The 72,089-nt window shown below is 43.7% G+C and overlaps 2 protein-coding genes across 2 annotated transcripts; both read left to right on the top strand.

The window, feature by feature from the left end:
* Positions 1-26,310: 26,310 nt before the first annotated feature.
* Positions 26,311-44,453, top strand: MARCHF7 (membrane associated ring-CH-type finger 7; the record flags this gene model as incomplete). The annotated part of the gene is made up of 10 exons (XM_079539398.1): positions 26,311-26,457; positions 30,459-30,617; positions 32,725-32,896; positions 34,503-34,670; positions 36,797-37,907; positions 38,161-38,330; positions 39,116-39,229; positions 40,673-40,782; positions 42,470-42,518; positions 44,428-44,453. The coding sequence occupies 10 exons, from the start codon at positions 26,311-26,313 to the stop codon at positions 44,451-44,453; spliced, it is 2,226 nt and encodes a 741-aa protein (XP_079395524.1).
* Positions 44,454-49,290: 4,837 nt separating this feature from the next.
* NAA20 (N-alpha-acetyltransferase 20, NatB catalytic subunit) lies at positions 49,291-52,382 on the top strand (the record flags this gene model as incomplete). The annotated part of the gene is made up of 6 exons (XM_079538801.1): positions 49,291-49,343; positions 49,438-49,462; positions 49,544-49,634; positions 50,003-50,138; positions 51,111-51,256; positions 52,177-52,382. The coding sequence occupies 6 exons, from the start codon at positions 49,291-49,293 to the stop codon at positions 52,260-52,262; spliced, it is 537 nt and encodes a 178-aa protein (XP_079394927.1). The 3' UTR covers positions 52,263-52,382.
* Positions 52,383-72,089: the final 19,707 nt, after the last annotated feature.

Here is a 72,089-nt window from a genome sequence, read left to right as displayed (position 1 = left end):
CAGGGTAAATTCCAGCAGAACCAGCGAAGCGAGGCAGGCGGTGAAGTCACCGCGATGCGGAAGCACTGAGGGTTACGGGCTGTTGGCACGGGCACTTAAAAAAAAAAAAAAAAAAAAAAGCCTAGCCTGAGCCAACCTCAGCATGGCGATTGTGAAAGAGGACGAGGCTGCGCTGCACGGCAACGGCCCTGGCGTTGCGCACACGGGATCCTCTTTTTCTATTTTTTTTGGGGGGGCATCGTCTCAAACTGAGCCAGGGCTGAAGTGCGCTTCAAGAGCCAAGAACTGTTTTCTGCAAACCGTAACAGCTGACACGTAAGATTACGCCATAGCGCCGTGAACACCTGAGTTAGTTCAGGATGAACTACTTAGAACTACAAAACTCAGAAACGTTTGCTTCTTTCACCCAGTTAATACACACATTTTTAAATCAACATTGTTTCTAAATAAAGCTGATCTCAGCATGAAGAAATATGTGCAAGCAGAAAGATGCCATTGTTTTCCGTTTCCTCGTGAGCCACTGTGGCTGTGATTTTAATTGTGGTGAAGGATCTTCATTAGTATTAACACATGGGTAGACTTCATAAAGCTGCTTCATTAGCAGGGAAAAAAAAAGCTTGGCAGCCGCGCTCTTTTTGCATGCGATGAGAATGTCAGCCTTACCTCGGTCATTTGTAACATAATAAGTGCAAGCACAATGATTGCAATGCGGGAACGTTGGGGGAAGGGCAAAAATGCTGCATAACACAAATACGAGAAAAGAAAGCTGCTCATTATACAATAAGATGTGTGCTAAAAATTAGTGACGATGACATCTCATGAGATTCATGCTTAATAAATTAATGTGCTGATATGTTTTTAATTATTATTTTTTACCAGCTTATTTCATTCCCAGGATTCATATCAGACAGCAAAGGCTTGCTAGCATTTATTGATTTTTTTTTTTTTTCCTCTGCCACATTCCCGGAATACAGGTTTTAATCATTTCACTGCACCACACTCAGTAATTTCATTATAAACTGGAACCTTCCATCTTCAGAAAGGCATTTAATTTCAATGACACACAATTTCTCTTAGCAGCAAACTGTCTCAACAGTAAAAGCTGGCCTAAGGTTCAAATGCATAATTTAGTTCTGAGTTCTCCATGCTCCACATTCCTTTGAAGCTATAATTTGACTAACTACCTAATAACTGTAATAAGGACAATGATTTCCTTATAATATGTTATTAACCCATATTTAATGAACTCGGAGGCCAAGCTCTGTACATGTTTGGGTCAGTACCTCTCTAACCTCAAAATTTTCTAATAATGTTCTTAGGGGAAAAAAAAAAAAAGTGAGATAAGAATTAGTATGTATCTATACTCATAATTAGTACCTGTTGTGCTCAAGACAATAATATTGTCACTTACATAACTGGATACTACCACAGGGGTAACTATCAAATGTACTGCCTCACATGCATATTTTCCGTACTGCGTGTAACACAAAGTGAATTCTGTTACCAACTCTTATTGCCACTACTCTAAATAACCATTCTATTTATTTATTTATTTATTTATTTATTTAAATATATTTGTAAGCCAAACTGTGTAGTACCTTGTGAGAAGCAGAGGTGTGTGTTTGGGTAATGTTACGGAATCCTTGTTCTCTGTAACGCTCAGCAGAACAGACTTCAATCTGCTTGTATACAGAACCACAGACCTGAACACGTAACTACGTCACAAAGTTCAGTCAACAGTCTAAAGTGAAACCTCTGGGATGCATTTGATGTTGAAATCAAATATGTTAATACATCTAATTGCACTGAGTATTAATTTTTCCTTCAGAAAACAATTTGAAATGACTTTGGGTCGCTACAGAGTATTTTCCAATCTACTCCAAAATGTTTTAAAAATATTGTTTTTCTATTGGTCACAAATAGATTGGTTTTAATATTGCAAAACTTACTAAGGTTTGGAGTTATATTAACAGTATTCTTTTAGTAATATAACTGGTAGAAAATGGTTGCTAGAAGGTGCTACAGATGAATTTCAGTTGATCAGTTACTAGACCAGAAGTGTTCCTAGAGTCCTGATTTGTGTTTTCTATGGCTATATTAATGCTTTAATTCTCAACTTAAAAAAAAAAAAAGCAAATTCAAATTGCATCATATATACTATATTAAAAAAATAATGTCTCATTTCTTTTGATTTCTAAGATGAATTAATTGCAAATATAGTTAACCTCCACAGTTTTTTGAGGCTTCTGGTGTAGGTGTCTTAAATATAAACACACAGAGTATTCTTTTGCAGTTTCATTCATTTGTTCTTATGCTTATGAACCTTATTAATATTTCTTCAATATTTTCCACCCACCATCGCGTTCATGAATTTCACTGGTGAACTTGGAGAAAACAGAAAGCAAGCTCCATACCTACAGGTGTAACTGCTCACGTGTCTATGACTTTACTCACATCACTGGGCTACAAGTGTGCTGAAAGGCCAGCCCATACATAAACATCCAGAAGGACAAGCCTAAAATTCCTGTCCGGCTATGCATGGAGATTGCTGTTACCATCTGCCCACAGGCAAGGTGGTTTCAGAAGGTCCTCTCCTCTCCTATTCACAGTTTTGCAGCACAGCTTTACAGCCCTCCACTGGTGACCACACACGTCAGTGCAGCCACACTCTGAGATCAGCAAGCAAAGGAAAACTGCATAAAAATTCACATATTCTGACTCTGTAAGGTATCCTGTTCCAGTCAGACCTCAAAAGGACGTCTCTGAAAGGCTGTGCGGTACTCGCTGGAGGTTAAAAACTGTGCTATTATGCTTCCACTAACAAATGTTCTACAGTAGGGTTTGCAAAGCATACGTTTTTGTTGTAAAATATATTGAGACATATTTAACAAACACGATCAGTAGAGAATTACCTTCAGAGAAAGAAATATTGGTTTTTGCAAGATAAGGATGACTTACCATTTCCTCTGATAAAGGGCAGAAATATTTAACATTCAACACACCACTAGAAAAAAAAAAAGCAAAGGTCAATTTTCATTAAATGCTTAATAAGTCATTCCACTTTGATGGACAAACTATGCTTTAAAGCTTTTCCATTTTAAATTCAGAACTTCTAAAACAAATTCTCGTAGATACTTTTGGCACCAGATGGTCATGCTCTCACTCTCTGAGGGCTATTTATACAGGCTAGCGTGTCCAAATATGCCTGACTTTATACTCTTACATCTCTGGTTTTATTCTGTTACCCTAGCATGGTCAAGGAGGATCTACCTCTCAATACTGCAGTGAAAGAGGTTAAAATGACAAAAAGCTTCTGGAATTATAAAAAGCACAAACAAGCTTATATTATATATGAAACAGTTGTAGAAGATTTGCAACTGGATTGATACATTCACCACTTTAACTTGTCTCCATTAAGAATTGCTGTTCAACTGTAAAAAATGGGTACGTAGGGAGATTCATAAAGCATTGCAAAGATCCTGAGGTAAATGAATCCACAGAACAGCTGTAAATATTTGCAGATGTTGTAGAGTTGAGGTCAGGTGGTCTGAACAAGGCCAAAGTAAGAAATTTCAAAGGATCTAGACTGCAACTTACTATATACTATCAAAGCCCAAAAGTCTTTCCTAATGAGCTTTGTCATCAGCCCCACACTACACACAAGTTACAGAATCACTTCTAAGTTACCGAATATCCTTACTAAAAAAAAAAAAAAAAAAAAAAAAAAAAAAAAAAATCACACTCATGTCACACGTCTTCCTGCAAAGGAGACAAAAGCAGCTACAACACATTCACAATTTAATTAAGCCCTCATCTATTAAAAACTATTTCTGCTCTTCTAAGACAGAGGAACGTGTGACTCATTCTCCCAAATTCCTTTTAGTGCTCTCACGTGTGGCAGTCGTACCTTCACCCAGCTACCTCAGCACCTTCATGTCTTCTCACCTGCAAGCTCCAAGTCTGAATAAGATTTTTGTAGATGTATTTATCCAGTAACAGCAGGAAATGTCAGTTCATTCTAAACAATTACACTTTTAACCTCCTAAGGGTAGATTTAAAGAAGTACAATCTTCAATATCTCCTCTATACTAATATTCCATTTATAGTTAAAATATAGAACTCTGCTTCATACTCTGACTCAATGGTTTTTGTTCCAAGTACTGGAGTGCTTTCAACTTCAAGTTACTTGAATGTAATTCTAAATCCCAAAATGTTTCTATTTTACTCAAAAAAAAAAAAAAAAAAAAAAAAAAAAAAAACACCAACCATCACCAATAGTAATGTCAGCAACTAAGGCATTGACAAAATCCTTTATTAGCATGACAGCTCACACTGTGCTATCAACACATTCACAAAATAAAGTTGCCAAAAGAAATACATAAAACCAAAACATTTTTGGGTGGTTTTTTTTCCCCTCATTTCTTTTTCCTTAAGTCTTATAATCTTACAAATCCAGCCCATTTATCTTCTTCCCAAAAATCAGGTGTGCTGGTTTTTGTTTAACCTGTTTAAATGTGTAATATTTCCACTTCCTGATGTAACTCCATTGAATAGCTTACCAAATAGCTTGATTTAGTTTGCTTTAGCCAAAGCTCTCTTTGCTCAGGACCAAAATCAAAGCCACATTTTCTCTGACAAAAGCAGTGTTTTCCTTTTTTCCTGTTTTTTTTAGTCACAGGGGTTCAGAAAAGCTCACCTCAGAATTTAGTGTGGATCTCCAGTAATTACAGCCCCAAATGAAAAGAAATTCTTTCAGGAGAGTACAGCAGCTATTACATAGCAGATATCAAAACTACACAATTGTTCAGGACAGGAAGTGATGGCATCTCTCATTAAACTAAAACTAAACAGGAAATAACTTTACATAATTAGCCAACTTGAAATCTGGCCAGGTCACAGGGATTAAGAACTCCTACCAAAGTTCAGCTCACCCTGTGTTAATTGGCTGTGAGCTTAATTTCAAAGCAGAGAACATTCTATTCTACATATGATGTACAGCACACACCAAAGAAGGTTATATATGTACAAGCTAACAAAATCAGTTTCTCTTGAGATACTTAAGGTACGTTAGCGTAAGGTTGAAGGTTTAAATAGTTTTGTTCATAACATGCATTTCAGTTGACTGCCTTTACAGTTACACTAACTAATCTTTAGCATTTTAAGATACAATGCAGAATTTCTTTCCAATGCTCCCAATACCATGATAGAAATACGACTGTAAATTTATATCATTTCTTAGACAAAAACTGGTTAACTTGTGTCTGTTTGTTAAAGACCTTCGGTTTGTGAAAAACTTTTAGTTTTGAAGCACAAAGTAACGTTCAGATTATTAGGCTTCTAGCTCCTCTAAGTGTGTACTAATTATGTTTGCGTATCACATTCCTAAGGACATTGTAAGCACATTTTATATTTTAAGAACCTGATGATGTAGACATAAAATAAAAAAAATACATGTAACATACCAATATCTGCAAGAAAGCTAACTTGGTGAATGACTTGAATTACATTACTAAGAACATGTCCATAAAGAAGAAAAAATTGTAAAGTAGGCTAAGACACCATTCATCTAAGAAACACGTGTAATTTGATCGAGTTAATTCCTAATATCTTTCAGTACAAAATTTGCTATTAACTACATCTTCTCAAGAAGTGATTTTACTTAACCTGGTATTTCATCACTGCAGATTGACTTGACTGATTCAATTAAATATGGCAGATACGATATCTGATGGAGTAATTTAAGAAAAAAGTATCCAATACATCAAAGTGCTCCGACTCATCTGTTTAGCCATTGGGATAATGACTTTTCCAAATAAATCATTAAGTGAAAGAAATACAGAAGACATGGATCTGATTTCCAACAACCAATTAATATATTTCATTTTCCTTTATATCGCAAATACTATTCTTGACAAGAAAAGTAGATTAAAAGATAAATTAGACATCCTTAGAAGTTACACCTTTTATTTTTCATTGCATCACAATCAGTAATTTCTAAAAATCTATAAACTGCTAATAATGACATTTTCTTTTTAGATTAGGATTGTAGTAGATAAGACCTGAAATCATAAGCTTGTGATTCTAAGTCCTCTTAAGTTCTGCCTTCCAAATAGCAGACCGAAACATTTAATATCTGTTGTAAATTTAGTTGCACAAGTCAGTAAGGAATTACATCTAAGATCCAGAAACTTGTTGTTACATGAAAACATAACTTACAAGAACACAGATTGTAGAAGAGATCGGAATCATTCTTCTTCAGTGTAATACTATCCTGATGTTTCTTCTTTTTTCTTTTTAATCTGTTGGTCCTATCTTCTTCAGAAATTCTTAAATATCTATTGTTTCTTAATTTGACCACATTTTCCTCCATCATCAGTTTCCTTTCTCAGTGCTTCATGTTCATTTAGAAGAAGGCTCACAACCACCACGCATGGTGCAACACAGATCAAACTTCTTTCAGGACTGCAGAGAATTGAGCTACACATTTAGAATTTGAATATTTTTATCATGTTTCTGAAACAATTGAAACATCAAGGATGCCTTTCCCTGTCTTGTTTATCAAATAATTAGCCCTTTTTAATATGAAAGCAAGCACAGAAAGGATCATTTCCTCACGAGCGAAAGTTTAGAATAATACTCTTTCAATAAATACCATTTCAGCTTTTTATTATAGATCTGGGGAGTTTCCTTAGGCAAAAAAATCATAACAAGCAGCTACTTACTTTGACAACAAAAGTAACAGCCTGACACAAATATATGGATAACTAAAAACTTCCAATCTTGGTCTTCCTGCTATCACCTCCCTTTTCTCTCCCCAAAACATACCAGCTTCCTTTGCCACATGTTAAAACTGCCACACGTTAATTGCGGTGCCCTACAGATAGCTTTCAGCAAAGCGCAGTGACAAAACCTTGCCCAAAGTACTTGCTGGTATGATGAAGCAGTGAACTCTGGTAGTTGCACAAAGGTATGTAAGAATTCTCCTATGTGGAAAACGGGCAGAGCATTTGAAATTATAGACTACAGTGGAAATGGCTCACAAATTAAGTACATTACTGACCTTAGTTAAGTATGCAAATCTCAGCTTCTAGAAGTTACCAGTAAGGATTCTTTTGATGCTTCTCACAACATTATTATTTAAAATAAACAGAAAAAATATTTTTATTTAGAAAAAGATTCCCATTCTTGGATTTCAACGTGAAATCTTATTTACCAAATATAAATTAATACAGCTGTATGACAAATAGTCACATTCATCCATAGGATACCAAAGAGATAGAAGTAATCTCTGTGGTTTCCCCACCATTCTGCTAGCCTGAATATACCAAATTCAACCTCCTCTTCTGACAAACTCAGCAACTTGTGAAGAAAATAACAAGTAATTTAAATCATTAGATCAAATAGATCTGTGGAGTTAACTGCTAGATCCAGCAGCATTCCCCTGATTTTGCAATACTGATGGCCTTTGGCCCACATCCAACCTTGGTTTGACTTCTGGCTGCTGAGGATGACGCGTAGCCCTGGCCCACTGCAGGTTTCCAGTCTGACTCCAACACACGCAAAGCACTGAGCCAAGAACACCTCAGCTCCTTTCTTGTCTGCCTCTTCCCTTGCACAAATCAGAAGAGGCCTCACTGCAAGCTCAGACGAAGCTGAGGGCTGCCTCCAGCTGGCTGCCCCTGGTGCCAGGCCTCACACCACCGCTGAGCCTCGCCACTCAGTTCCAGCACTTCACACTGGGCTCAACACAGAAGGCTGAGGTGCAGGGTCAGCTCGGACCAGGCAAACTCCCTGCTGGCTGGCCACCCAGTTACACCCACAGGGGCTGGCCAGCGTAGTTTAAAATGCCCTGCTCTCAGATTCATTGTTAACAGTTCTGCTTGAAGTTGGATTTTGCTGGTATAAGACTGCTGGCAGATGACCTCATATGCAGACAGCTGATTACACAATCAGATTTCCTCACCTGCTCACTCACTGTAAGGATTTTTTTTAATTACAGTGTAATCCCAATCCCAATATGTTCTTTTATTTAAAAGGAACACAAGTGTTAAGTAGGGCAACGCTTTCAAATCAGCCAATTTATGTATATAACAAGTGTTGGGCAACAGCAAGTTAAGTGCTCAGCGCAAAAATCCAAGAACATTTAGAATAGGAGAATACGTACTTTCATTGAGAGAATGAAGGGCAGACAGTTGAGGAAAGGAGCAGCCATCAACACACTGCTCAGAACACACATAGAACACACAGGGCTCAGATCTTCATCGGCCTCACATTTTGTTGCAGTATGAAAACATGTTAAGACTACAAAGTCAGACTCCACGAGTTCAGAAGCAAACAGAACTAAAGCTGCACATGTGACATTAGCTTGGCCTCCTTGTGCACAGGAGCTGATCGATCTGAGGTAGTGCAGTGGGAGCTGGACACAAGGAAGGCTGTTGTCTGCTGAGTCTTTGCTGCGGGTGCTGGAGCAAAGAATGAAATACTGAGCTCCTGGTGCTTAAGGAAAACATACACCTCACAGGAGAACAGGCTTCTATCTTTTTCTTAAACTAAGCTTTCAGATACAGTCATTAACTAGCCTTCATTACCAAAATATGCAGTTTGAGCTTCTGGTTTCCTGAATTACAGAGTACTCACAATTGAAATAGACCTAAATTTAGAGCTGTTATTGGAGCAAAGATCAAAGAGGTACAGAATTGGCCCTTTGAGAACATACCACCATTGCAGTCTATCCATCAGGCCTGGGCACATCCACTCCTGAGATTTAACAAGAAATCTGTACCAAATCGTTGGCATTTAGGTAAATGCTTATATTAGACCAACACATAACACAATTGGTCTCGCACAATCATTCCCTTTTCAAATCTGAAGGAACATCATGATCAAGAAATGGCAGAGCAGCTGAAAGTGAACTTAACTGGAGAGGCAGCAGAAGGCAGCTGTACGCAAGGAAAAAGGCAAAAACAGGAGTATCTTTGGGAGCAATGGCTTTCTGATGTTAATTCTCAGAATGAACAGAGGCATGCCAAGAAAATCTTGGTGTTTCACAGAATCACAGGGATAGGAAGGGACCTAAGAGACCATCAAGTCCAATCCCTCAGCTAAAGCAGGTACCCTACAGCGGATCGCACTGGTAGGTGCCCAGTTGGGTCCTGAATATTGCCACAGAAGGAGACTCCACAGCCTCTCTGGGCAACCTGTTCCAGAGCTCCCTCACCCTTACCATAATGAAGTTCCCTTGCACATTAGTACAGTAACTTCCTACATACAAGTTTCAGGCCATTACTCCTTGTCTTACTGCTGTGTACCACTGAAAAGAGCCTGCCTCATCCCTTTGCCTCACACATCCCTTTAGATGTTTATAAACATTTATCAGATCCCATCTCAGCCTCCTTTCCCCCAGGCTGAGCAGACCCAGGTCACTCAGCCTTTCTTCATGTGGGAAATGCTCCAGGCCCATCATCTTTGTGGCCCTCCATTGGACACTTTCCAGGAGATCTGTCTTTTTTTGAACGCAGTCTAAACACGACCTCACAAGGTCAGAGTAGATAAAAGTTGTTAATAAAGACAAAAGTTCCTCATGAGTTTTCATTGAGGATATCGTCAAAGTAAAGAACAAGAACAATCATGTTTTCTCTTTATTTTTGTCTTAGGTAGAAAACAGCTACTCAGATTCTTATAAGGCGCTTGATGTTATGCCAATTAAAAAAGCACTTGTGAACTCTAGGCTTTGAATATCCGTTCTAACTAGGCTGTAGGCACTTTTGAAAATTCTGTGCGAGTCTTCAGATGATCCTAGACTTTTGGAAGTCCAGAACTATTGTCTAAATAATTTTTGACAAGATCTCTGAGAAGGGGTGATACAAAATTTCAGTTCTCCTATTCTGACCAAGGGGGTTTTCCCTTTCCTTTTCCCCTCTCATTTCCTCTTCATACTCCTTTTCCCTCTAGTAAATATTTTTATTCAGTACCACATTCAAAGTTAATCACATTTATTTGTTTCGGATAATTGCTTAGGCGATTGTTTATCACAAAGTAAACATTGTACTTAATTATTTTGGAGCTGACAATGATAAAGGCAGGTTGATTCTCTTAAAGCAGCACTGTGTTAATATTAAGCTCTAACTTGCAGCTCACAGAGTTCAGTGAACATGGAAATAAAATACTGTGTTCTCCTTCCCTGCCTTCTCTCTTAATTTGAAGCTGCCAGTCATAGTTTATTGTTTTGATATCAAATAGAACATATAGACTGACTCAACTAATTCCATGACTGTGCCTTAAGTGTTGAGAACACAGTATTTCTTAAAATATTTATTCTTTATCTTATTAAGTGACAAGTCAGAGGCTAAATGACACCTTCGGCACACTACACATTCTAAATTGACAATATTGTTATCATAGGAACTTCAATATATTAGCATGAGGATATTATAAATCTGCCCAGAAAACAGAAGTAGTTACCACTAAAAAATAACTTTTTTATTTTTCCTCTCTAGATCTAGATTCAAATTTGAGTTTTTAACTTCACAGGCAAGCAATAATCCATAATTAAATTCATTCTTCTGCAAATGCAAATTTTTCCCATACTGAATCTACGTTATTTAAATTTCAGACAATGTTACTGGTTCAGCAATATGCTAAACTCTTATTATAGCCTGAGCAAAGACTGATGATCTTGAAGTGAAGTTCAAAAAACCCTGACAGGTTTCAAAGCCAACTAATGCTCAGTCGATTGAACCCAGAAGGCAAAAAGAAAATAGCATCAACCTTCATGATTGTTACTGGATCAGTGTAGTCCCTACTACACTGTAAAAAGGAACCTTTAACATCGATAATGACATATAAGCAAATGCAATCGGAGCTTGCCTGCAGCTACGTGGGTGCAAGCCTTACTTTCCGAGCAGAAAGGAAGTGCATTTGTCAAGACACAATGGTCATACTCAAAAATTAAAGGGGGTAACTTGTCTCAGAATGTACACTCAGCCTTTTCAGTGATGATAAAAAGTGACCTTGCCCTTTTCATATTGCGTCCAGAAAGAACACAAACTACACCACAAAGCTGAATAATAACTTGCAACACAGCAATTTCTCAAAAGGTATTAAAATGCAGTTTGAGAGCAGCAGCATTGGGGTGGTTTAGTCTGTCTTGCCTTGTGGCCTTACCCCTCTTCATATATCACTGAGATACAGTTAATCAATTAAAAAAAAAAATCACTTATAAAATTTCTTCATGCATAGCTTTCCAGAGCAAGGGCTACTCACAAGAAAGGTTTTTACCACAAAAGGAATAAGAACACATTGGTAACAGTTCTTATTGCAGCACAGAGTCTCTGAATTCACCAGCTGTTAAGCACTTTTAATTCACTTTGTCAACCAGTGCTAATGAACTGTCGTAACAGGGGGGGAAAATATGACAGTGCATCGAGGAGGGACCTGCTTACAGTGATCAAAATGGAAAAAACTAACATTATTTGGTTACACAGTTGACTCATGGAGTGTGGAGAATGCTTTAAATAGAGACTTTTCTCTCTTATGTGTATATCACCCATACGTTAAGATAAACTTCTGAGACTTTTTTTAGTGTACTGTTGCTTTTTTCCCTCCAGGAAGATACATTTTCTGTAGTGTGCATTTTCAATAAAACCTAAGAAATAACACCAGAACAACATTGTTTGTAACTCCACCTAGCGGTCTTAAAACTTCCCAGTGTATTTATGCAGTTGATAGCTTGCACATCGAGAACTCTCTCCTTATTTGCTTTTGGCTATACTCTTATTTTCATATAAAAATTAAAAGCTAGCCACATTTTATATAGCATTTGTTTTCAAATACCTCTACAACATCAGCAGTGATTTTACATGAACTTGCAACTTTCACTCTCAAGAGTCAAAATCTTATTAGTGCAATATAGTAAGTACAGTGGAAACTGTATACAGAGATGTTGCCATTCAGCACTACCAACCCATTTTGGGAGTTGAAGTAAGCATCTGTTTAACAACATACAGCAAGCATGTTGCCATTTAAAATAAAGGAACAGTGTTAACTCTGATATGGTGAGAAGATACTCATACTTCCCAAATTGGTATACAGAGAGTACAAGAGTATCAGTACTTCAGGTAACAATAACGATCTACAATACATCATCACAAATGCTGAAGACCTCAATTTTATTTGTAATCTGAGAAAAAAAAGTGGCCTACCATCTCCAAAAGCGCTCTGCTTCTCTTCACTGTACAGGACATTAGTACAGAAGATAATCACAGAATCACCCGGGTTGGAAGGGACCTCAAGGATCATGTAGTTCCAACCCCCCTGCCTAGCAGGGCCACCAAACATCCACATTTAGATCAGGTTGCCCAGGACCCCGTCCAACCTGGCCTTGAACACGTCCAAGGACGGGGCATCCACAACCTCCCTGGGCAGCCCGTTCCAGGGCCTAACCACTCTCCTTGTAAAGAACTTCCCCCTAACATCCAACCTAAATCTTCCCTCCCTCAACTTGGATCCATTTTCCCTAGTCCTGCTATTGTCAGTCCTTTTGAAGAGTTTACTCCCCTCCTGGGTGTAGGTTCCCTTCAGGTATTGATAGGCTGCAATGAGGTCGCCCCGCAGCCTTCTCTTCTCCAGGCTGAACAAGCCCAACTCCCTCAGCCTGTCCTCATAGGGGAGGTGCTCCAGCCCCCTGATCATCTTAGTCGCCCTCCTCTGGACCCTTTCCAAAATCTCCATGTCTTTCTTGTACTGAGGGCTCCACACCTGGACACAGGACTCCAGATGGGGCCTCACAAGAGCCGAGTAGAGAGGGACAATCACCTCCCTGTCCCTGCTGACCACCCCCTCCTGATGGAGCCCAGGATCCCATTTGCCTTTCAAGCTGCCAGAGCGCACTGCTGGCTCACGTTAAGTCTCTCGTCCATCAGGACCCCCAGGTCCTTCTCTGCCGAGCTGCTCTCAAGGACCACTCCTCCCAGCCTGTACAGGTGCCTGGGTTCTTCCGGCCCAAATGCAAAACCTTGCACTTTGCCGTGTTGAACTTCATTAGGTTCACCCGAGCCCAGCTTTCCAGCCTGTCGAGGTCCCTCTGAATAGCATCCCTTCCTTCCACTGTATCAACCGCACCACTCAGCTTGGTGTCGTCAGCAAGCTTGCTGAGGGTGCACTCAATTCCCTCATCAATGTCATTAATAAAGATGTTAAAGAGCACCGGTCCCAAGACAGACCCTTGGGGGACACCACTTGTTACCGGCCTCCACGTGGATGTAGAGCCATTGACCACCACCCTCTGTCTGCAGCCTTTCAACCAATTGCTTATCCATCGGGTCGCCCACCCATCAAATCCACTTCCCTCCAATTTGGAGATGAGGATGTGGTGGGGGACCATGTCAAAGGCCTTGCTCAGGTCCAAGTAAATGACATCGGTTGCCTTCCCTTCGTCCACCAATACCATCACTCCATCATAGAAGACCACAAGATTAGTTAGGCATAACCTTTCTTTGGTGAAGCCGTGATTTGATGACCTTCATTTTAGAGTAGCATTGACCAATAAAACCATAACGTGGTCAAAGCTGCAGCAATAATGGTGGAGCAGCACAACCCTGTACTACAGAAAATGAAAACAAACCCAAACACAGCAGCAACAGACACAGAAACAAAAGTAGTAAAATTACCCACCTTGAAAAAGCATCAGACATACAGAGACCTTTATCAGGATACTCTTGCCTCCATTGCCAACCTTTAACTGAGGTCTGGGAAGGGGTGAATCCTGGCTCCACCCCTCCTGGTCACCGGAGTACATTGCATGCACCTGAGCTGCCCTAGACTGGCCCTGCCTTCCCACCAGGTGCTCAATCACTGCTTCAAAACATGAGTAAGCGTTTCTGCTATGCTGTCGTAATAAGAGATACGCTCTTATTGTTTATTGTTTTGTTTCCTATTTATTCACCTTACAAGGTATGGTGCTTAAGACCCTCTTTTTGTTGTTGCGTAGAGCAGCTAGTTCAAAAAAGATCTCAGCTTATGTGTGCTTACTGCTAGAGATGGTAACAAGAAACTCACTTCTTAATTCTTAGAAAGGGAAGGAAACAGTAGGTTTTAGACAAGGCTATCATCAATACATTTACAATCAGTAGCATTTCAACAAGCTTTTTATTTTTTAAATTATCTGCTGCGTGTGTGTATGAGAAGTGTTGAGTCACGGCCTGAACCACTGATTGAGCACCTGAGGAAATGACCCAGTCAGCCCTGGGAGCACAGGTGAAGGCAATTCAGTTGGGTGACAGAAATGGTTGCAGCCTGGCTGTGCCTCTCTTAGATGTCATTTCAGTGCTGACTGCCCCTGAGGAAGGATAATTTCTTGGGGGGTCACTCCTTGGTGGAGCTTTCCCTTGTAACCTGGAGTCTTCTGATACAGATAAGCAGTCTTCCCTTCTTTACAGCACTTCTCTCTTGTGCCTTTGCGCTGTTTTGTCTAATTGCTGCAGTGTCTGGTTGCTATTAGTGAAAATAAATCAAGGTCTCTTTTCCTGCTTTTGTGGGTGTTTAATTATTTGTTTTCTTTTTCTGTATGATAGTTCCAATCACAGAACCTATATTCCTCGCTTTTTGGCTGATATTGTAATGTGAAAAAACAACACAACACCCCCCATCCCTTCCCCCCCCCCCCCCCCCCCCAAAAAAAAAAAAAGCTGTTTCCCCAGAAAGGTGCTGAACTTGATTTTTTTTTTTATTTTCTAGGTTAGGAATTGGTTGACTACAGAAAGCTGCAATGATTGTACATAACACCTAACTCTTCTTAGAGATCCAAGCTATAGGTTGTGTTTCTTATGATAGTGTTACTTAAGAATGATGTGGCACTCCTCTGCTTAGCCTGAACTGCATGTTTCCCTATTTTCTGTGTTCTAAATGTTTACATTTATTTGCTTAGTGTTCTTTGTGTGTTCCAATATGAATGGCTATGTTGAACTTGCAAAGCAATTAACTAAGGGTTTACCTGAACTTCTTGTAGTTAGTTCTACAGTGTTTTGAAGATATCCATTTGTTTTGTTATAACCTGGCTGATACTTTATTTCATTTATTGTGAAGTCAAAGACTACTTAAACACCAATTCCTTTGTATTAATGTTTTAAATGTGGAATTGAATTTAAGGTTGTGTTTCCATTGTACACTTAAGTTGACTTACTGGGTAACTGGAGAAAAAAAGGAGATCCCATTCATCTTACATCTTTCTTTCAACTTCCAAGCATCTACTTGTCCTTAGTGCATACTTTATTTTTATTTCAGTTAAAGTTGTATGAAATACTACCCCCACCCCACCCTGCCAAGAGATGTTGTTTTCATCAATTGGGTGATACAAATTCACATGCATAAGAATCACAGAGAATGGGGATCTATGTAAGGGAAGGTTATGATCTTTGACTATCTTTTAGTGGAGTAACAGCATCAGAGGAGGAGTGAGGAAGGGGCAAATGTACGAGCAAGTGGAAAAGGCCTAAGTACAGAAGACTAAGTTTGTAAACAGTAAAAAGCATATGCCCTGATCCAATCCAGAACATCTCTACCTTGCACAAGTGTTTGTGCCTTTGAACAGGTTTGTTGCTAAGTGGGAAGAAAGGGCTGTGTTAACACCAATTGTGCAGATCAGTTTGTGGTACCATTGAGCAACACTTAGTAGACACCTTGAAGATGGGAGCATTCTCTTCTCCTTGCTGAACTGCCCCAAGTCTCTCAGTCTGTCCTTGCAGGGGGAAGGTGTTATATCCCTTGGATCATTGGATCGTTATTATGCATATAATGAGTGAGAAGCATGTGGGCTTTGGTTGCAGTGGTACTTAGTTCCCAAACTTATGCTTAATTCTTATTTGTTTTCCACTCAATTCAGTATCTGCAGAAGCAAGATAGTTTTTGGGTTTGCAAATTCAACATTGAGCTCTGAAAGAAATTTCATTAGCAAATTAGCTTTACTCCATTCAAGATTGGTTTTAATCTTAAGGCTACTAAGAGCATTTATCTCCATTCTTCTTTCACTAATAATATTGCAAACAATGGTTTCTGGAGATTGCGATCTCTGACCCTCATCTGCATTTAACAGCAGCTCAACTTCCACACTTTATTCAGCATAGCATTCACAAGAAAGTCTTCTAAATCGGTCCCTACCAGCTGCTATTCAGTATGTAAGACATACTCTTATTGTAAAAGCTTTCTCCCACATATCACTATTTCAGGAGTAAAATGGAACAGCGTATTTTAAATTTTTTATTTATTTGTTCTTTTGAATTCTAGTGTGGATTGAAAATTGCGAGCCTGCTATGCGTTCTCTTCCTATGACTTCCTGCAAAGTACAGGTAAAATAACAGTCAAAACACAAATTGTTCTTACATTAACAGAAATAATAATTTAAATAGTGTTTTCAAAATGATTGTTTCACTGATTAAGTTCCCATCTCTACAACAGCTGTGTGCAAAGGTGACAGATATTTTGTGCTATGATTATTTTGGTTTTGTTTTGTCTTCACAGCTTTTATTCCAGTCTTCCTCTGAGAACTTTAGGAAGCAAAAGCACTGCTAGTAGTCATAAGCTCAAATAATGAAAAGTTTAAGGAGTGAACGTATTAAAAAAGATACTATTCAAAATGTAAGATCTGATCATTTCTATTCTTGTATGGAGGTTATATGCTAGTGATTCAGATTGTAGAGGTTGATAAAAATGATTTACTGACTACAGAAACAAAAATAATATATAAAACATCTCTAATGGAAGACTTTTACACTGTTTTCTAAAATGGAGCTCTCAATTTGCTGTACTGAAATCTCCAACACCCGCATAATCTCAAATAGTGGAAATAGCCAAGTTATTTTACTGCTATGTGTTCTTGTCTATGAAGAAGCTATCTACTTCCATGGATAGGCCCCTCCTCAGCCTACTGGAGAGTTCTGTTGTCACTACGATTAGTGAACTCACAGCACAGGAAGGGAACAACTCAGTACTAGGTTATCTAGTATGAAAAAAAAAAAAATTACTGCTGCCAAATACTTGAAAATTGTTTTGGTTTCATATAGAGAACTGGCAAATAGCAGATCCTGGAAGTCAGCTTGTAATATCTGTATGCTGTGAACTGCCTGCTGTGCTGGGAGGCATAAAAATAAATGAGAACATTAAAATGGAAGTCAGGACAATCTAGTGTGATTCAGAATACAAAGAGCAAGAGAGTGCATAAGGAAAGGCTGGACCTGGTCACTGGGGCTGCATACAACACTTGAGTCCTTGACAAGAAGCAGTGAATTCATTCAAATAAAACGCACTCAGAAGCCTATTTTTGGATAACAAGCCTATTGCATACATAAAGAAGATATGAAGCTTTAAAAATTGTTACGTGCTCGTTTGACTTTCATTGACACCTGAGAAAGAAAAGAAGCCTTTTAGCATCACTTCGTACATTTTTAATAAAATAATCAATTGTCAGAAAGAATTGAAGACTGGAAATGTGTGTTACCAGCTGTTTCTGATGTATAGCTCCAGGCTGTGTGTTTGTTTGGTGTTTTCTCACCAAACACTGTGAGTCTTGTATCACACTCTATGAAACAACAGTAGCGCCTATTATCACATGGCAAGTTCAGTGAGAGGCAACAAATGTGCCTTAATTCTTCTATATCCCGTGAAGTTAAGGAGCACCTTTACTCCAGAATCAGGGTGTGTCCAGCGCTATGTTGTTTTCTTGTCCTTCCAATCCTTGGGTTTCCAAGGGAAATACATGAATATATGTTGTCTCATGTCCATGAGTCTCCTCGATAAGAACCTTCAAGAGCCCCCTTATGCTGAAGAAAAAATGTCTCTTCATTGTTTATCTTCCCATTTCTTCTGTCTGATGGCACCCCATCCTTGGTTTAAAAACAAAACAAACAAACAAAAAGAAAAACAACAAACAAAAAAACCAACCTTTTAAAGTTATCCTTAAGTTTATTTATCTTAACTTAAGCTCGTATAAAACGGATGTAAAGTATGGCTTGCCTTGTAGTGCAAAGCAGTCATTATCAAAAGAAAATTCTAACTAGGCCTTTGAATTCATGTGTGCATTTCTTACTTTGAATTCATTAATTGTGCCTATTTGAAGAATGATATTATCTTTATTTAACACAGCCATATCGTAAAGAAGAAGAAAATTGAGAAATTGGGTGGTGAGGCACTGGAACATGTTGCCCAGGAGGCTGTGGATGCCCCATCCCTGGAGACATTCAAGGCCAGGCTGGATGTAGCTCTGGGCAGCCTGGTCACCTGGTGACCCTGCACATAGCAGGAGAGTTGAAACGAGGATTTTTGAGATTCTTTTCAAACCTGGCCATCCGAGATTCTGTGGTGATTCTATGAAGAAAACCTGTGTTTTTCCACAGGGGAAACATACTTCACGCACAAAAAAAAAAAAATAGTAACAGCCAGGACTGTGTCCTAATCCTGCACTTGATTTATTACCTCAAAAATTTTTGATATTAATTTTGTCATTTGTATTAGTTGCAAGGAGGAGTTCATTCTGGTTTTATTTTTTTTTTTTTAATGCACAATAAGCATGTTTGTTCATTTTTACTTTTTCTTGCTTGAATTTTAAGAACAGCATTTCGGTGTGTAAGGGACGCAGAGGTACAGTTTCACAGAGTTGAAGATGTCTTCTGTTTAATCATAGTAACTTGTTCTTACCCAGAAAAAATAATGAACATTATATAAAGGAAAGAAAATGAATAAATAAATAAATCAGGTTGGGGGCACTATATGGCGGGGGAGGGCATAGATTGAGAGCACTGTATTTCAAGTACAGGAAAAGAAAAATGATCCCCTTGTATGCACCTAATAATTGCTGATGCTTTGCTCCTCCTACTTCCTTCTCTGCTTTGATACTAATTTAGTCAAAATAACACAATAACAATAATTATCTCTTTCCTGGACCGGAGTCCAGGAAATTCTTCATTCTTATCAACACAGTGGTAAAACATATTTTAATCCCCACCCTACTTATATATTATCCTCCGTAACAAAATCAGATAGATTCCAGTGAAATCTTACATTGCTATTATCCTAGTTCAAAAGCATTTTTAACTCCATGTGTTTATGCGTGTACATGTATTACTTTTCTACAACTATTTGATTCTTGATAACTCAGGAACACGGGAGAATATCTTAAGGCTATACAGATTTTCGTAAGTTTTCAGTAGTACAAGTTCATTCCTATGGAAAGACATTTTCATCTTAAAGGGAGTAATTTCCTCAGCTCTTGCCAGGGCTAAGTGACATAACTGCAGCCTGGGATTTTCTCCAGCTACAGAGACCAGGGGTTCCCTCAAATTCACAAGCTAACTAAAGACATCATCCTGGATAAGAATATCGTTGAGAATTCTGATACTGAACTTTCTGTTTTCTCTAAAACATTACATCACGTTCTCTTCTACCTACAGGAGGCTTTTACACTCTGCCCTCTATATTCATGATGATCATTTTATTTGATCAGTGGATGCAATTGATTTATGCAAAATTTCTCCTTTAAGAATACAATTTCCACTAGGTTTAACAAGTTCCATAAGTGTTCTCATTTGCTAACCAGGAACAAGGGCATCCACTACCACCAGAATGGTTCATTAAGTCCATTCCCCGCTGTCCTTCCTAGAGACAGATTTGCCATATGAATCGTATTGGCCAGAGCAGCAGCCTGAGTCTTACTGGTATAGACAATATTTTTCTGAATCCAATAAGCATTTATTTGGCATGCTGGTAAAAGGCAACAGGTCCCTTAATGAAAGCAAACAAACAAACAAACCAACCCCTAAAACCAAAGAGAACAGAAACCAGAGCAGCCTTTATTCCCCAGGAGTTTTCCTCCAAATGCTTTTATTTCTCATTACGGCTCTTTCCAGCCCTTTGTCCTCTGTCTCCAGTTAGCAAGTATTTTGTTCCACAGTTGTGTACATAAGAGAATCAGTGAACAAAGTCAGCCACAATCCAACCATGTGGAAAAACACATTTAAAAGCATGAAGGGGAAGCAGAATCCAGCTAGGTGTTTATTAAACATAGGCTTGTCCCTTCCGTTTAGAGATGCCACCTGGCTAGTTTCTAACCAGCCTGTCTGGTCTTACTCGCGTGTCCCAGATCTGTCGGAGCTATTAGGTGTGCACACATCGGGTCTGTACGCTGTATGCCTGTCAGGGAGGGTGGATGTTTGTTTTGTTTTGTTTTCCTACGGCCTGGCTAGCCTGCCGCTATTTCACACTCCTTTATCTGACGTAACAGTGCGATGCTGGGCACCCAATGTGCTGCTGGGACTCAGTAAAGCCCTGCTGCACAACGGCAGCAACGAAACGCCGAAGCGGCGATGGCACCGAGGCTCTGCCGCCCCGAGCGCGGCGCCCCCTGGCGGCTGCGGCAGCGCACCCCCTTCCCCTTCTCCGCCGCTCTCGCGAGATTCCGGGCACGGGCGGGGCGCGGGCAGCGATTGACGGACTCGCGGCACAGCGCCGGCGCCATTGTGTTGCGGGTCGAGGAGGCGGGCTCCGCTCGGCCGTCTGCGGGTCCGGCCCGGCCTCTCCGGCGGTTCTCCAATGCTCGTGTCGCGAGGGCCTCGCCCGTGAGAGTGAGTACGAGCCCGACGGTCTCGAGGAGGGGAGGGTGTCCCCGCGGGCCCAGCTCCTGCCCCGCGCGTCGGGCTGCGGCCGAGAGCTCGCGGAACCATTTTGTCTCGGTGCCGCCCGGCTCCTCCCTCCTCTCTGCGGCCGCCGCTGATGGGCGCGCGCCTCCCTGGCCGCGTCGCCTATGTGACTCCGGGCCGCTCCGCGCCGCTCCTCGCCTCCGTCCAGGGAGCCGCCGTCCTGCGGAATCGGAGCGAGGCGCTTCGTGCCGCCTTTTGGCTGGCTGCGAGACGCCGCTTGGCGCTGTCGCCCGCTGGGCTGAGCCCCGTGACGGCGGCCTCCCCGTGACCCCCGGCCCGCAGGGTGCGGAAGGAGCTGCTGCTGCGCCTGGTGCCGGGATCTCGGTCCTCCTGGGACGCTGCTGAGTTCTTGTCGGCCTTCTTGGCTGGCGGCTGGTTGCGCGGACTGACGAAACTGACCCTGAGCTCCGTTTTGCTTGCCGCTCTAAATGTCGTCTGATGAAACGTGAATAACACGCGGTCACAAATTGGTTGTGCGACGATCTTACGAGCCGCTGTATGTCAGAGCGCGCTAAAATTTCTAGCCCTAAGAGCTCTAAGCGTTGGCTGAAGCATCGCCACGTAGTGCTGAGGTGGGCCCTGAATTTCTGAGCTGGAAGTGAGGTATGTGCAGCTCAAAGCGGGGACCCACAAATGTGCTAAGCTATTGCATGGCAGCTAGAAAAGCTTCACTGTCTGGTAGACACGAGTATGTCCTGTTGCCTCTCATTCCTTAGTGGGTGGGGTTAGGGTGACAGGGAAGGGAGGAGTGAGAGGCTTTTATATTCTAAATATTTGCTATGTTATTTTTACCTTTTCAGATTACACCGCTTACCTGCAAAGAACTGTTGATGTTTTAAATTTTCTATTGCATTTACTGTGGCTAGGTTGGATCTAGTTGATCTTTTATAATGTTGTTGTAGGCATGGTGGGTGAAGAAGGGAGGGATGTTGGAGCTGTGTACCCCGAATAGGCGGTGCAACTTCTCTCAGATATGAGATGGTCGTTTCTTTTCCATGCATAATTTTAATGGCGAAAGTTTAATTTCAGTACCGTTTCTTTCTTTCGTTCTTTCTTTTTTTTTAAACGGGTCTTGAAATGCATCACAAGACTTTTATTAGTGGTAGATGATCTCTAATTTGATTTTAAAAATCTTCTAACTTCTTCCACTGCTGTTGTCTTCCCCTGTTCATTTAGATGCCAATTCATGTGCGTACAACCTTTTGGCTTGTGTGAGCCACATTGAGTGAAGATGAATTGCCTTGTATAAAATTGCACTATGTATAAAATATATAGTTAATGCATTTAAGTAATGTAGCTTCATTTGCTTTTTTTTTTTTTTTTTTTTTTTTAAATTAACATACTGGAAAAAGAGAGCACCAAGAAAACAAAACTGGTGGGATGTGAGACTGGTTTTGTGAAACTAATGCATCAGTCTGGTTCAGTGGAAGTAGCTGCAGTTCCTGGTGAACTCCCAAGGTGTTTGTCAGAGATTTCTTATAAAGTTTTACTCTTCCCGTGCTTCATTGTTGAAAACAGTTGTTCACAAATGTGGGTACTGCTAAAAGCAGTGACATGAGTAAGGTATGATTGTGAAGCAAGGGGTATCTTTCTTTGGTAAGAGGGCTTATTAAAGTCTGATAAAGAGACGTGATCAAACATTTGAGTTGGATGTCTGGTTGCACCTCCATGCATTCCGCTTGAAAATTTGCAAAGAATGTATATATGCCAATTGAAAATGGAGTTGCAAATATAATGAAAAATAGATGACCTTTCTGGCAATCTTAAAACCTGTTCTCAAATTCCTTCATCAAAACTGCAGGCGTTACTGCATATATTTTTCACTGGACTGTGTTTAGCCAAAGTATCAAAACGCATAAGATTATTTGCCGTAACTTGAGGCAGCGCTGCGCCCTCCCCAAGCCCCGTGCTCAGCTCAGATGGTGCTCACTGCACTCCCACGTGTGGTTGTTATGACTGATGGGGGCCAGGTCTGTTGGATGGTGCGGCAGAGCCGCTGCCACGATGGTGTGCGGCAGGGCGGGCTGTGCCAGGCAGCGTGCAGCTGCGGATAGCGTACGCCTCTGCTAATTCCTGCTGTAAGGAGCTTCCTTCCTTTCACCTGGAACCTCTGTGTGTTTTCTGTCTGTCTGCCTCTAACTTTCTACTCGTGTTATTTAATTCACCAGGTTCTGCATGTATCCAGAAGCAGAATGACCCGTAACCAACGTGATTGTTCTAATGCTCTGTGTCAGAAAAATTGGATCACTTAATCTGTCTGCTTGTCTCTTACTGCCTTGACCTTCGTGTTTTGCATCAATGTAGAACGTAGACAAACTGTTTTGGAAGTCAAATTCTCAAGACCAGCAGTTGTCCTGTACCACTTAGACCCTTGTATCTATTGCTGTGACCTGGGATTCATTTAGTTTCAAAGTTTGCAACTTGAATAGTTGTATTTTCACACTTCATATGGCTTCGGGCCTGTACTGGGCTTGCAGTGCATGTGATGGCAGATTACTCTGAGGTTTAAATTAACAATCATTACAGTATCTTCAGTATGTTACAAATACTTTAAAAATGTGATTCTTTTGTATTATTGGGCAGATGACCCGTAGAAAGCGGTGTAGCGTAGATTACTGAATTTGTTAATGAATTTCTTAACTCACATGACTGACAGCGTTCTTTTGGGCTGTGAAGTGCTGCCCTGAGCATTCTTATTGATACTGTTTGTACAAGTTTGAGAATTACTCAACAGTGCTGTTGTCCATTAGTATTTCCTCGTGGGTTTAAATGTGATTTGAGCAGCTTAGCCATTGCGTGACTGTAAGTTCCTAATCCAAGGGTAGGTCAGTGAGAAACGGAGGTTCCTAAACTGATCTCACTTAACCAAATATGTGAGTGTATAGGCTGTTAATGTTTGAAGCGTGGTTTAGTAACTGGCGTGCCGCTCTGTGGTACAGCCAGTAATTCTTTGTACAACCTATGTTTATCTAACTATTGGCTTAAATATTCACTGAAAGCATAGCATAATCATGAGATGTTTAAGTTTTATATTTTATTTTCTTTGAAATGAGCTCTACTTGCATGATTAAGCTTTTAGGCTACTTTATGGTGTGAGCTGTTTTGTAAACCTAGTGGCTAAACATGGAACAGAGAAGTGGCTTCGAAACCTTCATTTGATGAAAACAGTAGTCTGATTTGCAGTTGTTCAACTGTTTGATCAATGGACTTATGTACAAACTAATTTGTACTGGGAATGTGTCAAATAGTCCTGAGTTTATGAACTCAGCTGGGAGCTGCAGCTGGATGCAAGACGTGTCAGGATTGCAGTAGTTTTTTGGAGACTGTGATGCTAAATGTGGGGAAATAATTGGGCTTTATTGATTGATGATTTTTTCTTGATATATTCTCATTGCAGTTTTCAGAAGGCTAGATCAGAATTAACAGTGGTTAAGTAAAACAGGTTGTACCACTTCTGCAAATTGCCTTGCTCTGCCATCTGTTTTCAGAGTTGTTAGCTGTCACATAAACCTTTCCGCAGCACACCACTGACAATGCTGGGATTCTCTGCAGTGTATTTACTTTTTGTGGTGCTATTATATCTGTCCTGTTCTGAGGAGGAAGAATCTGGGAATATTAGCAAGCCAGTTATCCATGTATCTAAAGCTTTTGAGCAGCACTAGGTCAAAATATCCTTTCAAAGGAAAGAATGACCCACAAAACCACTTCTCATTTGATAAAGGCACCAGTGTTTACTTTGAGATGCCTAGAAATACAAAAAGAGCAAGTATGCCAACTGTGTTGCAGTTGCATCAAGAGGAATGTGAGCAGCAGGGCGAGGGAGGTGATTCTGCCCCTCTGCTCTGCTCTCACGAGACCCCACCTGGAGCACTGCATCCAGTTGTGGAGCATCCAACACAAGAAGGACGTGGAGCTGTTGGAGCAGGTCCAGAGGAGGGCCACAAAGATGATCAGAGAGCTGGAGCACCTCCCCTGCTGAGCAGGCTGAGAGCTGGGGCTCCTCAGCCTGCAGAAAGCTCAAAGGAGACCTTACAGCGGCCTTCCAGTACCTTAAGGGCCTACAGGAAAGCTGGGGAGGGACTTCTTGTAAGGGAAGTGTCATGGTGTTATGGTGACAGGCAGTCTCTGTGACAGGAAGGTAGAGATAGGATGAGGGGAAGTGGTATTAAACTGGAAGGGGGCAGATTTAGATTAGATGTCAGCAAGAAATTTTTTACTGTGAGGATGGTGAGATGCCAGAACAGGCTGCCCAGTGATGGTGTGAATGCCCCCTCCCTGGAAACAGCCAAAGCCAGGCTGGATGGGACTGTGAGCAAGCTGGTCCAGAGGGAGGTGCCTGCCCCTGCCTACCACTATCCTCCCCCACAGGGGAACTAAATGATCTTCAACGTCCATTCCAACCCAAACCATTCTGTGATTCCAAGTACGTACTTCAGAGTCAAATGAAAGTTTATTGTTTGATGTGAGACACCATGTACTTTGGCTTTATAAAGTGATTTTCATGGGGGCTATTTTGGAAAACTTAAATCATAGAATCATAGAATCATAGAATCATAGAATCACTAAGGTTGGAAAAGACCTAAAAGATCACCCAGTCCAACCGTTCACCTATTCCCAATAGCTCCTACTAAACCATGTCCCTCAACGCAACATCCAGTCTTTCCTTGAACACCCCCAGGGTCGGTGATTCCACCACCTCCCTGGGCAGTCCATTCCAGTGCCTGACCACCCTTTCTGAAAAGTAATACTTCCTCATGTCCAGCCTGAATTTCCCCTGGCGTAGCTTGAAACCATTCCCCCTGGTCCTATCACTAATGACACGAGAGAAGAGGCCGACCCCCAGCTCACTACAACCTCCCTTCAGGAAGTTATAGAGAGCAATAATGTCTCCCCTGAGCCTCCTCTTCTCCAGGCTGAACATTCCCAGCTCCTTCAGCCTCTCCTCATATGGCCTGTGCTCCAGACCCCTCACCAGCTTCGTTGCCCTTCTTTGAACACGCTCCAGGGCCTCAATATCTTTCTTGCAGTGAGGGGCCCAAAACTGGACACAGTACTCGAGGTGCGGCCTGACGAGTGCTGAATATTTCTTTGAGGTAGGTAGATTGCAAGTAGAGTTGTTTAATGGAAAGGTGATGTTTCATAGTTTTGACTCTGAGGACTTAAGTTTGAGTGTAGTCTTTGCATGTACTTAGTTTATCACAGATTCAAGATGCAGCTCATTAACGGAAAATTAATTTGTGAATTTATTTAATCTGAGGATTCCTTCCCTGGCTCATTTTGTTTCCATGCAGCTCCTGCAGAGTTCTTCAGAGAGTCCCACTAGTAATGTAACAGAAAGAATATAGTGTAGATATAAGCATATAAGAAAGTTCTGTCTTTCTTGTTTCTAGTCTTGTAGCATGGAATGGGAGATGTAAAGATGAGTTGCAAAACAGAGGGGAAAAACCTCATTTTCCATCTTTCTGGTGCTTGATCAAACCAAAGCTTGGTGTAAGTGTGCGTGCCTGTGTGCATGACTCGTATTTGAGTTGCATTTAGAAAACACTTGTGCATGTTTTGTATCTAAATCTCTGCTTCCGAAAGGGAAAAAAAAACACAACGGTGTGTCCTTTATTACAGGGTACAAAGAATGGAGTCTAAGCCCTCAAGAATTCCTCGAAGGATATCTGTTCAGGCCTCCAGCTCTACTCTAGGATCTAGAACATTAACTGGAAGCAGTTTAGCTGGTGCATATAGTGCAAGAGATTCTTCACGGGGATTAGACTCTGGTTACCAGGTAATGTGTTTTAACTCTCTCTGTAAAGTGTAAATTCATTTAATGTGTCTTTCTCACTAACCCTAAAGTTGGTGCACAGACATACGGATTCAAAAAGAGGGATGGGGTAATATACAGAGAAATCTCAGCCAGGCCTTTGCATTTGTGAGCAGGAAATATAATTAATTGTATGATCAATTAATTGATGACCAGGCCAATGAAAGTTTTTTTTTTTTTTTTTTTTGCACAGTGAACTAGCAGTTCTGTCTCTGGCATCTTCACCTGCTTTTGTTTGTAGCTGCTCCTTTAGAAATGGACTGACTGATGACAGAAGGGGAGCCAGATACTGTGAATATATTTTGACTGTAGTTGCTGCTGTCTTTAATGTGTGTAGAATCTGGCTTTCTGGTCAGTGTAGGTGAGGCTTATGTTTGAATTTCAGTGTGTGTAGGGTGTTACACTTCATGTGTGGATAGTGATGCAGGAAGTACGGGGTTATATTGCAGTTCTAAGAGTTGACGGTAGGATGTGCTGCTTTGGAGCACCTGCTTACTGCCTTTGCATTTTGTAGGGGTAAGAAGAGACCCTTTAGGCTGGCATTGTGCTGTCAGTTAGTATATTAATGCAGCTAGACCTGACAATAGATTGGGCTGTGATAGAGACCTGCTCTTTCATGTGCAATATTTAACTCTAACCAAATTGCTTTTGTGGGATAGGGAAGCTGTACTCTGAAGTAAGAAGCCATACTGTGCAGATGCTTTCACTTTGAAAGAGTACTGTGGCACATATGGATTAAGCTAATTCAGAAGTAGTTTTGGGTCACCTGGAATCAACAGAAGATGGTTTGGCTCGAATACTGTGTTGCTTCTGCACCTGTCAGCAGTTGTCAAGTAAAATTTTTGTGCTTGGAAACATAAGCACAGTTTTTGTCTTCAAAGCTGCAGAATTGCAACTTCATGGCTAATTGTTTGTGTTTATTCGACAACATGATTATGAACCTGGTCACTTCTGGCAAGTTGTCTAGGACGCTGTGTTATATAAAGCCTTTTCCAGAAGCTGTTTGAGAAGTAAAGCAGCATTTTGTGATCTTTAGCACAACATAGCACAAGATGTATAGAGCTGCATGTTACATATTGCAGTGTCTAGCACGCACGTGTTTGTTAGTATATAGGCTACCAAGAGCATCTGAGGGTAGTCTTCAGTCAGTTTTCATCTCTGGACTTCTACCTTTTCTTCACTGACTGCTCAGCAAAACCAAATCTGATAGTCTTGTTCTTTCGTAGGATTTACGAATGCAGGCAGTCCAGTATCATACAGTAAGCTCTTGACAAAGATGAGTCTGAAGCTGAACAGCTGTTTTGAAGTTAGATGTGTTACCAAATAGTCTTCCTAGTATTAAGAAATAGGGAGGATTATGTGCTTATGTATTACATGAAGTTCACTGTGTACTGTGCGTTAGCATTTGGTTATTTTCTGCTGAGCGATGTGCCTGTAATCTGTGGAATGTTTTTTACAGTGCTTTCCAGGTAAAACAATGTAGAACATTGTTGTATCCCTTCTTTCCCCTCTGATTTATAGGAAGTAGTCTGAGAGATTGTTATTTAAGACTATTGCTTAGCAGTAAGCATAGGGTAGTAAGCATCTCCTGGTCTTTGCTACTTACAGAGCCGTTGTATGAAAATTGCAGCATTACTTTCAGGTTAAGATTTCAATTGGTTGAAAACCAGTCAGTCTAAATAAGACTAGGGTTAGCAGGAATGGAATAGACAGTATTTCTTCATTGTTTTAATTCATTTAGAAGTCTACCTTTTTCTTTTTTTAAAGAAGTATTCAAAAGATCTGTCATTTAGAAGAAAAATGTAGTACTTGGTTTGTGTAAAGAGAACTTGTGGAGTTTAGGCTATAGCATGAGAACATAATTATCTATTAACTAAAAATAACTTATTGGATACATAGCAGTCAGACTTAAGCATTTGGGTTTGACTAGTGCTTAAAAAAAGCTGTTTTCTATTGTGTGGATAGCTCAATATGTTTTTCATGTATGTACAGATTCTTGTATACTGTCATATGGAGTTCCTTCTGAGTGGCAAATTCATGTAATTTGGCATAGCAGAAAGCCAAAACAAAGAAAAGAAGGAGAAGAAAAACAGAAGAAAAACTTTCTTATATGCACCATTAAGTTTTTAGCCTCTGTTTGTCTGAGAAGCCAGAGCAATCACGCTAGTAATAAACAGATTTGAGATATGTGTCATACCATTTTTTTTTTTAGGTAACCTACAATACAAATTCCAAAATATTGTAATAGTACAAGAAAAAAGTCTTACGTGTTATGGTGGAGGCAATCCAGGAGGCTCCTGGAATGCACTGAGGATAACTTCTTGAGTCAGGTAATAGATGGGCCTGCCAGAGGGAATGCAATACTGAAGCTATTGCTCACTGATGCACATGAACTGGTTGGTGACATCAGGTTTAGAGGCTGCCTGGGCTGTAGTGAACGTGCTGGTCAAGTTCATGCTCCTGATTGATATGAGACAGACAAAGAGTAGAATTAGGGTGGTTAGGCAACAGGAATCAAGGAGTTAGTCAACAAAACACCCTGTGAAATTGTCCTTACGATATTTAAGGAAGCGTTTCTTAGGGTTCTCCATCCCCAGGTGTATCAAGTCAGGAGAGGAAGGCAAGACACCAGTGTGGCTGAACTGGGACCTGCTGGGCAAACTGAAGAGCAAGAAGAAAATCCATGAGCAGTGGAAACAGGGACATGTTGTGTGGGAAGAACGTAAGGAAGGTATGGAAGGGACCAGGAAAGCCAAGACCCAGCTTGAACTAAACTTGGCAAGGAATGGCAGGAAGAACAAGGAAGCCTTGTACAGCTACTTCAGCCAGAAAGGGAAAGTCTGGGAGGGCATACCCCTCAGTGAGTGACGCAGTCAAGCAAGTAAAAACAGGCAAGGAGAAGGCTTTTTGCCTCAGTCTTCTCTGATAACTGTTCAGAAGGAACTGGGGAGGCAGCATTCCACCTGCTGTAAGTGACGATCAGGTTCGTGACCACCTGAGAAACTGAAACATCCCAAATCTATGGGTCCTGATGAGTTGCATCCTTGAGGGAATTAGCTGGTGGAATTGCCAAGCTACTCTCAGTGATATTTGAAAGTTGTGGCAATCAGGTGAAGTCCTTGGTGACTGGAAAAAAGGCAACATCACACCCATTTTTAAGAAGGGTAAAAAGGATGACCCCCAAAATTACAAACCTGTTAGTCTCACTACCGTGCCAGGAAAGGTTGTAGAATCACGGAATTAAGATTTTAGAATGGGTCCAACTGCAACCTAATCATACTACATACTGCATACTGAAGGAGGCTGCAGAGGATTATACAGTGGGTTTGGTTTCAAGGAATCTAAGTAGCAGCTGGTCCAACTCCCCTGCAGTGGGCAGTAGCGTGTTTTTTTTTGTTTGTTTTTGTTAGGAACGTGACTTCATAGCTGGAATCTGTTGTCCATCTATTTTAGTAGGACAGATCATGCTTATTATTTAAAAAATACATTACTTAGTATGCTCAAAACATGCAGTCCCCTTCAATTTTCTTTCGTGTATTAAAACTCAAGACTAGGGCAAGACGGATGGATTGTGAGTATAGAGGATAGTGATGTGTTGTCTTGAAATTTGAGTTCCTTAACTCTGCCCTGTTGCTGGAGTGCCTACATCACACCCCCAAAACCATAGATTTCAACTTTGCTTTATTCACATCAACTGAGAAGACATCAATGAGGTAATAATTACTAGACAGGAATTTAAAAAAAAAAAATCTTTCTTTTACCACAGTTTTTTTTTTTTTTTTTTTTAAGCCTGCATTGTTTCTTCTGGGACGTATCTTACTTTGGGTTGTTTTTTGGTGTGGTTTTTTTTTTTTTTTTTTTTTTTTTTTTTTTTTTTGAGAAAGGTTTCCAGATCTGTTAGTACCCACCACTTGCCTGTGTTTTCAAAATTCAAAGTGCATGTGATAACCGTGTTGTTATTTTAGGAATCCGATGTATTGAGTAATTCTGACAGAGACTGGGGAATTGGAGAAAGAGATACTCATGAAAATCCTAGGAAGCTTACAACATCCTCTCCGACTCACTACTCAGGGACACTTGATCACCCACGGTCTGGACGATTTTTGGGAAGCAGAAACAGACTGGTGAGAATTTTTAATGTTTAATAACTTTCTAAAAGACAATCGGGCTTTACTGTAACCTTCTCAATCTAAAAATCTGCCAGCAGAAGCTCACTGTAATGTATCTAGAAGAATACACTTTATTGAGTCAAAATGGAGGAAAAGTGAGCAGGTGGTACTGGAAGGCCGCTGTAAGGTCTCCTTTGAGCTTTCTGCAGGCTGAGGAGCCCCAGCTCTCAGCCTGCCCAGCAGGGGAGGTGCTCCAGCCCTCTGATCATCTTTGTGGCCCTCCTCTGGACCTGCTCCAACAGCTCCACGTCCTTCTTGTGTTGGATGCTCCACAACTGGATGCAGTGCTCCAGGTGGGGTCTCGTGAGAGCAGAGCAGAGGGGCAGAATCACCTCCCTCGCCCTGCTGCTCACATTCCTCTCGCTGCAGCCCACAATAAGTTGGCCTTTTGGGCTGCAGGGGAACATTGCCAGCTCATGTTGAATCTTTCCTCAACTGACACCCCAAATCTTTCTCCTCAGGGCTGCTTTCAAGCCATTCTTTGCCCAACCTGTATCTGCGTATAATCTGGGATAGCCCCAACCCAGGTACAGGACTTTGCACTTGGCCGTGTTGAACCTCATGGGGTTGGAATGGGTCCGCTTCTCAAGTCTGTCCAGGTTGCTGTGGGTGGCATCTCTTCCCTCATCATCCAGTGCAACTGCATGAGCGCTTCAAGATGGGAAAAGGGAAGAACTATGAATGCATGAGGGGGGAGTGGAAGACGGAGGGGGGAGTGGGAGACAGTGAACGAATGTAAGTTCTCGCTTTGAAACCGAGAGGGCACATGGGTACCTGACAGTGCTTCTTCCCTAAAGAGGAGTCCTTTTTTTTTTTTTACTGTGTCTTAAAAGGTAAAAAGCACTTTCAGAATACTTAGGTAGATGGAAGAGCTTTGCGGGATGCTTCGGAAGTCGGCCTATGTACCTGTTTAAGCTGGTGCTCTAGCCTTTTCAAAATGAGGTTTTCTCCTTTTTAAGATGAATTTTTCCCTTGAAGTGTTCTAACACAAGTGAATGCTGCGTAAGACTCCTGGACTTCAACTTGTAAAATAACAATTGATAAAAAGATAAGTGATAAAAGATAAACTATGTGTTAAACTGATGGTTTGAGGTGACATCAAATTGTTTTTGTACTTGGTTTGTGATGTTAGTTTCTGTGTCTGTCTGTCTTTTTATGATGAGAAAGATGACTAGTTTTTAGTTGTAAAAAGTGAAAAGCGATGGCATTACACTTCATTTAAAAAACAACAACAACAACAAAACAGTATAATTTATTTGGTCAATTAAGAAGCTCAGTTTCAGACTATTTCTGGGAGAAGGACAAACAGCCTGATGAAGTTCAAGTTTTTGGTATTTAAAAATCAATGTTTAGCTGCAAGTAATCAGATAATAGCTTTCCAGGCTAACCTTTTGTGTTTTGATTTTTTTTCCTTCTCAGTAGCACAGAATCTATAAAATACTGCAAAAAAATTATCCTTTTACAACTCCTTCGGTTGTACTTGAGCTTAATGTAATCAAGCTATATCTGGACTAAATGGCTTACTAGAATCTGGAGCTGCCACTTAGTTAAATATGTTTTAAGTTGGCAGAAGATAAGCAGAATTTGTTAAACTAGAATCGTTTTTGAAGTACAAAATTATTACCTTCTTCTCTGAAGACATTGAGAACCTGCTTGGACGTGTTCCTGTGTGACCTGATCTAGGTGTTCCTGCTCCGGCACGGTCACTGGACTGGATGTTTCAGGGTCCCTTCCAATCCCTGACATTCTGTGATTCTGCTTGCCTTAAGATCTGTAAATCTATGTTTGAACATGGTTATGGCATCTTGTAAGTCATCAATATCTTTTAATGTGAAAAAAATGATGATTTTAATAGGGAACAACTTTTGGTGGTAGAACTGCACAAGCATAGTTCATATAATACTGTTAAGTAAAAAGACTTTGAACCTTCAGGCTGCTTTTTTTTTTTTTACTAGTTCTGTGAATCTTCTGTTATGTGCACTGTTTTGCAATATCTTAGGCTATCAGAAGGACACCTGAATACATGATCCATAACCTTTTTTTCAATTTTTTTTCTTTTCAGTCTACATCTTCCTCTTCTCATTTTACATCTGGGTGTTACGATGATTCTGAAAGAACTCAGGGAGCATATTCAAGACTGCATAGCCAGCAGCAAGATAGTGATTCAAAGCGACCTAAGCTGTCTTGTACGTCTACCTCTTCTGTGAGAAGTAATGGCTTGGCTGCCTTTTCAGGTGAGAATGTGATGACTTGAGCTGAGCTACGTGAGAATTGTCTGAGAGAAGCAAGATGAGGATTTACCAAGTTCTGAAATACTTGCATTGAAATATTATGCTACTACGATTCTTAAATATTAAAAGCTGATGCTTAATAGGATTTTATTTTCACATTTATGGGAGTATCCAAAGCAGTGAGCATGCTGCTAGTATGGTTTTCTGAGAACTCATTTGTACTCACAACTTGAACGTTAGCTGTACCTATTCCATTTGTACTAAAACTGAGCTTCATGTCTCAGATTGTCTTAATTGGTTAAGATTTAAAGGAAGGAATGAATGCGGTTGTTTTGATTTCAAGAGTCAAATGGTATTGGCAACCCTGTGTGTGTATTAAAGACCAGCAGAAGGAATATCCTTGTGTACTTAGCTCTGTATTTCAAGAAGCATAGTTCCTTGGAAGGTTAGACCATTGTTGGTAGGAGTCAGAGAAGGAATAAGTGTTTTGGTGTTTTTTTTTTTTTTGTTGTTTTTTGTTTTTTCTTTTTTAGCTGTCTCAATTTACTCTACAGGCCAAGTAAAAAATAAATGTTCTAAATAAAGAATGCTTTCAGGAGAAGCTGAGATTTCCATTAATGCTGCAGTGAAGTGTATGATACGTGGACTGATACAATTTAAGCAGATACTTGAATAAATGTATTTAAAGCAATCTGCCAACGGAGGTCTAATGGCCAGGAAATAAACAACAAACATATATTGAAAATATTTCTAGAACACCTTGAAACACTATTAGAGCCATTCAAATTATGCTTGTGCATAGAGATCAATTTTATTTTTATATCCCCTTATTATATGGCTATCCAAATAAAGGCTAATAAATTCTTGATCAAACCCTGTACTGTGGATGCTTCCTTATTCTTTGTAAGTAGAATGACCGTTATTAACATGTCTTGTTATGGTCTAGAACATCTTTCAAATTCCAGATTATTTGATTCGCAACCTGTTGACCTAAATTTGGATTTAAAATTTAGCAGTAAATTCATGATGGATTTATTTGGGATGAGTTTTGTCCACTGCTTAAGTATGTACTATTTCAGAGAGATCTTATTTTTCATTAGCAGCTTCAACAGTTAACTCATTAAACTGAGATGTTGTCTCTGTGGTAAGAGCAAGAAAAGTATTTGTCACTGTTCTTAAGAGGTGTGTTCCAGCTTCACTTGTATTGCTGGAAAATCAGTCGTAGGAGCATTTAAGAAGTGTCAGTGGATTGGTAGCATTTATTAAGACTGAAGCTGCTGTTTTGCCTAACTGTGAAGCTTATTAAGTGATGCGCTGTCTTTGCACAGCAAGACCCTGCTTCTGTTGTATTACTTTTTCTCTGGATTTATCTCTCAGAACTGTCTGCAAGATTAAATGAGTTGCCAGCATCAGCGGAGTGCAGCTTTATTCTTAGCTTTTTGTTGGTAGCTGGCCACTTGATCAACTTAGTGGTATTGTTAAGTTCACTCTTAATACAAAATAACCATAATATATGCTTACATACCAACTTTAATGGATTCTTAAATACTTAAAAACAAACAAACAAACAAAAAAACAACATGAGATTTATTTTCTTGTTTCTTTCCAGATTCCTCTTGGAGATATAGTAGGATTCCCAGATCATCTTCTGTGATGTTTGGTTCCCTGGGAACTGAGCTAGTGAGAGAGCGAAGAGAGTTAGAAAGAAGAACAGATCAGTCCTTTAATAATCTGGTGGATCATAGCTACAGAAACAGTGACTTTTCATCTTCAGCATGTATGTATTGTAGAAAGTATAGCTCGTAAATGCATAGCTGCATGCCCTATTATTTTCTTCCCATGTTCTCCAAACTTTTTTTTCAAAATACGAAGACAGTAAGATCTATTTAAATTTTAAAATGGCCTTTTAAATAAAGTTTCCATGTACTGGCTAAGACATCAAATGTTATATGAAGGGTTTGGCTTGTACAGATGCACTCAGCCATAAGAAAATGGTATCGGTGCTTGCCATTATGATACAAACACTATTGTACTCACAGTTGTAAGCCACCTTTCTAATTATTTTGAGATCTCTATCTGTTTTTCCATACCTAAGTAAAAAGTGTTGTTTGACTCAGGAAAGAATTTTCACAATGCACCCATATTGTATTGTCTCTTTTATTTGGTTTCTTGAGTGGTTATTAAGGACAACTGCTATATTATTGACAACAATATTGACAGCAAGTGCATAAATATGTAATACATACTTCAATGTTAAGGTGGAGGTTTGTTCAGTAGTTACTGCTAGGACTGGAATGAATTTGTTCATTTGAAGATCCTCCAGTCCACTGCCCTGCTAAAGTAGTTTGCGCAGGAAAGCATCCAGACAGGTCTTGGATATTTCCCAGAGAATGAGATTATCCCACAACCTGTCCAAGCAGCCTGTTCCCATGCTCTGCCACTCTCACAGTAAGGAATAATTTCTTTATGTTCGTTTGGAACTCCCTGGGCTCCAGTTTGTGCCCATTGCCTCTTGCCTTGTCACTTGGCACCACAGAGCAGAGCCTGCCCCCGTTCTCCTGACTCATGCCCTTTAAATATTGATCAGCACTGGTCAGATCCTCCCCAGCCTTTTGTTCCCTGGGCTGAATTTCTCTTCTTTGGGCTGAATAGGCCTTTCATCATAAGGGAGATGCTTCAGGCCCTGATCATTGTAACTCTCTCCTGGACTCTCTTCAGCAGTTGACTGCCTGAACTGGGGAGCCTGGGACTGGACAGACTACATGATCTGCTCATGACCTTTCCTGGCATTGATGTCAGACAGGCCTGTAATTTTGTGGAATCATAGAATCACCTAGGTTGGAAAAGACCGACATAATCATTCAGTTCTACTGTCCACCAATCACCAGTAATTCCTACTAATTTGCTGGGTCCTTCTTCCTACCCTTCGTGTGGATGGGTGATTCATTTGTCAACTGGGATCTCCCTGGTTAGCTAGAACTGCTGATAAATTTTTAAAAGTGCCATAGTGACCACTTCTCCAGCTACTTCAGTACCCTTGGGTGGATATTGTCTGGCCCCAAACATTTGTGTGTGTTCAAGAGGATAGTAGGCTGCTAACTATTTTCCCTTGGATTATGCGGACTTCATTCTGTTCTCTGTCTCTCTGTATTCAGTCTCAGCAGACTGAGTACCCCAAGAAAACTACAGCTTACTAATAAAGACCGATTAATTAAGTAGGAGTTAAGTACTTCAGCCTTATTTCATCTTTGTTTCCTTCTGCAACTGATAAAAGGATGAAAATTCTCTAAAATCAGATGCACATTTAATTTAGATACCATTTGATTTCTGTTATCCAAAGTCAGTAATTTTATTCTACCTTTCATTCTACCTTCTAAGCACATTCTTGATGGTCTTAAACAGAGGCCAGTTTGGGTAGTTTGTTGTAGTAAATGAGGAATATGTTTCGCTTTACCCGTGCATTTGTTAAGGTGCTTTGATGTCTGCTGTATTCCTGCAGTATTAGTTAGCATGTCTTCTTCAGTCTGCAGGCATAATGAACCTCTGAGTTATAAATAGTATTGTGTATGTGGTTGGTGGGTTGTTGTTTCATATTGTTTTTTTTTTTTTTTTCTTACACTTACTGATGATCTTACATAGCTTCTGACAGATGGCTAGTGTTTGCTGTTTTCACATCGGTGTAAGACAGTGAATCATACCTTGGTAATCTGAAGGTTTTAGGGGTTTGGATTCCAGCTGGTTTTAGGAGACTGACAACAGTCCTGGTTTCAGTTTGATGATAGAATTATAAAATCTAAATTTAAACTTAATATTATTCTGGAATTTACCTGCTGACACTTAGGAGTTAGCTATAACATAGTAATTAGGACACGTCATATTTTTTCCTCTGCTTTCTTGCAACAGATTTTCAGGATAGGCCTGCCTCTACATATGCGGAAGGAGCAAGACCAAAAGAGAACTCATTAAGTGCTTTGAGGTTAAATGCATCCATGAGCCACCAGTTGCCTTCTGCTCATCAATCTTTTTTCAGCAGAGACTCTAACGTAAGATCTTCAAGGACCGGCTATTCTTCAAGACAAAGGAGAAATGAAATAGAATCTCCCCAGAGGAATGTACACCCGGCATTTTCTCATTCTTCAGCTAGAGGCGAAACTCCTTCAAGTAGTTCTGAAAGGGTTTTATCTTCTCAGAGGTCACTGAATGATGCTGCAGCTGACAGTGAAGGAAGGCGCACAACCAGACAGTTGCTGTCTCGTTTAGCATCTAGTATGTCATCCACATTTTTCTCTCGAAGATCTAGCCAAGATTCGTTGCAGACAAGGTCATTAGGCTCTGAAGAGTCATCTCTTGTCCCAAGAGTTCAAGCTCCTACTCTGTCTAGCACTAATGGAGCTGCAACTGCTGAAGCTCCAGGACTTCATACATCTGAAGCTTCTCAGGGATTTAGCTTTCTGAGACGAAGATGGGGTTTATCAGGAGTTTCCCAGAGTCTTAACTCTGATCCAGATGGGGAAAGCTACAGACCAGACTCTGAAAGTAGGAGCACAGGGTCCTGGTTGTCATCATCTTTGAGGAACAGATGTACGCCGCTCTTCTCCAGAAGACGGAGAGAAGGAAGAGATGAGTCTGCAAGAATCTCTACCTCTGATGCAGCTGCTAGATCACAGCATGTTTTGAGAAGAAGAGAGTCAGGTGAGGAGACCTCTCTTGAAGCATCAGAGGGCCCTCCTAGGGCTTCTGTTAGCAGACCACCAACACCTGCAGTATCTGGTATTTCCACGGCTACTGCCTCCCCACCAGATTCAACTCACAACAGGAGAAGTTCTGGAATTCTGCCTGGTTCTCTCTTTCGCTTTTCAGTGCCTCCAACATTAGGAAGCAGTCTCTCTGACAATCTTATGATAACTGTAGATATTATTCCTTCTGGCTGGAGTCAGTCTGATGGACAAGAAAGTGACAAATCCAAAATACCACCTTCAAGAGATCCAGAACGACTGCAGAAAATTAAAGAGAGGTAAATCTGTATGTTGTGAGGTAATTAAATGTGCTTGACTTAGTGTGAAAGGGTTTTCTGTAACCTTGATGTTAAAACCTGGATCAGAAGAGAATGTAACTCAGAACTGCTGCCTACGGGCTCACTTTTGTCCTCAGAGAAACTTATTTTTTAATCCTTGCAGATTTGAGAACTGTTTGAGAGCAGAAATAGATGTTATTAAAAATTTATGAGAAATGTGCCACAGTATTTGTTGATATTCCTTCCTGTTCAGCTTGCTTTTAGAAGATTCTGAGGATGAAGAGGGTGACCTATGCAGAATCTGTCAGATGTCCTCTGCAAGTACTGACAACAATTTAATAGAGCCGTGCAAATGCACTGGAAGTCTGCAGTATGTTCACCAGGAGTGCATGAAAAAATGGCTGCAGTCCAAGATTAATTCCGGTAAGGCAGATGCCAGATGAGTATAGACTTCAGGTTATGTGAGGAGCTTTACTGGTAGGATTGCTCTTACTGGTATGAAGACATATATTTGAAAGAGGAATAGTCAGGGACAAACAAGTATTTTTTAAAACGTACAAAAAAACAAACGCAAAACCAAAGCAAATAAAGCCAACAACCATTGTGGCACTTCTGGATGGTGGCACTTCTGGATATGTGCCCGCAGTCTGTCCTTGGAGTTATTTATAAGAACTGTGTATGTCATTGTTGGAATTCCATTTTTGGGATCATCTGTTTAGATGTTAAACAGAATATGACACTTCAGAAGAGTGTGGAGTACTTTCAAACAACACTGCCAGTTTTGGCAAGTTTGTTCCCTGCTCTCCCCTTGTGCATTCGGTCTTATAGCCAGTCTGACTGAAGCATAATGATAGGAATTGTAAAATAAAAAAAAATATTTTTTGTTGTACCTGTTCCTAAGCTGTTTCTGTACAACTGTACAGAACTGTAACCGTTCTCTGTTTATCTCTTCCCTCCCTACCCCCCGCCATCTCAGTGAACAGGAAGCAAAATACTTAGAGCTTGACAGAGAATATGTAGTATTTAAGTTCTGATGCTTAGCAGGTATTTGCTGCATTTATACCAGAAGTCATCATTTCTTCTAATTTTGCTTTGTGAAATAAAGCCAGGAGTGCAATGTTTGCAGTGCTTATGTGATTATGTCCTGCATTTTAGCTTGTTGCGATTTGACACTAACTTGTTACTTTCCCCCTGCTCTTCCCTAACAGGTTCTTCTTTGGAAGCAGTAACCACTTGTGAACTATGTAAGGAGAAGTTGCAGCTGAATCTGGAAGACTTTGACATTCATGAACTCTATAGGGCACACGCAAATGAACAAGTTAGTATATTTTGCTTAGTTTGCTAGGTGTTGATTTGGTGCTGGGAAAGCACTCCCCTTTAGAAAAGGATGTTTCTCTTTTTCAGAAGGACTGTTAAGCACATAAAGTAATGAAACTGTGAAACAGATTTTTCTTTTGCAAATTCAGACTAATTCTGTCCTTCCACTCTTTCCTGTTACCGAGCTTTCAGTAAATGTGATACCTCTTCTATCCTGTTCTTATTTCTGGTCTGCAGGCCTGTCACCTATCTTTGCCAGTCTAGGGTCTCTGCAACATGGCTGTGGTGGAAATACTGCATTCATATTCATTAAGTCATGCTGGGTCTTTCCATTTTTTTTGTTTCAGAATAATTTTTTAACAGTTGCTTTAAATATATTAAAAACTTTACTTTAGTCCTTTGATTAAAGTGGTAAAAAACCAACTTCTTTTATGACAGAGCTTCTTGCTGATCCTTCCAAGAGCTTTTCTAAATGGAAAGTGAATTTAAGGCCAATCAGTATTACTGTCTTTATGTAAAATGCATTATCTTAGAAATACTGTGTTCAGTAGTCTTTTAAAACGAATAAATAATAATAAGTTGGCATTAATTTATTGAACTTAATTCAGAGGATTTTCCTTTTTTTATGGGTTAAGTTCTGTGAATGTAGGAAGATTAATGAAATTTGTCTACCTGGGAAGTTAAAAGAGAATACAGAGAAATGACTCCAGCTTTAGAAGATGCGAACGCAGCCAAACATCAGAATCTAGTTTTCTTACTCTTTAGAGTAAATTGACCTACTGTAGTACCGTAATTCCTGTCACCTATACCAGGTTGTGAACAGAGCATCTTGAGACTGCTGTCATCTTCCGTTTCAGCACTAGTGAATGTTGGTTACTATCATTGTACCTCAGTAGAAGATATTTAAAACTTTTTTTCCTAAAAAATGGGCTCCGAGTGATCAATTTGACAGCATCATTTTGAAAGATTTTCTTTATTGCTGAAAAGCGGTTTCTTAATTTATTTATCACACCACAAAGCTTTTATAATATTTTTCTTTTGTTTTGTCTTCCTATAAAGCATTGCAAGCACTGAAAGGAAGCCAGCCAGGAGTGGGGTTTTCTGAGTTTTGTGCTTTGTTGATTTTATTTTACATTGTATAATTCCCTGATCCTCCTGCCTATGAACTAGTCACTCTGTCTTAATAGAAAGAGTTCCACAAATAAAATCTATCTTCAGAGATAACAAGGATTGCACCTGGGGGTGAGTGGGAGGAACTACAAGTATAACAATATTTCTATAATTAAATTAAATTTTTTAGTATTACATTTCTGTGATTTCCTTGGAACAACGAGAGATCAAGTATGTAGTGCTTCCAGTACAATTTCGTTTTTGTTCTGCTTCTTGAATTGCATATGGAGATACGTCACTGACATTCTGAATGTTTCTTTTGATTTCCTTTAAGGCAGACTATGAATTTATCAGCTCTGGTCTCTACCTTGTGGTGTTGTTGCACTTATGTGAGCAGCGCTTTTCTGATATGCTCGGAACCGCAAGTGAGGCCAGCACACGTGTCAGAGTAAGTATGCCTTCATCTTATGTAAGGAAGCTCACGGTGAGAACTTGGAACTAGACTGTTGCCTTGAATGATCTAGGAGCCAGATGCTCAAAAAGTGCTCTTATTTGAGAAATCTGGGTCTAAATTGGTCTGGATTTGTCTGACCAATTTAAAAGTAACAGTACTACTTCAGTTTAGTTATTGTGTTGCAAAATGATTTTTGTCCAGGTTGTTGATAATTGTTGATAATTGTATGTATGTTGCCATAAACACTGGGTATCTAGCCCAAACTAGAATGCTCATCTTCATCTGAAAGCAATGTGCATTTTAGATTATTTGACTATCTTACTTGACAAATCTTTCTCATTATGCCAGTCTACAGTGAGAGGTTTGGATCTTGCAGTGCTGTCAGCAGTTCGGGCCCAAACTGTGTACTGAAGTTTTAACATTCTGAAGCTGCCTAGTTGTAGTATGTAGAATGGCTTTCTGGCATTAGTCAAAGTTCTCAGTTGGGTTTGACTAGATTATTGTTGCTTAAATGGCTTGACATGGAGGTGTAATAAATGCACCTTTTACCAGCAACAGACCATAATTCAAAATCATTCTACATAGTTACTCTTTTAAAAAATGCTGTATTCTACATGTTAATTTGGTGTTGGATAATGATTCCATACTCTGCGTCAACTTGAGCTGAAAATATGATTTTAATTTTTTTTTTTAATTGCTTACAAAGAATTAATGATTGAAAGTTTGTCCAAAGCTTGTTTGAATGCTTGTATAGCACATATTAGGCTTTTGAGGTTGAATCAGGACTGCGCTGTAATCTTTTACTATATTAGAACAGTAGTCCCCTTTCTATATATCTATACCTATACATACCTAAGAGAATAGCTTATTTTCCACAATCTGCAAATGAAATGTCCGTTTTTCTCCTCTACAAGTATAGAGACATCATATGCTGACTACAGTTATATTACGTATACTAGTTTATTAGCTAGAGTGTATTGCAGAAATATGATGTATTAATGTGTTTGATCTGTGGTGGCATTACATTGTTGTGAGATACTGTGTTTTAAACCAGTAAGAGTACCCGTGCATGTTTGATAGTGAGAACACAACTAGGCTATGGTTATTTTTGTTTCCTTATATTTGCTGTGTATCAACATGTGGTGTGTCAGTTAAACAGCGATGTATCGCCACTGTGATGCTGTGTTCTTCTGAAATTTAACTGCCACTGTTGCCTGATAGTTAATGCAATTTTAAAACTTTTATTTATGATTATAGTCCTTAAGGTACTTATGCTTTTTTTTTTTTTTTTCATTATTGTCGTTCACCATAGGGCTCTATTTTGCCATATCAGTGACACTGGCAATTGCTTACTTGTGTGCAGCTCTCAAAGTAAATGTGTTGTACAGTCTGTAGAATAAAACAGTGATGGGCATAAACTGTTACTAGAAGTATTTGACAGAGTGGAAGCTGAAATAACTGTGCAGTAGCAATTTTGAAGTCTAATGTGTGGGACTTGAGATTAAATTTTGCATTCATTTTGTAAGTCGGGCAAATGGTTTAGGGTAAGTGACTTCTGGAATGAAGCTTTCCAATATGAAAAGTGAAGAAAAGTTGAAGATTACTTCTTTGCTAACTTGTTGCAAATTTCTGCACATAACTTTGCAACTTTTAAACTACTTTCTCTCTGCCTTATTTCTAGTTTATTAACCTTGCAAGAACTCTTCAGGCACATATGGAAGATATTGAAAGTAGGTGCTTCCCCTCTTCTCCCCCCTCTCTCTCCCATTGGATCTAGTCAAGGTTAAATGAATACAATCCTCCTTTGCCAAGAATCATACTACCAAAATTAGTTATTGAAAATTTGAATTAGGTTTCCTTTTTTTTTTTTTTCCCCCCCCCAATATCAGTGGAATTATTCTAAGTAGAAGCTGACATTAAGTCTCCATGATTGGTTTCCCAGCACCGTACAGTTTAAACCATGGAAGCGTTTTCTGCCAGCGATGCCAAGATTCCTCACTAGTAACAGTTTATTCTAGTAACATGAAGTTATGGAACTGCTTGTGACCTTTAGGCTATAGCCTTTCTCTTGAGTCCTAGTAGAAAAGACGCAGCTTAAGTTTTGCTATGCTCAGATTATCATACTGTGCGTGCCATATTTGTTCCCCCCGTTTTCCCCACGCTTCTTAGGTCTACGTATTCCTTTATCAGCAATGCCTGCTTCTGGGTGAAATTTAAGAGTTCTCAGCTTTGGCAGAGGACTAGCTCGCTTTTTGCCTGATGTTTCTTTACCGTGATGAAATGAAAAAATGTGTGCTGGCTTACAGTAAATGTAGCCTGAATCTGAGTATTGTTTTAAGGCATTACAAACAGACAGTGGAAAGGTAGATATTTTTCTAGAATCATAGAATTATAGCATCACAAGTTTGGAAAGGACCTACAAGATCATCTCCAACCGTTGTAGTTTGTGTTTGTCTGTGAACATGCAGATTTTGTATATAAATCGATCTTGCAGCACACCGGGCATGTTTGGAGTATGATAAAGAATGCTGTAAGGAGGGGAGGAGACATTAATTAGTTCAAAAAGCATACGATCATTCTGCATTAAGAGCATGTATTAAAAATAGTTTCTGTAAAGAAGGTGGACTGGAATTCAAAATTCATTGTTAAACTACTTCCTTCTTACTATAGTCCTATAGAAATTAATCTTAGTAAATGGTATTCTACAGTAATTGAATCTACATTTGAGTGAGGCTTTATCTAGTTTGCAGGTGACAAGTACTGAGTTTCAATTTATTACTCATACTATTTAAGTTACGTTTCTCTTAAGTGGTTGGGGGGACTGGTGAAGTGAGGAGACAGATCTTGCTTCCCTCTATGTTCAGAGTGAGAACAAATCACTTGAGGGCAAATAATTTCAAGAAAACTGAGTTAGTTTAGAAGGGCAACTTTGATTAATTGCTGTTATGCACAAGCTAACACTTGACAGACTGACTGTAGATAATGCTTACTGAATTTTTCTCACCATTGACAGCATGTGTTTGTCCTTTGATTCACCTTTCAACAATAGAATCCTATGCATATGGTGACATTGTGTTTAACTTGCATATGCTTTTAAGAATGGGAGTGGAGAGAGGACTGCTTCCAAGTAGGACTGGCTTAATTTCATTAAGCAATGTATGTATTTATGTAAGGGTCAGAAAGTAGTTTGCAGGAACTACTTTAGCTTTTCTAGGTATTTTGGTATACAAATCATTAACTCCCACGGAGTCATTTCTTCCCTTTGCATGGGGTGCAGCTGCCATGGATTGCATATACTCTTTTAGCTGTAATTGGAGTTAGCAACTGCGAACATTATATAGAAGTTGAATCTCTGGCATAATCAAGTGTTCTTCCTTTTATTTTGAGGAGAAACAGCAGAAAGGCACTACAATTTGTAATGGGGAATTTGGATTTTAAAATTCTGCATTTTTCAGGTATGAGATGCATTTAAAAATTAAGCTAGGTAATTATACAAGATTGGGACAGGTATTACAGTCAGCTATTGATGTTAAAAAAAATAAAATCATCTTCGTTTCCACTACTCATATTAAACTGAAAGTGCTCTAAATTCCACAAACCTTTATGAAGGCTTCTGATTATGTTCTGTTGTTCCAACAGCTTCTGAGGATGATTCTGAAGACTGATGCTGGTGTAATTTTTATGCTGAAAGAAACAGAAGTGCTGCAGAAATGCTGAACTGACAAGAACAACATCAACATGCGTTTGTTTTTGGCTCTCCTTCATAAAAAGAGCGTTGAATATTACTGTAGTTTTTGAAGCATTGTGTAATTCAAAATCAGCTGCTGCACTGTGGAAGTCAGTGGACTTGAGAACAACTATTCAGTATGTGTGAAGATTGTCTATATGTATGTGTGTATATATATGCACACACAGTATATATATGCGCATATATATGTAAAGCAACTTCACTTTTTAAATGAAGGTATGCTTCATTTGGGGAGACATCAGATTTTGAGTATATAAGAAAGCTATATCTCTTTCTTTCCTTCTTACTGTAGTCACATTTCTGGTTTTGTCTATCAAGTTTTGCTCCTCTACTGGCACTAAGTGGTTATTGTGGGTGTTGGGGTGAGGGTGGGGAGGGTGGGTGGGGATGTTCTTGTACCTAAACAGCATTTTTTGTTAATGCCTCTGTTACCACCTCATATAATAATTGATTGCTTCCAGTGTTAATAAATGAGCAGGAGGATGAGCAAACTACAGTAGAGAGTGTTTGGTTTTCAGTTTACTTGAAGAGTATTATTTAACTGAAAAAGCAATAAGAACTAGCAGTGGTCTTCTAATACTTAGTGTTAATGATGTTTTTTATTTACTGGTTTGGAGATTATTTGATTTGATTTTATGTGAGTATTCCGTTACGGAATATTGTGGGTGTAAACTCTTGCATTTCAGCATTCCTGGCAGATAAGCAATTTGATAATGACCTAAGGTTGTTCAGTTCAATCAGACCTTTTTAGGTCTCACCTTCACTGTTCAAAGCACTGGTTATCAATGTGTTTTCTAGTGTTGTCACTTCTTTATAAATAAATTAAGAATGAGGTGAGCGTCTCATTTGGTATTGTCCATTTTATTTATACATGCATAGCTAATTATGTGGGGACATGATTTCATGGGCAGTATTTGGTGGTAGGTGGATGGTTGGTTTAGATAATTGTGAAGGTCTTTTCCAACCTTAGTGTTTGTACAATTCTATGAGCTATGAGAAGATGCATTATCTACCAGAATGTGCATTTGTAATCTTGGAAAAGCGGTGTCTGTCCGCCCTTAATTGTTACTGACGCTTGTAAATTCTAATGCAAACATTTAAGATTGTTTCTGTCCGTTTTGAATTGAAATGCTTTATATGAATGGCGGTACAAAAAATGGTCATGCCTGCATTAGAATTGTATTTGCTGTAAACATTCATGTTGGCCTTTAAATGACTACGGTAAGAATATCTGCAAAGAATGCAATATGTTGAAATACCTTGATTTCATGTACAAAATAACTTAGGATGGAGACAGGATGTACCTTATCAGCAGAAAGAGTTAACTGTTAGTATTGTATGAGATGGCCTGTCATCTGTAAGACCTGAAAGAAAATGGGACTCTGAATAAGTGGCACATCTGTGTCCTCGATCTCATAACCTTAATTTTAACCTTGGGTATTCACTGCCAAAGCCTACAAGTGTAGTTCTGACAGTAGCTGAAATACTGCTTTCCTTCAGACATCAATATGAAAATGTAAAGTATAGGAATACACGAAAATGTTTCTCATTTCTGTAAAAAGTGAATTAAAGTTTATAGTGGAAGATAAATATTGAATCCTTTTTGAGTTAGTTGCTTTAGTGTAGTAAAACATTACCTAATGAAAGGACAGTATTTAGTATGCGCATGCAAGCATGAGCTTCAATAGCCTTTTGACAAATATAACTTCATGGATTTGAGCAATCTAAGAAGCTGTGATTCCAAGCACAAATCTGGTTCAGGTTTTCACTCTAAGGTGGAGACATTTTGTTTCTGTAAAGGTCATTGTTACAGTTCGTTGTGGGGAGGGGGGCAAATCCCTGAGTAAGCGTGTGATCTAATTATATTCCTTCTGGGGCTTCTAAAGCTTATCACATGCCCACTGCTCCCCCGTGGGCACCTAATTACTGGTCCTAGCTGTACTCAAGCAAACCTGATTCTTACTGAGTTCAGGTGCACCCAGCAGGGCTAGTGATACAGGTCCAGATATGGATGCCATCATGCTGATGGTGATAACCAGCAAAGTACAATAGCTCTTCTCATCCAAGGGCCATTTAAGAACAAAAAGGCAAAACTCTGGTTTTCAGAGTCATCATGAGTCCTTAAGGCTGTGGTTTCCCGAACATCTCACTTTTCCCACAGTGTCCCTCAAGTGAAGATGCTTACCAAGTGTCTGTCCTGGGGTCCTGCAGCTGCTTGTGCATTTGGTGGTGATGAGGGACTGGACAAAAGCATGTTTTTCCATTGCACAGTTAAGATTGTTGCTATTTGTGTGGTATTTGTGTACGTGTGTGTTTGCATGTGTGTGCCAGCCCTGTCTTCCAAGTTGCTGCACTGCACTGAGCTGCATTGTTGGTGGTATTCCAGTTCATCCTGTGTATTGTTAGGCTTCTGCTCTGAAACTTGCCCATACTTGTGTCTCTTTTGCAACTTTCATTATGATGAAGTCACTTAAGGCTTGACACTATTATCTCTGGACAAATGTTTAGCACAAGAGATCTAGAGAAATGGTGGAACAGAAGAGGTGGAGTGGTGTAAGCTTTTAGTGAGTTTGAACTCCACAAAACAAAAGCATGGTGTTCAAAGTCATTTAGCAGGTAATGTAGCACTACAGTTGAAAGGGTAGAGATTTGGGTTCCAGACACGACAGCTGTTCAAGTGTCAGATGTGTTGTGAGGTGTTCTGGGGGTTGATGTGGAAAATGAAGAGTGATGGTTTCCCCTTGTGACACCTGATGGTTGACAGCTGCGTGTTACAACTGGTGAAATATTTTAGTCTTGGGAGATAAAGAGGGTGAGCTGTAAACCTCAAAGGTATGCAGACTTTGATGTTTTCTGCAGTTGTGTGTAACTTGTGCATCTAAGGTAGGTTGCAGGGGTGAAAATGGAATTGAATGGGAGTCTAATGCATTTTTGTTTTATGGAAAATGACTTCTCTAGCAGGCTTGGCCTTTTGTCCAGTCTGAACAATTGGAAAGAATTGTCAGCTGAAGATGGCTGAAGGAGTTCCTGAGTTGTGCTCTTGATTTCCATCGGGAGGCATGGAAGTAGGTAAATATGAAAAAATGCTGTTCAGTCTACTTGGGACCCTTACATTTGCCATCTTTTCCCCACAGTCTTCCCCTTATATTCAGTGCATCCCAGAGCAACCTTTTTGCTCTTCAGTCCCTTCAGATGTCTTCCATTTCACTCAAGTTCGTGTTACCAGTCTGCTCTCCTTTCCACGTCACCAAATCCTTAGTGTACTCCGGGCCCCTGATTAGCTCAAGAACACTCCATTGGTATTTTTGGTGCGCCCCACAGTCTTCCTTCCACTTGCCTCCTGGTTCTGTCAGGATCCTCCAGCTTTTGTTCAATCCAGATACTCCCATTTGCTTCCATTATGTTATACCCTCCCACCCTCCCCTCCTCCATTGGAACTCGGAGCTGCTCAGGACTACCTCGTTGTCCTATAGTCCACTGTAGAGCTCTCTTTAGTGCTTTTTTTGCTCCACAGAACACCTCAGGACACCTAAATTGGCTCATTCCCATCAGGAGATACTCTACCCCCTTTTTCCTCTTCCCTGTAATTGCCTAATGGTACCTTTCATTTCAGTGTTCCTCAGAGTCCTTTGCCATCTGTTTCCCTCAAGGCCTATTGATTTGCCATATCTTCCCATAACCTCCCTGTCCCCCCCTCACATCCTAGGACACTGATCGCATCTGATGTCCTCAGTTCTGCTCAGATTCCCTTAGTACCTCTCCATTTGTGTCTCTGTTGAGCTTTGTACCTCAGATTCTTCTGTTTGCCATCCAGAATCTACATACGCTATTTGGTCTCTCTAGGACTCCTTCATTGCTCTTTTGCTATGCCTGAAAGCCCTCCAGTTCAGAATTGTTGAGGATGCTGGGAACCTTGAGTCCTGCAGGCTCTCCATTCCCCTTTTAAAGCAGGGTTAACTGCAGCAGGTTGCTCAGAACCAAGTGCAGTTAGATATGGATTATCCTGAGGTACATAGGGATGCACTGCAACTTCTCTGGGTGACCTATGCTACTGGTTTTTTTTTTGTTTTTTTTTGTTTTTTTTTTTTTTTTAAATTTAAAATTAAAAAAAAAGAGAGTTGTATGTTGACATGGAATATTCTGTGTTCTGAGTTCTGTCTGTCGTTTCTTGTCCCGTCCCTGAGCAGAGCTGAGCAGAGGCTGCATCGTTTTCTTGCCTTGCTGCCACTATATTCTTAGTCCGGAGTAATGCGAGCCGCGGCCCTGCTCCGACGTGCGGCCATTGCAGCCCGTCACTCGGCACGCGATGCGCGCCAAACCGTCCGTCGGCAGCGTGAGTAATGAAGTACGATGATAATGCACTACACCGTTAAAATGTTGGTGCTTATAGGTAAGTATCACGGCAGGTTTGTTCTTCCGGCAGTGGCGGTGAGGGCTGCGCATCGGGCGGGGAACGCCGCGCAGGAGACACGGGGCCGCCGCATCTCCCGGCGCCATTGAGCGACCTGGCCAGGGCAGCGCTGCGCGCCGAGCCCCGCGCCGGACGGTGCCGGTTTTGCACCGCCTGACGGAGGCTCCCCGGCTCCCGCTGCCCATCCGCCCTTCCTTCCGCTCGGCCGGAAACACGGAGCCCAGATCCCGCCCTCGGCCGCGGTCGCACAGCTGGGCGGGCAGCGGCACCGCCTCCCCGCGCCGGAAGGGCCCCGGGTCAGCAGGAAGGACTTCCGGGGAGCGCCGGCAGCAGCGCCGCCGCCATGACCTCGCTCCGCGCCTTCACCTGCGACGACCTCTTCCGCTTCAACAACATGTGAGCCCGAGCACGAGCCCTCCTCACGCCCCGGGGTGCTCCGTCCCCGCGCGGGGCGGCCGGGCTCGCGCTGAGCGTTGCTTTCTCTCCGCAGCAACCTGGACCCGCTGACCGAGACCGTATCCTTCCGTGCCGCCGGCCCCGGGGAAGCTTGGGGGGGCGCCGCTCTTGACGCTGTGCTCCTTAACTGAGGGTCGCAGTACGGCATTCCTTTCTACCTGCAGTACCTGGCGCACTGGCCCGAGTACTTCATCGTGGCGGAGGCACCGGGCGGGGAGCTCATGGGTTACAGTGAGTGGGGGCGAGGGCGGCCGCGACGGGAAACGTGCGGTCAGCGCGGGGCCCGGAGGGAGCGCGGGGCGGCGGCGTCGGGGCCGGTTCTGTCGGCGTGCAGGTGCCGCCGCCGAGAGCCGTAAGGCGGGGGGTCGTTCCGACGGAGCTCCGTGTCCAGACAGAAATGTGGCCCTCGAGGTACGCCGCTGTGTGACCCACAGTTGTACAGAGCTGCCGAATCGTAAGAGTGATAACGTAGATACCCCTGGTTCAGCCGCAGTCACTGTAGCTGTCTGTTTATCACTGCCTTGCTCTTCCGTGAAGATGTGTAGCTGCAGCGTGCTGTTCCAGAGGTGCCGCTATGCTGATGCTCTGTGTGTTTGCAGTAATGGGTAAAGCAGAAGGCTCTGTGGCTAGAGAAGAGTGGCATGGGCATGTTACTGCGCTCTCTGTTGCACCGGAATTTCGGCGGCTGGGTTTGGCTGCCAAACTGATGGAACTACTGGAAGAAATTTCAGAGAAGTGAATATCATATTTTTTTCAATTTTGGCTTTTTGAGTATTGTGCCTGTAGATTCCTGTCCTTACTTTAGGTACCTCATTTATGTGAAACAGACCCAGAATCTTCCATTACCTAGTGTCCCGAGTGACAGATTCGCTTTAGTGAGAGAAACAGGAATTATGGATGTTGCTTGGTGGTTTAAAATACTATGATTTCTATGAAAGCTAACTTCCCAGCATGAATAGGAAGAAGCAAACATGCTGTAGAAAAGGTCCTTTTCTTAATAGGAAGAGAGCTTCACAAAACATCAACTGTTTCCTACAGAACCCCCAGCGTGCTCGTTCACTGATCATGGACTTCTCACGGTCCCCTCAGGCGCAGGATTGCGCAAGTGTTGTGCTGCAGATATTACCTTAGCTTATTTTCTGTCTCATGCTGGGTTACTGCAGAAAACTTCAAATCCTCAAATAAACCTGCAGGGTATTTGCTGATAGGGGCAATCCCATTGTGCTTGGCAAAATCAGAAGTAGTACAAAGCTTTGTAAAACTTGCCTCTCCAGGAGAAGAGCTATTTCCTCTTAGGCAGCTGAGTGCAGAGACTGATTATTTTTTTTCCCTTGTGCGTTTTAAATTAGCCAATCCACAAAGTAATGCAATTCAAATGCATCTGAAGTATAGATTTAAAAAAAAGTAAATGTTTTATGGAAATATAGATTATGTGGGTATTTAGTTTGTCCTGTTCTTTCTGTTAATAATTCTGATGTCACTGCTGAGTGTGGAAGATTAGTCATTTCACTATCACAATTATTTCTGATGATACCGGATTTGTTCCTTGTTAAAGCAGTGTGTCTGTTGTTGTGAAGGATGTCTGATTCGTGCACCACCACATCAGACTTGTTTTTGGTCTGAATATAGGTTATCGGTTTTTAATTGGCAATATGTTCACCTGCTCTTCCTTACCATCTTTGTTTGTTTGTTTGTTTGTTTTCAAAGAAAGGGTGGATTTTTCGTTGATCTCTTTGTGAGAGTATCAAATCAGGTTGCAGTAAATATGTATAAGCAACTAGGCTACAGCGTATACCGGACAGTGTTAGAGTACTACTCTGCTAGCAACGGGGAGCCAGACGAAGATGCTTATGGTAAGTGCTTGTTCTGCATCAAGTGGAATGGAAAGGTTCTGATGCTGACCATCCCAAGAATTGTTTATATGTTTGTTTTGTTTTGTTTTTTTAGTATGAAAAAAATTAGTTGGTGATTGTTGAATGGAAATTTATTTACTCCTGTTGGTAGATTTTTTTCCTGCTGAGGATTACATAGTTTTATAAGTACCTAATCCTGCAGTTTGCACATCTTATAGTGTCTGTGGCAAAATAAAATACAAGACAATTAACAAATGCAAAGACACTTTATTCCATAGGTAAGATGAAATAACATAGTTACTTACCTGATTCTTCTTTTCAGAGTATGCTCCTGCAAAGTGTCTGGGCCTATCCCTAATGGTATTAGGGAAAATAATAGCCCTGCTCTTTTTTGTCTCCCTCTCCCCCTTGGTAACAGGGACTTGAAATGTTATTTCCCCAGATATCCTGATTAAAATGTGACAAAAGTTAATGGTCAACAGTGACAGAGATTTTTTTCAATTAAAAGGGTAAAGGACATGACCATTTCAAATATATTGTTGGTACCCTGTTAACAAAACTGAAGCAACTGCTGTTTGCTATTTCTAGACACGTTTTTTCCAGTAAGTATCTTCCATAGATGCTTTTGTGGGCATGGTGTTTATTTTTTTTTTAACTTGAGATAGAATCATAGAATATCCTCAGCTGAAAGAGACCAATGAAGAATATTGTGAAATACAAGGGCCACGGACAGACATCTACAATTCTGCAGATACTTTAAGTCGTGTTCTTGTTCTTTTAGTTTAACCTTTGAATTTTGTGCAGTGCTACGTTCCAGTTGTTAACATAGATGCTGATCTTACTGTAACAGCAAATTCACTTGGTATAGCTTTGTGCAATGACTCTTGTTATAATTAAATTTTTGTTTTCCTTTACCACAGATATGAGAAAAGCTCTTTCCAGGGATACGGAGAAGAAATCAATTATACCTCTGCCCCATCCTGTGAGACCAGAGGACATTGAGTAACTGTAAGCTGTGATTCTAAGAAAACATACTAAGAGTGTCAGGCTCTTTCTCTGCCAGCCCATCTAGGACTTACAGATGAGAAATCTTAGGCTTGATCTCCTCTTTATATGAAACACTGAAAACAATACTGAGAAGCCTATGTACACTGCCTCTATTGATAAAATAGCTACGTACTTTTGCATTCACTCTCATGATTTTCATCTCAAATATTGGAAATGCAGACTATTAAATGAGGTAACCCCTGATGTGGCGTGCTTTTTTTTTTTTTTTTTTTTCTTCCCCAAACCCCAACTGTCTGAAGTCAGTAATAGTGAAGCTTCTAAAACGTCCTTATTCATGAAAAACAAAAATCGCAGAGTGGTTTGGGTTGAAAGGGACTTTTAAGATCATCTAGTTCCAACTCCATACTACATTCAGGGACACCTCCCTCTGGCCCACATTGCTTAAGCCCCATCCAGCCTGGGCTGGAATGCTTCCATGGAGGGGGGAAGCCACAACTTTGCTGGGCAGCCTGTTCCAGTGTCTCAGCACCTTCACAGTAAAGAATTTCTTCCTGATATCTAGTCCAAATCTACCCTCTTTCAGTTTAAAACCATTTCCCCTCATCCTGTCACTACCTGCTCTTAGAAGAAGTCCCTCTCCAGCTTCCCTGTAGCCCCCCTTCAAGTACTGGTAGGCCACTGTAATGTCTCTTTGGAGCCTTCTCCAGGCTGCACAGCCCCCAGCTCTCTCAGCCTGTCCTCATAGGAGAGATTTCATCTCTTGGATCATTTTTGCGGCCCTCCTCTGGACACGCTGTAACAGGTCCATGTCTCTGCTGTACTGAGGACTCCACATCTGGATGAAGTACTCCAGATGAAACCTCACCAGTGCACAGCAGAGGGGTGGGATCACCTCTCTCGCCCTGTTAGCTGCACTTCTTTTGATGGCTTGGCTTTCTGGGTCACGAGGCCACAGTGCTGGTTCATATCCAGCTTCCCATACACAAGTATCCCTGGCTCATTTTTGGCAGGGCCGCGTTCAATCCTTTCGTATCTTGGCTTGTGTTAGTAGTGGAGGTTGCTTTGACCCAGGTGCAAGGCCTCACATGTGGGTTTGTTGAACATCATCACGCTCAAGGCTGTCTGGGTCCCTCTGTGTGGCGTCCCGTTCCTCATGCATGTCAACCGCACCACACAGCTCATTGTCATCATCAAACTTGCTGAATGTGCACTCGATCCCACTGACAATGTCATTTATGAAGATATTAGAGAGTATTGGTCCCAGCACCCCAGGAGGACACCTCTCACCGGTGACCTCCATCCAGACATGAAGACGTTGACCACCACTCTTGGATTAGATCCTGCAGCCAGGTCATCGTCGTCAAGTCCAGATAGATGACATCAGTGGCTCTTCCACTTGTCCATTGACGCAGTGACACCATCAGAGAAGACCATAGGTAGGTCAAGCAGGATTTGCCTTTGGTGAAGCCGTACTGGTTCTCCTGTATCACCTCCTTGTCTTTTATGTGCTGTAGCATCGCTTCCAGCAGGATCTGCTTCATGGTCTTTCCTGGCACAGAGGTAAGACTGACAGGTTGGTTATTTCTGGGGTCGTTCTTTTTATCATTCTTAAAAATGGATGTGATTTTGCCTTTTTGGCAGTCACCAGGGTGGTCACCTGGTTGCCACAATTTTTCAAATATCACAGGGAGTGGCTTGGTGACTCCATTGGCTAATTTCCTCGGGACTCTGGGATGCATCTCATTGGGATCCATAGAATTCTGGATGTTCAGGTAGGACTAAGCATGCAAAATTTGTGTGTTGTCAGGCACCGTAAGCTATACAGCTGGACATTCCATACTAAAAAGATCTATATACAGAAAGTTGTCTTCTTTTTTAATCAGGGTTTTGTATTTTATATACAGCAGATACAATAAAGTACATTGTCTTGTTGCTCTTCTCTTACATTTGTTGTGAGTCACTTGCACCCTTGACTGCTCAGGTAACATCTCCTTGTGTTACCAAAGTTTCCTTAGCAATTCTGGCCATTAACAAAGCAGTAGATCACGGAGATGCCAGCCGTACCCTGAGTGCCTTGCACTCACCAGATGTTGGGCTGTACAGAGTCACTGTAGAATGTGTAGAGATGTACCAGCAAGAATTGGCAGAAGTCAAGAGAAGAAAAATGGCAACAGGTGGACCTCAAATAGCTAACTGTTAGTGCAATAAATTCATGATTATTGCATGTAGAATGGAAACCATAGGAGAAAAAAATCTCTGGGGAGAATTCTTTTGCGCTGTGGATGTCTTCTTGTTAGAATCTTGTGTTACAGGAAATTGAGGCTGCCTTGTAAACTCAAGTTTTTATTAAAAAAAATAACTTAAAAAGGCAGGAGAAAATAAAAAGTTAATCGTAAAATACTCTTTACTTCTAGAATGTGTTGTGCTTAGGTAGTTCTCATATTAGTTCATCGGAGTCTCAAGTATTCCTTCTCTTGCTTGGAGGAAGGAATCTCTGTGTGTGTATTTCCTTGCTGTAGTATTTGTATATGGGTGTCAACATTTCAAGGGCTGGTTCAACCCCAGTTCTGTGACCAGTAGGGTGACCTACAGACAGATCCACACGCTGGGAAAGAGAAGAGGGGAAAGGATAGGGAGATGCGCCTAAAAACATCGGCAATGACCTGAGGAGAAACAAGCTAATTTACTAAATAGGATATCAAAATGCAAGACAACACATTGTAATACAATATAATACCATATGATTAGAATTGGAGCTAATAAAACAAATAAAATGACTATCCAAAAACCAAAGGCCTTAGTATAAGTAAGCTGAAGCAATATGGCACCTGCAACAAAGACAAGCCAGACGAATGAAAAAGGGGGGTCTTGTGATCTACAAACAGTTCTTATCCTTTCCTCTGAGCAGAAATGGTGACAGAACAGCAAACAGTCCTCTGGGAGATGCTGTTCTCTTCTTGGACAGGTACCCAGAACTGAAGCATTAATTCTTTAACTCCCAGTGCACTACATGAGGATGTGATGAGGAATACCGATAACAGAAAATCATAAAACCAAGACAGTGGGAAAGAGAGACACGCCTGCTTTCAACACACTGCTGCTTCTGCTTTTGGAAGGCTATGGCAGTGAATGGGTGAAATGCTGGGTGAGAAGAGGCTATCATTATTATAACAACCGTCACAGCAGAGAGGGAGGATGGGATGAACTGGCTGAATTTGTGCAAAATGACACACAGCTGTCACGAGAGGAGATACAGGTAGAGTATGAACTCGTTTTCTCTAAAGTCGAAGTTGCCACCATTTCAGTCCTTCACACGACTTTAAGACTATAGTAAGGTTAACAAACTTTGTAACTTCACCATGTACTGCTTACCTTTCCGTGTCAAAATTTCTGTGTTATTGCAGAAAATTTATTCTGTTTGTAAAGGGGTACAGGCCTGTGGTGTTGCTGTTTAGCGAAAGGCAACTTGTAAGCTTCTCTTGGGCATGATACAGAAGGTGCTGTGTAACATCCCATTTCCTGTGTCTCTGGTATCTCTTTCTGGCTCTTCTTTCTACCATAACACTAATCCAGAGCTCTGCATCTGGAGTTGTGATAGTATACAACTGAGAGCAATTGTGGCTGGCCATTGAGAACCTGATTGTGAAATTTCAGACTTGCTGTCGAGGCTGTCTTGTTTGTCAGGAATTCAACTCCACAGTGAGTTTTTTGAAGAAACAAGTTCCAGCCATTACTTGTATCCACGTACAAAATCCCTTGATTCTGTTTGAAACCTGTCAGTTGCTCTCTATAGGCACACTTACTGACTGGTTATGTTCAACACAAGGAGTTGCCACACACAATTATCTTCTTATTTTACAGATTATCTAAAGGCATTTCCTTCTCCCAAAGAGTCTCTGTATATAATTTACTTCTCCTTGTGATATATGAGCAATAAATTCTCCTCAAGCAGAACTGCAGAGAGGAAAAACACGTTTGAGGAATCTTTACCCATCATTTCATCGTCTGATTCAGTGTTTTGGAAATAAGACAACGTGAAGTATGTCGTATGTCTTTATGTTAGTAATTTGTCATTACATTGTATTATCACTGCAATTCCTTGCAAACTGAGAAGAGGCAACGTGACTTTCAGCATTGCCTGAGTAAGAGTCTCTTGCTCTTCTCTTCTCATTTGTCCAGGGGTTTGAAAAATTGAGTATGTGAAACATACGGTGTGATTATGTGGGATAAAGTTGGTCGCATTTACAGGAGAGCAGTGAAAAAAAATCTTTCTCCATCTCCAATGTTTGCGAGTGAAATTTATGCTTTGTACTCCATGAGCACTTCGTTTGACCTCTGTATCTGTGTTTGTTCCTGCCAACGTAGCACACGCTCTTCCTATAACAAACAAAACGGACAAAAAATCCCCACAACCACTACCTTCAGCTTGTGAAAGTAGCGCTCTTCATTCAGTGCAGTCCAATTCCCTGTCTGATTCTCTGTTCTGAGAATCAGTAGTAGAGAATCCACTCTGAAGGTTAACAATTTTACACCCCTCTTCTCTCTAGCAGCAGAATCTGTCACATGACCCTCACATATAAGAGTTTCTGTGCATTTGGTTGTTTAGTTGCACATTTGTTCTCCAGCTGTGTTTCTGAAGGCCCTCACTCTTCATGGGGATAATTTCAAGTCTTCCACAGTGACAACTATGGAATAAATAGATAATACTTGACTGCATATCTCTTAGAGCATGTCTCCTGTAAGATGAGCATGTCTCCGTTACCTTTTATATAGCTGAAGGGAAGTTGGAAGTGGAGTAGCAGAAAGAAGCTTAGAATTGTAGTTACTTCTCTTTGATTTGAAAAGTAAAGTGAGTGCTGCTTTTCTGTTTTCGGTCCCAGTGACATGGCTATGAACAAAGGATATTTGGTATCAAATACATTTGGATTACCTACGAGCGCACAAGGATCAAGTAGTGAAAGTAGCAAAGACCCCATTTTTTTTTTTTTTTTTTTTTTTTTTTAATAAACATTTTGGGTAGCAATATCTGTGGAAAAGTCTTTTATCTGAACCTGTTTTGGCATTCTTTTGTATAGATGCAGTGACCAGGATGTATCAAGACAGAAGGCAGTACAGAGATCACCCGCAGTATTTCAGAGACCATGTAAGAGGCTGTTAAATGAATGCAGTATCTGATGACTTTTTACTCTTCTCAAAATGAGTTTAAGTGGCTTTTTTGTTGTTGTTGTGGCAGTTCTTCAATCCTAGATAAATGATGTTTGTATCTGTTCAGACAGTGGATAAGAAGGCTGCAAAAGCCCTCAATGAGTATTGCCGAAAGAAGAAAACTAATGTGCCTTGAGTGTCTATTTGTGATACTGCCAGCGTGACTTGTGACATCATGACAGTTACGAAGATCAGTTGAGGTGAAGTTGGTGAAGTGATGCCAAGTAGGTAGGTAGTTGCTCAGACAGAAGGAAAATTTGATTCCTCGTAGTACTTTTGCTGCTGAGAAATAAAACCACAGATACTGATGTATCAGTAATGTGGACTACCCCAGGCTGACGCTTTGTTCTTCAATGTCAACATCTGTCATGATTTATTCTGTATAAGAAATGGCAGATTTTGTCAGAAGCTGTTCAGACGTGTTGCTGTTACCTTTATCAAGGACTGGCTGCTGCTTGACAGGCTGTCCATGTGTTGATTATGTGCATGTTTATTTTATGCTCCCCGTCCTCTTGAAGCTTTGTCACTTATTTTTAGTTAATGCTCAGGATGCATCTATGGGGGTGGTTTGGAAATCTGCCCACTTGCTCAGTCAGTGTGACCAAGATTTTCAGGAGGAGCCTGAGCTAATTAAACTGTGTGAGGAAGTTGTAACCTTGATCCCATCTAATAAGCAACTTAAAATGGCCTCAATTTCACGGACATCAGAATTGAGCTGCTGGTGAAAAGTAAAATTATGGTGTAGGTAGGAAATGTACTGTTGGAAGACCAACAGAATGAATTGAGGCCAATGGTAGTTAGATAATAAATTTTTCTTAAATTCCCTGCCTGCCCCCCCCCCCCGTTCCCCTTCTTTCATCTCGTAATGTTGTGTTTTTCCTTTGTCATGGAAAGAAAGAAAGAATGGATCTGCAGGGACTGTGCTGTGGGTCCATGTCAGTGCCCTAGGAGAAGTTAATTCTGCAGTCTCTTAAAGGTCTTCCTGCCATTAAGTTCATACTCAGTTCCACTTACCTACTGTGTATCCTTAGAAGAATGATTGCAGAAGAAGAGTTCTTTTACTTAAGGATGCTGTCTGTCCATAGGCATGTTTGTTTGGTTTGGCTGGAGCTTAGGAGCTTGCTGCTTATGACTTCAGTTCTTTGTGATATAGAGCTGCGTCACTTGCTGCCCAGAACAAATACACATATTGTTACAGGAGATTACTGCATGCGTTTTACTTTTTATTGCTTATGAGTATGAGGATGGTATATCTGTTCAAACAAGTAACATCTACAAGAATTTTTTTTTTTCTTTTTTTTTTCTTTTTTTTTTTTTTTTTCCTCTTGGAGCAGTAGTTCAGGTAGATATAGATGCTTTCTGTTCTGCCACTGTGTTTCCCATAGCGGTGTTCTAGGAATGGCTTCTGTTGTTGATTGCTTTCTTGTTTATTTTAAATTCTGAAAGAAACATGCCATTCTTTTTCTTCTGCCTATGTCAGATTCCTTTTGTTTCCTTAGTGGATTTGAGTTGTACTCTTGAATGGAACGCACAGCTGGATCTAGAGCAGGTACCAAAGAGGTGTCTGTGGGCAAGCAGTGTTGGATTTCCCAGATAGAGGTTATAAAGTTCTTTGCCTCCTTGCAAAGTGTTCTTGTATTATTATTAGATAGTCTTGTATGTTACTGCTGAACCAAGATTTTTATGACAAATCCATTCTGTTTTCCAAAGGCGATGCTGAGAAGCTTGCCTCACAATGACTTATGCATACCTCACATTTCATATTAATTCTTTCCATGGGTTGAAAGTAGACCAAATCCTTGAAACCGTGCCTGGGAATCCCGCTGTTATTGGAACAGTTCAGCCGTGGTGTCCGTGGTCAGAACGCCCGGCGGCAGATCGTGGCCTTAGTTGCAAATGGAAGTACTGATGACAAATTGCTCGATGTCAAGACCAATCCAGTGGATATTTATAAGCCTCTGGTGACCCGGATGGGATCTCGGAGTGCTGTGGCCAGGTACGGAAGTGTTACTGCTACGTTTCTTCTAAGAGTTGCTTGGCTGTTTTGCGTTGCTCTTGTGAGAGGTTGATTGTGTTTTTGCAGTAGAAGCCTCCAATATTTTCTGTGTGTAGTATCGGCCTCTACTGAACTTATAACCCTCTTGTGAAATAGCTGTTTTTCTTCCACTAAGTAAGTTACTGGGCAGAGTAAAAAGTTAAAGATTTGGGACGTTCGACTGGGGTAGAATTGAGTGAGGTGCAAGATAAGGCAAATAGGCAGGGGGGAGAGAGAGCCCAGCACGGGACCGAACGAATGTGCTCATTCTTGGAATTATTGCCTTCCTTTCTCCACGGAAGAGTACAAAACATACCAAAAAACAACAGGTTGGTAATGTACCTTATATGGAAATGTATCGTAGCAACAGCGTCGGGGAGATTGTGAGCATGAGTCGCTCAACCAGTGAGCGAACGCCAGGAGAGCGTTACCTGTGCTTGGAGTATAGAAGAGAATGAACTTCACTGACCGGCATGCAATTTCTCCCTTGCCAACAGGGGGCCTGCGCCCACTATTGCAGTAATGAATGAACTTTGCTGCTATCACTAAGATCCTTGCCTAACCTGAAATTTTTGACTTAGAGTGTTTCTCACAAATTCGGTGCCAAAACCAAATTTGATTATGCCATCCTTGGCTTTGCTGCACGCATCTGTCCGATTGATACCTTGTTTTCTTCGTCGTCTCCCTTTCCGGCCTCCCCCCACTACCCCCCCTTTCTCTCCTGTGTTTTTCCTCGGCCTGAGGAGCAGATACGCGTCAAACCCGTCGGTAAAATTATTTCGATGGTCTCTATTGCCATCGCGTGGCCAATCAGAGGAACTGCGTCTAAGCTGTTTCTACGGTCTCTGATGCCGCCTAGTGGCCGATTGGGAATACTGCGTCGAAGTTGTTTCTGCGGTCTCTACTGCCCCCGCGTGGCCAATCGGTGGGACTGCGGCAGCGTTTGTTGCCGCAGGCAGTAGGACGCACGCACGCAGGCATGCAGAAGTGGTGTAAGTACGTTCTCGTTGCTTTGCGCAGCCAATCTGCCGCGTGTTGTTATGCTTAGTCCTACAAGCAGTAGTGCGTATGCGCAAAACATCTTTTAAATAGCATCTGTTCTGACGGAGCCCTGAGATGCAAGTGAGCAGTCAATTCTTGGACCAGCTACACGATCCTTTTCTCTGCCAATGATCAATGCTCCTCGTCTATTTTTCTGGCCGGTATTACGCCCGAGCCTCTCTGAGAACAGACTATTTAGGCTCTCAGCAAACCATACTCTGGCATGTGTATTGTATGCCCAACAATGAGCATGCAAAACCATATGTGAACTTAGCAACAAAAAGAATCCGTTGCGACCTTGCCGCACACGCATAGCGGTGATGAGAATTGCGCATGCGCCCTGAGGTGAGGAAATAGACGCATGCGCCAAGCAGAACCAAGGCTGATGTATGTGCAGTACAGTGCCAAGAAAAGCACATGTGCAATGCTGCGCCGCGCAAGCCGCATGCGCAGTGCAGGGCCGCGGGTGGCGCACAGGCCGTGCACTGTCGAAAAAATTGCATGTGCACTCCGTGCCAAGAATAGTGCATGTGCAGTGCGTTGTGAAATGCTGGCACATACGCATACATGTTTTGAGGCACGTGCACCTCGCGATGAAGAGGAAGATGCATGCGCACTGTGTTGTCCAAACAGCCGCATGCGTACTGCAATGACAAAATAGGCGCACGCTCACTGCGGAACCGTGGCTCGCCTGTGCGCAGTGCTGCGATGAACACTGTACATGCACACAATGGGGACGTGCCTAGCGCATGGGAAGCACCATATCAAGCGAGGCACACGCGCACTGTAGTGATGAAATTGGCACATGCGCACTGCGGAGAAAACTGGTGCTTGCGCTGTGCAAAATCGAACGCTAACAGATCTGCAGTGCTGCGTTGAAGCTGGCGCGTGTGCAGTATGCTACGAAAAGGCGGCGCATGCGTATTGACATTTCCAGGCATGTGCAGTGCGGTGTCCAGAAAGGCGCATGCGTACAGCTGGCACGAAACTAGCGTGTGCGGATTCCATACAGTGACTAACGCAGGCGCAGTGCTTTGCCGAGAATGCCGCATGCGCAGTTCGTGTGGAGGCTGGTGCATGCATGTTGCCATACTGAGGGCGGAGCGCACGCAGTGCCTTGCCGTGATGGTGCGGAGCCACCCGGGGCCGGCGCATGCGTGGTGCCGCCCGGCCAGGGGCCGGCGCATGCACGGTGGTGCGGGGCCATTCCGAGGCCCGTGCATGCCTGTGGCGCTGTGCCGTCCCGGGGCCCGCGCATACGCGATGGCTTTTAGACGGCTGGAGGACGGTGCAGGGCTAGGGTTGGAAGGGGACGTTTGCTGGTTCACCGGGAGGCGAGTGAGTTGGATGCCACGAGGCGCTGAGGGGCAGCTGTGAGCCAAACCGGTCTGTTCCCGGGTGGGCTTGGACATCAAATGGTGGAAATAGACGCGGTGCATCCCAGATTAGTGGGGGAGAATATATCGCTGAGCCGGCGGTCCGGAATCGGCTGCTTGCCCGTAGCCGCAGTGGTTTCTCGAAACAGTTGCTGTTTTGAAGGTGACGGGCGCGTGTTTGCTATTAGCCGGAGGTCTGATCACCATAGAGAGCAGCGGATGAGCTGCGCAGAATGGTTAGATCGGTACTTCCCCATTTCTGGGCACATGCAGCAGTTGTGCGGCTGGCGGGACTCGGCGGCAGGTGGCGGCAGTTCCGCGCATTGGGGGCTGCCCGTGGGGCGCGTGGAGTCCTGGGACGAGTTGATGGCCGTGCGCCGTGGGGTGATGGTGCCCTCGGCGCACGGCTGTGACAACAGGGTGGGGGTCGGTGCCCCCAAAATGGAGTGGTGGGCGAGTTGTATGGTGCCCCCGGAGCCCCCAAAATGGGGCTGGTGCCCCAGGCCCGTGGGCAAGTTGTTCAGGGAGTGCTTTCTGGAGATGACTTGTCTTTTCTCTCCATCTGCAGCGACTTCAGCAATCCCACGTCATGCTGCAGCAGAAATGGGGGACTGCAGTACGTCAGCGATCTCTGACTCGAGGAGGGCAGTGGCTGCAGGAAGGATGCTCGCTGCAGCCTTCCTGTTTCTGTGGGGTTTGGGATTCGGTGCCAAAAGCAAATCCTTGGCTTTCCTGAATGCATCTCTCAGATTGACACCGGGTTTTTCATCACCTCTGATGACGCTGTCTGAAAAAAAAATAGAATAAAAAGCGTGACAACATCAATTTTCTAGTGATTATTTATTGTTTATTATTATTTACAGACAGATATTCATAAGCACTGAGCGCAAGTTTGCTGGCTTTGTCGAAGTTTTCCTCGTTTTCTTTGTCGTCTCCCTTCCCCCCAATTTCTTTTCTGTGTTTTCACGCACTGGAATTTCATTTCGAGGTCAGTGCTGCCCTCGAGTGGCCGATACGCGGAACTGCAAAGAAATTTTTTCCGCGGTCTCTGCTGCCCTCGTGTGGCCGATGTGAGGAACTGCAAGGAAGTTTTTCCGCCGTCTCTGTGCTGCCCTCGTGTGGCCGATATGAGGAACTGCAACGAAGTTTTTTCCGCAGTCTCTGTGCTGCCCTCGTGTGGCCAATGTGCGGAACTGCAAAGAAGTGTTTTCCGCGGTCCCTTGCTGCCCTCGTGTGGCCAGCATGCGGAACTGCAACAAAGTTTTTTCCGCAGTCTCTGTGCTGCCCTCGTGTGTAGAGTAGGCGGAACTGCATCGATTTTTTTTCGGCGCTCTCAGTGCTGCCCTCGAGTGGCCGATATCCGTAACTGCAACAAAGTGTTTTCTGCTCTCTCTGTGCTGCCCTCGTGTGGCCGATATTCGGAAATGCAACGAAGTTTTTCCGCGGACTCTGTGCTGCCGTCCTGTGGCCAATATGCGGATCTGCAGCCATGTTATTTCCGCGGTCTCTGTGCTGCCCTCGTGTGGACAGTAGGCGGAACTGCAACGAAGTTTATTCCGCTCTCTGTGCTGCCCTCGTATGGCCGATATGCGGAACTGCAACGAAGTGTTTTCTGCGGTCTCTGTGCTGCCCTCGTGTGGCCAATATGCGTAACTGCAACGAAGTGTTTTCCGCCGTCTCTGTGCTGCCCTAGTGTGGCCGATGTGCGGAACTGCAGCCCAGTTACTTCCGCTCTCTGTGCTGCCCTCGTGTGGCCAATATGCGGAACTGCAAAGAAGTGTTTTCCGCAGTCTCTGTGCTGCCCTCCTGTGGCCGATGTGCGGAACTGCAGCCATGTTATTTCCGCGGTCCCTGTGCTGCCCTCGTGTGTAGAGTAGGCGGAACTGCATCGATTTTTTTTCGGCGCTCTCAGTGCTGCCCTCGAGTGGCCGATATCCGTAACTGCAACAAAGTGTTTTCTGCTTTCTGTGGTGCCCTCGTGTGGCAGACATGCGGAACTGCATCCAAGTTCTTTACGCTCTCTGTGCTGCCGTCCTGTGGCCAATATGCGGAACTGCAGCCATGATATTTCCGCGGTCTCTGTGCTGCCCTCGTGCGGATAGTATGCAAAACTGCAACGAAGATTTTTCTGCACTCAGTGCTGCCGTCGTGTGGCCAATATGCGGAACGGCAACGAAGTTATTTCCGCCGTCTCTGTGCTGCCCTCGTGTGGATAGTATGCAAAACTGCAACGAAGATTTTTCTGCACTCAGTGCTGCCGTCGTGTGGCCGATATGCGGAACTGTAGCGCAATTTTTTCCGCTCTCTGTGCTGCGCTCGTGTGGCCAATATCGGCAACTGCAATTAAGTTTTTTCTGTTCTCTGTGCTGCCCTCGTGTGGCCGAGAAAGCCGCTGCGAGAGGCGCGCATGCGCCGTACTGCACGAAGTGCGGCGCACGCGCAGTGCCGTGACCAAGGTGGCACATGCGCAGTGCGGAGAAAGCGGCGCATGCGCCGTGCGAACTCGGCCGAAGACGCATGCGCAGTGCAGCGTCGAAGCTGGCGCGTGCGCAGTGCGCTGCGAGACGACTGCGCGTGCGTCTGGTGGAGCGCATGCGCACTGCCGACGCGAGAGCGGCGCATGCGCCGTGCTGCACGAAGGGAGGCGCACGCGCAGTGCGGTGACCAAGGTGGCACATGCGCAGTGCGGAGAAAGCGGCGCATGCGCCGTGCGAACTCGGCCGAAGACGCATGCGCAGTGCAGCGTGCAAGCTGGCGCATATGCGCAGTGCGCTGCGAGACGACTGCGCGTGCGTCTGGAGGAGCGCATGCGCAGTGCCACCGCGAGAGCGGCGCATGCGCCGTGCTGCACGAAGAGAGGCGCACGCGCAGTGCGGTGACCAAGGTGGCACATGCGCAGTGCGGAGAATGCGGCGCATGCGCCGTGCGAACTCGGCCGAAGACGCATGCGCAGTGCAGCGTGCAAGCTGGCGCATATGCGCAGTGCGCTGCGAGACGACTGCGCGTGCGTCTGGAGGAGCGCATGCGCAGTGCCACCGCGAGAGTGGCGCATGCGCCGTGCTGCACGAAGAGAGGCGCACGCGCAGTGCGGTGACCAAGGTGGCACATGCGCAGTGCGGAGAATGCGGCGCATGCGCCGTGCGGACTCGGCCGAAGACGCATGCGCAGTGCAGCGTGGAAGCTGGCGCGTGCGCAGTGCGCTGCGAGACGACTGCGCGTGCGTCTGGACGAACGCATGCGCAGTGCCGCCGCGAGAGCGGCGCATGCGCCGTGCTGCACGAAGAGAGGCGCACGCGCAGTGCCGTGACCAAGGTGGCACATGCGCAGTGCGGAGAAAGCGGCGCATGCGCTGTGCGAACTCGGCCGAAGACGCATGCGCAGTGCAGTGTCGAAGCTGGCGCGTGCGCAGTGCGCTGCGAGAGGACTGCGCGTGCGTCTGGTGGAGCGCATGCGCAGTGCCGACGCGAGAGCGGCGCACGCGCCGTGCTGCACGAAGAGAGGCGCACGCGCAGTGCGGTGACCAAGGTGGCACATGCGCAGTGCGGAGAAAGCGGCGCATGCGCCGTGCGAACACGGCCGAAGACGCATGCGCAGTGCGGCGGAACTGCCGCGAAGTTTTTTTTTGCTCTGTGTTCTGCTCTCTTGTGGATCATACGCTTAACTGCGACAAAGTGTTTTACGCAGTCTTTGTTCTGCCATCGTGTTGCCGATATTCGGAACTGCAACAAAGTGTTTTCTGCTCTCTCTGTGCTGCCCTCGTGTGGCCGATATGCGGAAATGCAACGAAGTTTTTCCGCGGACTCTGTGCTGCCCTCGTGTGGCCAATGTGCGGATCTGCAGGCATGTTATTTCCGTGGTCTCTGTGCTGCGCTCGTGTGGACAGTAGGCAGAACTGCAACGAAGTTTATTTCGCTCTCTGTGCTGCCTCGTGTGGCCAATATGCGGAACTACATCCAAGTTATTTCCGCTCTCTGTGCTGCCCTCGCGTGGCCGATATGCGGAATTGCAACGAAGTTTTTTATTGCTCCCTGTGCTGCCCTCGTGTGGCCAATATGCGGAACTGCAGCCATGTTACTTCCGCTCTCTGTGCTGCCCTCGTGTGGTCGATATGCGGAACTTCAACGAAGTTTTTTCCGCAATGTCTGTGCTGCTCTCGTGTGCACGAAATGCGGAACTGCAACGAAGTTTTTTCCGCGGTCTTTCCGTGCTGCCCTCGTGTGGACAATATGCAAAACTGCAACGAAGTTTTTTTTGCTCTCTGTGCTGCCCTCGTGTGGCTGATATGCGGAACTGCCATGAAGTGTTTTCCGCAGTCTCTGTGCTGCCCTCGTGTGGACAGTATGCAAAACTGTAACGAAGTTTTTTCCGCCGTCTCTGTGCTGCCCTCGTGTGGCCAATATGCGGAACTGCAAGGATGTTTTTTCTGCTCTCTGTGCTGCTCTCGTGTGGCCAATATGCGGAACTGCAAAGAAGTTTTTTCTGCTCTCTGTGCTGCCGTCGTGTGGCCAATATGCGGAACTGCAATGAAATTTTTTTCCGCTCTCTGTGCTGCCCTCGTGTGGCCGATATGCGGAACTGCAAAGAAATTTTTTTCCGCAGTCTCTGTGCTGCTCTCGTGTGGCCAATATGCGGAACTGCAATCAAGTTTTTTTCTGCTCTCTGTGCTGCCGTCGTGTGGCCGATATGCGGAACTGCAAGGAAGTTTTTTCCGCAGTGTCTGTGCTGCCCTCGTGTGGCCAATATGCTGTACTGCAACGAAGTTCTTTCCGCAGTCTCTGTGCTGCCCTCGTGTGACCGATATGCGGAACTGCCATCAAGTTTTTTCCGCTCTCTGTGCTGCCCTCGTGTTGCCACTATGCGGAACTGCAACGAAGTTTTTTCTGCTCTCTGTGCTGCCCCCTTGTGGCCAACATGCGGAACTGCGTCCAACTTTTTTCTGCTGTCTCTGGTGTCCCCACGTAATCAATCGGTGCCCAACAACGAGCATGGAAAAGTAGATGTGAATTTTGCACGAAAGACTGCTTTGTGGACTTGCCTCATGCGAGCTGCGGCGAGGAGAATTGCGCATGCATTCTGCGGTGAGGAAACTGACGCATGCGCAGTGCGATGTCCAGGAAGGCGCATGTGTACTGCCTGCATGAAGTCGGTGCATGCGGGCTGCACGCAGTGGCCGACGCATGTGCAGTGCTGTGCCAAGAAGCCGCATACGCTGTTCGGTGCTGAGCTGGTGCATGCGTATTACCGTGCCACGGCTGGCGTATGCGCCTTGCGTGGCAGAAACCGGCACGTATATATAGCGCATTACAGAGCCCGGATTTGCTCAGATGTATTGCTTTCCCGAGACATGCTCATGTCGGTGCTGCTGCACACCGGTAACACGATCGAGAATCTCCGAGCCGCTCCAAGCCCCTCCGAGCAACTCCAAGCCGCTCCGAGTCTCTCCGAGCCCTTCCGAACAGCTCCGAGCCCCTCCGAGCCGCTGTGAGTCGCTCTGAGCTCGTCCGAGCCGCTGCGAGCCCGTCCGAGGAGCTCCGAGCCTCTCGGAGAAGCTCCGAGCAGCTTTCGCGCCGCTCCGAGCTGCTCCGAGTCCTTCTGAGTAGCTCCGAGCTGCTGTGAGTCATTCCAAGCCCCTCCGAGGAGCTCCAAGCCTCACCGAGCAGCTCTGTGCCCCTCGGAGAAGCTCCGAGCTGCTTTCGTGCAGCTTTGAGCCGCTTTCGCGCCGCTCCGAGTCCTTCCGAGCAGCTCCGAGCCCCTCCGAAGAGCTCCGAGCCCCACCGAGCCGCTCCGAGCACCTCGGAGAAGCTCCGCGCCACTTTCGTGCCGCTCCGAGCCACTCCGAGTCCTTCCAAGCAGCTCCGAGCCCCCCCAAGTCATTCCAAGCCCCTCCGAGGAGCTCCAAGCCGCTCCAAGGAGCTCCGAGCCCCTAGGAGAAGTTCTGAGCCGCTGCAAGCCGCTCCGAGGAGCTCCGAGCCCCTCCGAGCAGCTCTGAGCCCCTCGGAGAAGCTCCGAGCAGCTTTCGTGCCGCTCCGAGCTGCTCCGAGTCCTTCCGAGTAGCTCCGAGCTGCTGCGAGTCATTCCGAGCCCCTCCGAGGAGCTCCGAGCCGCTTTCGCGCCGCTCTGAGTCCTTTCGAGCAGCTCCGAGCCCCTCTGAGGAGCTCCGAGCACCTCGGAGAAGCTCCGCGCCACTTTCGTGCCGCTCCGAGCCGCTCCGAGTCCTTCCAAGCAGCTCCGAGCCCCCCCAAAGTCGTTCCGAGCCCCTCCGAGGAGCTCCAAGTCGCTCCGAGGAGCTCCGAGCCCCTAGGAGAAGTTCCGAGCCGCTACAAGCCACTCCGAGCCGCTCCGAGCCCTTCCGAGCAGCTCCGAGCCGCTCGCTCCGAGCCGCTTTCGTGCTGCTCCGAGCCGCTCCGAGTCCTTCCGAGCAGCTCCGAGCCCCTCGGAGAAGTTCCGAGCCGCTCCGAGCCGCTTTCGTGCCGCTCCGAGTCCTTCCGAGCAGCTCCGAGCCCCTCCGAGTCGCTCCGAGCAGTGTTGCACTGCTGCTGCGGGGGCTTTTAAACGGCTGGGAGACGGTGCAGGGCTAGGGTTGGAAGAGGACGTTTGCTGGTTGACCGGGAGGCAAGCGAGTTGGATGCCACGCGGCGCTGAGGGGCAGCTGTGAGCCGAACTGGTCCGTTCCAGGGTGGGCTCGGGTATCAAACGGCGGAAATAGACGAGGGGCACCCCGGATTAGCGGGGGAGAATATATCGCAGAGCCGGTGGTCCGGAATCAGCTGCTTGCCCGTAGCCGTAGTGGTTTTTCGAAACAGTTGCTGTTTTGAAGGTGACGGGCGTATATTCGCTATTAGCCGGAGGACTAATCGCCATAGAGAGTGGCAGATGAGCTGCGCAGAGCGGTTAGATCGGCACTTCCGCATTTCTGGGCGCATGTGTTTTGCCGCTGGTGGGACTCAGCGGCAGGCAGCGGCAGTTCCGCGCACTGGTCACGCGGTGGCAGCAGAGACCACAGCAAGAACTTTCCTGCCGGATCGATGCCGGGATTCGGCGGTAGGCGGCAGTAGTTCAGCGTATTGGAGGATGCCCGTGGGGCGCGTGGAGTCCTGGGACGAGTTGATGGCCGTGCGCCGTGGGGTGATGGTGCCCTCGGCGCACGGCTGTGACAACAGGGTGGGGGTCGGTGCCCCCAAAATGGAGTGGTGGGCGAGTTGTATGGGGAGTGCATGTGAAGCAGTGCTGGAGCAGCTTGTGAAGGGTGCAGCCCTGTGAGCACAGGTGGAAGCAAGGCAACCGTGGGAGCAGATGTGGGACCTGTGGGTCACTTATGGGTCGCTTGTGGGGCGCTGATGTGTCACTTTTGGGGCCCAGGCTGCTGTCAGTCATTTGTGGGCCCCTGCTGCCCCACTTGTGGGGGCACTTATGGGTCAATTCCTGGTCCCTTTGCCAGTTAACGGTCCCAAGCTGCTGTGGGGCACTTCTGGGGCCGTGTGTCTCACTTGTGGGTCCATGCTGTGCCACTTGTGAGTCACTTGTGGGGTACTGGGGGGCACTTGTTGGTGACAGGACACTCGTGGGGCACTTATGGGACGCTGATGGGTCAATTATGGGGGACTTATGGGGCACTTGTGGCTCAGTTGTTTGTCCCTTGTGAGTCACTTGTGAGTCCCTGTGGGTCACTTGTGGGTCACAGGCTGCTGTGGGTCATTTGTGGGTCCCTGCAGTGCCATTTGTGGGGCATTTGTGGGGCATTTGTGGGTACCCGTGGTGTCATTTGTGGGTCCCTGCGGTGCCACCTGTGGGGCCCTTGTGGCTCCCAGGTCACTTGAGGGGCTCTCTGGGTCTCTCCCTGTTTCTGTGGGGTTTGGATTGCTGTTGGAGCCAAAAGGCCACACGCTGCCATACAGGCAGGTGCCAGGTTCATCCCCTGAGGACACCAAACCCTCCAATAATGTCACAGCGGCCTTTAATTGCTGTGCGAGGAGATGACGTGCGTTTCTCCCTGGGGAGCCGTAAGCTGAGCCCGGCAGCTGGGCAGCCAGCACTCGCTCCATTGACGCCGCTCATCTCAGCCCTTGTGCTGCACGTGCAGCTTCTCAGCACCTCGCTGTATCAGCACTGAAATCTGTGCTCCCCTATTTATTACAAATGTCACCAATTGCCATTGAGGACAGACTGGAAGCAAAGTACGTGGACCTTCCTAGCTCGTGCATGGACCATAAACCATAAACCTCCCCTTGCCACACAGGCAGACCCAATTGACTGCCGGTCATTACTTTTTTTTTTTTTTTTACTTTATTTTTTCCTTCCTGCTTTTAGGGGAACTTTGAGATCACAGCCTGAAGCAGTGATGGAGCACCTGGTGAGGGGTGCAGCCCTGCCTGCACAGGTGGAAGCAACGCAGCCGTGGGGCAGATGGGGCTGAGCCTGGCTCCAGCCCTCCCTCGCCTCATTGAAGGGCTGGCAGCCCCACAGGCAGGGTTTCTTCCTGGAGATGCCTCCTGTGGATTGCTGGGTGAGCTCTGGTTCGTGGGAAGAGGTCAGCGATTCTTTCTTGATGGCTGTTGGGGTTTTGATCTCTGCCTTTCTGTGGGGATTGTAAGCTGGTTTACAGTAGCTCTGTCAGCTCTGCCTCTGCTTCTGATGCCTTCCACTTGTTCTCTGAGGGCAGTCAAGGGGTTCTCTGCCTTTCTCTGAACTGGTAACAGAGGGATTGATGGACGTTCCTTTCTTTTGCTCTCATCTGTTTCGGGAATGCTTCAGTCAGCCCCAAGGTGACGCTGGTTGGGTGACTGAGCGTTGCGACTCCAGAAATGCCTGGAGCTGATGCACTGTTCTGTAAAGGGATTCTGTGTTCTGCAGAGTTCCTCTGCAACTCTTTGTAAGCTCAACACCTTCTTGTGACATCTCTGTTCCCTCTTTCGTGATTCTCATTGTGGGATCTCCAACCTGGGCCTCCGAACTCACTCCGTCTGCTCCCACGTTGCCGCAGCCCATTTTATGACATGTCCCTTCTGTGTCCCCCTCCACGTTCCCTCTGTGTCCTCGTGTCCCCCTTGTGTCTCTGTGTCCTCCCTGTGTCCTCTGCCTGTGTCCCCTCTGCGTCTCCTGTGCCACGCATTCATTCCACCTGTGCTGAGTGTTGTTTGAGGGCACGCATTTCAATTCCGTTCCGCGTCTCATTGGATCTCCTTCTGTTTTGCGGCTCAATGGGGTTGAAGGGTTTCTGGGGCTCCTCTGGTTAGTGGTTCCAGCGCTGTGCAATCTGTGGGGCGGACGCTGGAGCGGCAGGAACCCCTTGTTCACGCGTTGCTTATATGCGGGTGGGTTTTGGGCCGGCTGTGGGCAGCTCTCTTGGAGATGCAATGGGGGTTGGTCCCCAGGGCTCGCCCTGCTCCCTGCCCTTTGTCCTTGCAGCCCCATGAGCTCCGTGGCTGGCGATAGAGCGAGGTGTGTGGATGCGGCTGGGAGCTGAGCTGCAGGAAACCCCCGGGCCTCAGCGGCTGTTTGCTTCATCCTCACCCAGCGCCGTCCGCTCTGTGCTGCTCGAGAGCACTGAGCACAAGGATTCAGTTCCTGGTTGGCCTGGTTCTCTCCTCGATCTCCCTTAGGAATTGGTCGGCAGCAACAGGTGTCAGGGCACGGCTCTGCAAGCGCCTTGTGGCTGACCCCCCCCCCCCCCAGGCTCTCAGGGCTCTTTCTGTCGTGCTGGCAGATGTGGCTTTGTATTGATAGGAAACAAAGGGCCGTCCTCTGCTGGAGTGCTGTGTCTGGATCACCTCAGATATCTCCATCCCGGCCATCAGGGGATGCTGTCAGTTTCCCAGTCTGGACGCCACCCAACCTCCCCAGCCCTCTTCCTTCCATTCCTGCCCCCCGTTCCATAGCAGCCCTGCAGCCGTGGCACCCAGCAGTGCAATGCAGCAGTACCTCTGGTGCGCTGAATGCTGGGGGCCGGCACAGAGAGGCTCTGTGGCCGACGTGGATCTTCCTGGTTGGACTGCTTGTGAGTTTCCTGGCGCTGTTGAGCACGCGGGCTCCCCTGCCTGCCCTGATTGCTCACCAGGCCATCGATGTCCTTTGTGCCGTCGTGCCTCACGGCTTCAGGTATCATGCCATAGACTCCTTAGAGTCGGAAGGGGCCGTTTGTGATGGTCTAGTCCGACTCCCCACAAGGAAC

Source organism: Tetrao urogallus (genome assembly GCF_951394365.1).
Source record: "Tetrao urogallus genome assembly, chromosome: 8".
Classification (NCBI taxonomy): Eukaryota; Metazoa; Chordata; class Aves; order Galliformes; family Phasianidae; genus Tetrao; species Tetrao urogallus.
This window is presented reverse-complemented; position numbering and strand designations above follow the sequence as displayed.